The following is a 72,089-nucleotide window of genomic DNA, read 5'->3' on the forward strand; positions in this document are numbered from 1 at the left end:
TGTTCCTGGGGACGCCATCAACTACCCTTTGTTGAATATCATGTGAGTTGCTATGCATGTTCGTCTTGTCTGAAGTAAGGGTGATTTATCATGAGTCGAATGGTTTGAGTATGCATATTGTTAGAGAAGAACATTGGGCCGCTAACTAAAGCCATGATCCATGGTGGAAGTTTCAGTTTTGGACAACAATCCTCAAATCTCTTATGAGAATATTATCTGTTGTTGAATGCTTATGCATTAAAAGAGGAGTCCATTATCTGTTGTCTATGTTGTCCCGGTATGGATGTCTAAGTTGAGAATAATCAAAAGCGAGAAATCCAATGCGAGCTTTCTCCTTAGACCTTTGTACAGGCGGCATAGAGGTACCCCTTTGTGATACTTGGTTAAAACATATGTATTGCGATGATAATCCATGTTAATCCGAGCTAATTAGGACAAGGTGCGGGCACTATTGGTAATCAATGCATGAGGCTTGCAACTTGTAGGATATAATTTACATAATACATATGCTTTATTACTACCGTTGACAAAAAAATTTCTTGTTTTCAAAATAAAAGCTCTAGCACAAATATAGCAATCGATGCTTCCCTCTGTGAAGGGCCTTTCTTCTACTTTTATGTTGAGTCAGTTTACCTACTTCCTTCCACCTCAAGAAGCAAACACTTGTGTTAACTGTGCATTGATTCCTACATACTTGCATATTGCACTTATTATATTACTTTATGTTGACAATATCCATGAGGTATACATGTTACAAGTTGAAAGCAACCGCTGAAACTTAATCTTCCTTTGTGTTGCTTCAATGCCTTTACTATGAATTTATTGCTTTATGGGTTAACTCTTATGCAAAACTTATTGATGCTTGTCTCGAAAGTACTATTCATGAAAAGTCTTTGCTATATGATTCAATTGTTTAACCATTGTCTTTACCATTGCTTCAAATCGCTGCATTCATTACATGTACTTACAATAGTATTGATCAAGATTATGATGGCATGTCACTTCAGAAATTATCTTTGTTATCGTTTACCTACTCGGGACGAGTAGGAACTAAGCTTGGGGATGCTGATACGTCTCCAACTTATCGATAATTTCTTATGTTGCATGCTTGTTTTATGACAATACCTACATGTTTTATACATACTTTATGTCATATTTATGCATTTTCCAGCACTAACCTATTAACAAGATGCCGAAGAGCCAGTTGCTGTTTTCTGCTGTTTTTGGTTTCAGAAATCCTAGTAAGGAAATATTCTCGGAATTGGACGAAATCAATGCCCAGGATCTTATTTTTCCACGAAGCTTCCAGAAGTTCGGAGGAGATACGAAGTGGGGCGACGAGGCGCCCACACAACAGGGCGGCGCGGCCCAGGTGCAGGCCGCGCGGCCCTGGCGTGTGGGGCCCTCGTGGCGCCCCCTGACCTACCCTTCCGCCTACTTAAGCCTTCGTCGATAATAGTTCCAGTACCAAGAGCCACGATACGGAAAACCTTCTAGAGACGCCGCCGCCACCAATCCCATCTCGGGGGATTCAGGAGATCGCCTCCGGCACCCTGCCGGAGAGGGGAATCATCTCACGGAGGACTCTTCACCGCCATGGTCGCCTCCGGAGTGATGTGTGAGTAGTTCACCCCTGGACTATGGGTCCATAGCAGTAGCTAGATGGTCGTCTTCTCCTAATTGTGCTATCATTGTTGGATCTTGTGAGCTGCCTAACATGATCAAGATCATCTATTTGTAATGCTACATGTTGCGTTTGTTGGGATCCGATGAATAATGAATGCTATGTTATGTTGATTATCAATCTATCATCTATGTGTTGTTTATGATCTTGCATGCTCTCCGTTATTAGTAGAGGCTCTGGCCAAGTCGTTACTTGTAACTCCAAGAGGGAGTATTTATGCTCGATAGTGGGTTCATGCCTCCATTAAATGCAGGACAATGTGATGAAAGTTCTATGGTTGTGGATGTGCTGTTGCCACTAGGGATAAAACATCAATGCTATGTCTAAGGATGTATTTGTTGATTACATTACACACCATACTTAATGCAATTGTCTGTTTGCAACTTAATCTTTGGAGGGTTCGGATGATAACCTGAAGGTGGACTTTTTAGGCATAGATGCATGCTGGATAGCGGTCTATGTACTTTGTCGTAATGCCCAATTAAATCTCACACTACTCATCATAACATGTATGTGCATGGTCATGCTCTCTTTATTTGTCAATTGCCCAACTGTAATTTGTTCACCCAACATGCTATTTATCTTATGGGAGAGACACCACTAGTGAACTGTGGACCCCGGTCCATTCTTTTACATCGAATACAATCTACTGCAATACTCGTTCTACTGTTCTCTGCAAACATCATCATCCACACTATACATCTAAACCTTTGTTACAGCTAGCCGGTGAGATTGACAACCTCACTGTTACGTTGGGCAAAGTACTTTGGTTGTGTTGTGCAGGTTCCACGTTGGCGCCGGAATCCCTGGTGTTGCGCCGCACTACACTCCGCCACCATCAACCTTCAACGTGCTTCTTGGCTCCTACTGGTTCGATAAACCTTGGTTTCTTACTGAGGGAAAACTTGCCGCTGTACGCATCACACCTTCCTCTTGGGGTTCCCAACGGACGCGTGCTGTACGCGTATCAGGACTCCTTGTTGTTTACATAACACACATGTATCAATGTTTCGGTCAATACAATTATAGCATGGTATATAAACATTATCACAAACTCAAAGATATATTATAATAACCATTTTATTATTGCCTCTTGGGCATATCTCCAACATTCCATACCTTTCTTGAGAGGAAATTGATATTTAATATTACCTTCCTTCACATCAATCATAGCACCAACAGTTCGAAGAAAAGGTCTTCCCAATATAATGGGACAAGATGCATTGCATTCAACATCCAAGACAACAAAATCAACGGGGACAAGGTTATTGTTGACCGTAATGCGAACATTATCAACCCTCCCCAAAGGTTTCTTTGTAGAGTTATCAGCAAGATTAACATCCAAATAACAATTTTTCAATGGTGGCAAGTCAAGCATATTATAGATTTTCCTAGGCATAATGGAAATACTTGCACCAAGATCACATAAAGCATTACAATCAAAATCATTGACCTTCATCTTAATGATGGGCTCCCAACCATCCTCTAACTTCCTAGGAATGGAAGCTTCACGATTTAATTTCTCTTCTCTAGCTTTTATGAGAGCATTTGTAATATGTTTCGTAAAGGCCAAATTTATAGCACTAGCATTAGGACTTTTAGCAAGTTTTTGTAAGAACTTTATAACTTCAGAGATGTGACAATCATCAAAATCTAAACCATTATGATCTAAAGCAATGGGATCAATGTCCCCAACATTGGAAAAAATTTCAGCAGTTTTATCACAAGCAGTTTTTGCAGGTTCTGGCAGTTTTGCAGGCTTTGCATTAGAAGTAGAAACATTGCCAACACCAATTATTTTACCATTAGTAGTAGGAGGTGTAGCAACATGTGGAGCATTAGCGTTACTAGTGGTGGTAATAGTCCAAACTTTAGCTACATTGTTATCTTTAGCATTTTTTTCTTTATCCCACCTAGCACGCAATTCGGCCATCAATCTTATATTCTCATTAATTCTAACTTGGATGGCGTTTGCTGTAGCAAATGACTTAATATCTTTATTTTCATTAGGCATAACTTTCGATTTCAAAAGATCAACATCAGCAGCAAGACTATCGACTTTAGAAGCAAGTATATCAATTTTCCCAAGCTTTTCTTCAACAGATTTGTTAAAAGCAGTTTGTGTACTAATAAATTCTTTAAGTATGGCTTCAAGTCCAGGGGGTGTATTCCTATTATTGTTGTAAGAATTCCCATAAGAATTACCATAACCATTACCATTATTATAAGGATATGGCCTATAGTTGTTACTAGAATTATTCCGATAAGCATTGTTGTTGAAATTATTATTTTTTATGAAGTTCACATCAACATGTTCTTCTTGGGCAACCAATGAAGCTAACGGAACATTATTAGGATCAACATTAGTCCTACCATTCACAAGCATAGACATAATAGCATCAATCTTATCACTCAAGGAGGAGGTTTCTTTGACAGAATTTACCTTCTTACCTTGTGGAGCTCTTTCCGTGTGCCATTCAGAGTAATTAATCATCATATTATCAAGAAGCTTTGTTGCGGCGCCTAGAGTGATGTACATAAAAGTACCTCCAGCAACTGAATCCAATAGGTTCCGCGAAGAAAAATGCAGTCCTGCATAAAAGGTTTGGATGATCATCCAAGTAGTCAGTCCATGGGTTGGGCAATTTTTAACCAAGGATTTCATTCTTTCCAATGCTTGGGCAACATGCTCATTATCCAATTGTTTAAAATTCATTATGCTACTTCTCAAAGATATAATTTTAGCAGGAGGATAATATCTACCAATGAAAGCATCCTTACATTTAGTCCATGAATCAATACTATTCTTAGGCAGAGATAGCAACCAATCTTTAGCTCTTCCTCTTAATGAGAAAGGAAACAACTTTAATTTTATAATGTCACCATCTACATCCTTATACTTTTGCATTTCACATAATTCAACAAAATTATTAAGATGGGCAGCAGCATCATCAGAACTAACACCAGAAAATTGCTCTCTCATAAAAAGATTCAGTAAATCAGGTTTAATTTCAAAGAATTCTGCTGTAGTAGCAGGTGCAGCAATAGGTGTGCATAAGAAATCATTATTATTTGTGTTTGTGAAGTCACACAACTTAGTATTTTCAGGAGTACCCATTTTAGCAATAGTAAATAAAGTAAACTAGATAAAGTATATGCAAGTAGATAATTTTTTTGTGTTTCTAATATGGAGACTGCAAACAAGATAGTAAATAAAGTAAAGCTAGCAACTAATTTTTTTGTGTTTTTGATATAGTGCAGCAAACAAAGTAGTAAATAAAATAAAGCAAGACAAAAACAAAGTAAAGAGATTGGAAGTGGAGACTCCCCTTGCAGCGTGTCTTGATCTCCCCGGCAACGGCGCCAGAAAAAGTGTTGCTGGTGCGCAGTTGACGTGGGAGTTAGAAAACTTTGTGGTATAACTTTTCTTCAGTTCCCCGGCAACGGCGCCAGAAAAAGCTTTGCTTCTTGTGACGGTAAAGCACACGTCCGTTGGGAACCCCAAGAGGAAGGTATGATGCGTACAGCGGCAAGTTTTTCCCTCAGTAAGAAACCAAGGTTTATCGAACCAGTAGGAGCCAAGAAGCACGTTGAAGGTTGATGGCGGCGGAGTGTAGTGCGGCGCAACACCAGGGATTCCGGCGCCAACGTGGAACCTGCACAACACAACCAAAGTACTTTGCCCCAACTTAACAGTGAGGTTGTCAATCTCACCGGCTTGCTGTAACAAAGGATTAGATGTATAGTGTGGATGATGATGTTTGCAGAGAACAGTAGAACGAGTATTGCAGTAGATTGTATTCAATGTAAAGAATGGACCGGGGGTCCACAGTTCACTAGTGGTGTCTCTCCCATAAGATAAATAGCATGTTGGGTGAACAAATTACAGTTGGGCAATTGACAAATAAAGATAGCATGACAATGCACATACATGTTATGATGAGTAGTGTGAAATTTAATTGGGCATTACGACAAAGTACATAGACCGCTATCCAGCATGCATCTATGCCTAAAAAGTCCACCTTCAGGTTATCATCCGAACCCCTTCCAGTATTAAGTTGCAAACAACAGACAATTGCATTAAGTATGGTGCGTAATGTAATCAACAAATACATCCTTAGACATAGCATTGATGTTTTATCCCTAGTGGCAACAGCACATCCACAACCTTAGAACTTTCTGTCACTGTCCCAGATTTAATGGAGGCATGAACCCACTATCGAGCATAAATACTCCCTCTTGGAGTTACAAGTAACGACTTGGCCAGAGCCTCTACTAATAACGGAGAGCATGCAAGATCATAAACAACACATAGATGATAGATTGATAATAAACATAACATAGCATTCATTATTCATCGGATCCCAACAAACGCAACATGTAGCATTACAAATAGATGATCTTGATCATGTTAGGCAGCTCACAAGATCCAACAATGATAGCACAATTAGGAGAAGACGGCCATCTAGCTACTGCTATGGACCCATAGTCCAGGGGTGAACTACTCACACATCACTCCGGAGGCGACCATGGCGGTGAAGAATCCTCCGGGATACGATTCCCCTCTCCGGCAGGGTGCCGGAGGCGATCTCCTGAATCCCCCGAGATGGGATTGGCGGCGGCGGCGTCTCTGGAAGGTTTTCCGTATCGTGGCTCTCGGTACTGGAGTTATTATCGACGAAGGCTTAAGTAGGCGAAAGGGCGGAGTCAGAGGGCTGACGAGGGGGCCACACGCGAGGGCCGCGCGGGCCCCCCTTGGGCCGCGCCGCCCTAGTGTGGCGGCACCTCGTCGCCCCACTTCGTTTCCCTTTCGGTGTTCTGGAAGCTTCGTGGAAAAATAAGCCCCTGGGCGTTGATTTCGTCCAATTCCGAGAATATTTCCTTACTAGGATTTCTGAAACCAAAAACAGCAGAAAACAGCAACTGGCTCTTCGGCATCTTGTTAATAGGTTAGTGCCGGAAAATGCATAAATATGGCATAAAGTATGTATAAAACATGTGAGTATCATCAATAAAGTAGCATGGAACATAAGAAATTATAGATACATTTGAGACGTATCAGGTACTAGTGGGAGCATATCATCAGTGTGCTCTATCAAATTATCTTGGATGAAAAAGAACCAAGTCGTATTGGTTTAAGCTTCAGCCTTGGTTGGTACACTCACGTTTAAGCTTGAGTACATTCATCGAGTCCACGAAGCAACAAGTTAAATTAAAAACTCGAGTAGAGGGATCACAAGGGCAGTTCCAGCTATGGCACAAGACAGGAAAACTTGAGGGAATTTGTAGAGCTCAAGACAAACAATGTCTGCTGATGCATAAGACATGAGATCGAGGTTTAAACTGGACAAGGCCAATTCCAGGTCACAACTATAGTGGTATGCACAAGAAAATCTTGGGAAGTCTTACCTGCACATTGTCTTGGTCGGTGCGGACTAGGCAGACCTTGCTGCTCCCTGGCTTGAAACTCCACTCGCCGGCCTTGGAGACGTCCCTGGCCAGCAGCAGGTCGGGTTGTACCATGGCTGGCAGCCACCGGAGCCGGAAGGGAGCAGCGTCGGTAGTGGAGTGGGCAGGGCCAGACTGCAACATCGTCCCGAGGGTCCCTGCACGTACACAGCACAAGAGAAGAAATTGGTCAAATTTGTACAACAGCTCAACACAAACAGGCTCTCACGGATATTAATATCCAAGTAAGTAGTATATTATATCCTCTCACGAATAAGAAGAAGCAAGCTAGTGTTGTATAGTAGTACATGTAAAGAAGCACTCATGGATGAAACATGAGAGAGGGCAGCATTTGGGTCCCTGGATTCAAGATGGCACCGCAGCAAGCAAGCAAGTACCCAAAAAAAAGAGTGTTGTCTTTTAACAAGACTCTCCTGGCAGAATCGTCCAAGGGGAGTGTGTGAAGAGAGAGTGGAGAGGAGAGGAGGAATTGGTCACCGTGGCAGTGTTGGTTGAGGAGGCGGGCCAGCATCTTCTTGTCGCGGATCTCGCGGGCGGGAAGAACTTGGCTGCTGCATCCGGATCCTGCTGCGTGCGGATGGCGCGACGCGGCGAGGCAAGGCAAGCCGACGGACGGAGCGCCGCACACGCACTCCGGCGAGGGAGCGAGGCCGCCTCGACTGCGACGGCGCCGCCGCTAGAGAGGGAGGGTGGGGGTTAGCTAGGGTTTCGTGGGTTGGGAGGAATCCGTTCGGTGGAAATGGGGATGGTTTGGTGGTGCGCGTTTAGGCGTGGGGAGGTGAGAGAAGAAGGAGGCGCGACGCGACTCGGCCGGTCGATCGCTGAGTGATCGACTCCCCTGACGTGTCAGCTCCCGGCACGGCGTGCACGTCGCTGAAGGTGGACTTGGCTGATGCAGAATCGTCAAACTACGGTCAAAGTACACACACTCCCGAGCTAGCAAGTGGTTTTCCTTTGATGAGGCGCGACTCGGCCGACCGACCGACCGACCGCTCTCACCTTTGATTTGACTCGGCGCGTATAAACTTCAAGGGTTTTCCTTTTTTTTCCTCTTTGGGGGTAAAACTTCTAAACAGAACGAATCAGTCGAATCAGAAACGGGTTCTCCTCTCGGCGGCCGTCCGCCTGGCCACCACCTTCCTCGCCCCCAGGGGCGCCTTCGTCACCAAGGTCTTCAGGTCCCAGGATTTCAACGCCATCCTATTCTGTCTCCGGCAGCTCTTCGACAAGGTCGAGGTGCACAAACCTGCAGCGACCCACGGCTCCTCCGCTGAAATCTACATCGTCTGCCTAAAATACAAAGCCCCCGCGAGGATTCATCCGGAGCTTCTCGATATCAAGCACCTGTTCAGCGTGGATTCAGACAAGGAATTGCCCATCATCGATGTGCTTAGCTCTAACAAGTCCAAGAAAAGACCTTCTGCTGGGTATGAACCTGGAGTCACGGTGCTGAGGAACGTTGGTCTCGCGTCAGATTTCATATCGTCGGATGCCCAGACACCGCAGGAATTTCTTGGGCTCTTGTACTGAAATTTCATTTGATGATCCTGCATCTCTGCCTATCAAGAATCACGAGCTTACTACGGTTGAGGTGAGATTCATCTGCGAGGATTTACGGGTGCTGGATAAAAATAGTTGCAAGCATATCTTGAGGTGGCGCGCACGCCTCAGGAAATCACTCTCGTCGTCATCTTCACAAGTTACACTTACGCCAAAGGCTGATGGTACTGCGACCGACGCCAAGGTAAAAGACGACGATCAACTCTTGCAGGAGATGGAGGAATTGGTGACTGCCATTGACAGAAAGCAAACGGGAGAGAAGAAGCGGCAGTCAAGGCGTTGTGCCAAGGATAAAGCACGCAAGGCCACGGGAGTGCAAATTGATGATGCGACAGAAGATAACGATGCTCAGCTGGACAAAATGCTCGATGAAGCTTACGAGCGTTATGTGACAAAAAAGGTTGGAAAGGTAAAACAAGAATGCAAACGTGCCAAGCGGACCAATCTTGATGCTGATGCAGATTTATCAGAGGGACGTGAAGATGATGGTCACGGCATTGGCACTGATCAAGGTTCGGATGAAGATCAAGATCAAGAGACCATTGGCGGAGCCACGGCCCGGCATGCCCGGGCAGCTGCCCGGGCTAAGCTGCTCAATTCCCTTGAAGCCTTACCAGGGAGTGAGACTTTAAGCTAGACTTTATATGGGCAAGCCACTGCAAGAGACCAAACTCCCTTTTATTATGTTAGATACACAGAAGCCAACAAAGGAGTAGATTGCAAAGCAGTGCTTCAATCAGGATCTGATCACAAAATCAAGAACTAGCCTAGTTGAGCAGAGTGGAAGTGAAGATGGAAGAGACAAGTCACCTAAGAATTCAAAAAAGATGATGGATTCAGGAAGGAGGAGAAACTGGCTAAAGCTCAGCGCTGGAGTCCTGCATTGAGTCAAGTTAGTTTAACATGGTATGGATAAGTAGATAGGCATATCTCATGCTGAATTTCTTCTGTTGGATAGTAGGGCTCCGTACTGCTGAGTTTTTGTTATTCGTTTACTTTTATGAGGGATTTTACATTTGTCTGAATAGTTCTGTAAGTTGAGTTATTTTTCTATGGGCGCTTAGTGGACGATAATTTATGTTTCATTATCTGTTTGTGGTGTGCATCAAAAAAAAAAACAGAAACGGATGTAGTACAGTCGAAATGTTGGGTTGGGGGACTAAAGCCTATTGTGTTTCCCAATGTTATTTCTTTTCCAGAAGTTATAACATCACACTTTTGACAGAAAACAGTTAGGTGATTGCATATATCCATAAAAACGAGAAAATGGCTAAAGCTCAGAGCATGGGTCCTGCATTGAGTCAAGTTAGTTTAACATGGTATGAATCAGTAGATAGGCATATCTCATGCTGAATTTCTTCTGTTTTGGATAGTAGATTTGTACTGCTGAATTTTTGTTATACGTTTACTCTTATGAGCGATTTTACATTTGTCTCTAAAGTTCTGTAAGTTGAGCTATTTTTCTATGGACGATTAGTAGACAATAATTTTTTTTTGCATGGTCTGTTTGTGGTGAATACCTCAGAAAAAAATTCAGAAGCGGGTGTAGTACAGTCTCAATGTTGGGTTGGGAGAGTACAGCCTCTTGTGTTTTCCAATTGTTATTTCTTTTCCAGATGTTACAACGGTATACTTTTGAAAGAAAACAGTAGGTGATTGACCTACTGCATATATTCATAAAAAGGAATTGTGTGTCTGTCTAAACTGCACTCTTCTGTGAAATTGTATCTTCTTTTGTGTAGCTAAACTTTTGAAAGTTCGGCTCTGATTCCACAAATTTGCAGTCACTTTGTGTCCCAAATTGTATCTATCCTAAACTTTTGGTCCTTCAAATGAAGAAAAGGTTGTCCATCATTTTTTTCACAGCAGATTTTGTTCATAATTACTAGGATTTCCCTAGAACGTACTACAGTACTAATCTGGCAAACCAGATCCTTTGTTACTTGACGTTAAGATCGCTTGGCGGTTAGCCATTAGAGCAGATTGTAGAGCAATGGTTCATAGAAGCAGGAACTGGCCTAGCTGAGCAGAATTACAGTAAAGATGAAAGAGAGAAGCCGCGTAAGAATTATAAAAAGGAGCTGGGTTCCGAAAAGATGGAGAAGCCGGCTAAAGCTCTGTGCTTGAGTCCTGCATCGAGTCTAAATAGCTTAACTCCTTGATTTTTTTAATAAAAAATAGCTTAACTGGGCATGCGTGTTTGATAGTAGCTTTCTACTGCTGAACTTTTGTCTCTTCAACTAGCCAGCAAGTCAGATAACTAACGTTTTGTTATACGTTGCTGTTAGCGATTTCACATCTGTCATAGAAGTTCTACAAGTTGAGTTATTTTATGATACATCTGTCATAGAACGTTGGTCTGGCGTTAGATTTCATATGATCCGAGGCTCAGACACCGCAGGAATTTCTTGGTTCTTGTACTGAGATTTCATTCGGTGATCCTGCATCTCTGCCGGAATCAGCGGGATGACGAGCTCGTCGGGGATGGAGATGTCCCGCGATTCCGTTGATTTCGAGCACCTCGGCTCGCGCTGTTTGGCGAGGACGAAGAGAACGAAGCGACGGAGCTCGTGGGCGTCTCGGCAGCGATAACGGTGGCGGTGGACGGCGAGCTCATCGGGGATCCTGCGCGCAAGGGTTCGGCAACTGGCAGAGAAATGGTTGTCCCGGTTCGCAGAATGAACCAGGAGGATGAAGTGGCAGCTTATATACCAAAGGACTCCGGTTGGCACCACTAACCGGACTTTAGTTCCGGTTGGAACCACTAACCATGACTAAAGGTCTAGCCTATAGTCCCGGTTGGTGGCTGCAATTGGGATTAAAGACATTTTCGGCCACCGCTTAATTTCACGCGCGTAACGCACCTTTAGTACCGGTTGGTTGGCGCAACCGGGACTAAATGTCCTTTTTTAGGGTTTCTGTTTTCCAACCTTTTACATATTTGATAAGTGTTTAAATATGAATTTAAATAACTATTGAACACTTTCTAATCTGACAAAACTTTCAACATGAAAAGTGTTTGAATTTGGAAAAGTAATCCAAAATCATTTTCTGTTTTCTAAAATAAATGTTGTAACTAGCCAAACTATTAACCATTTTGCCATTTTTAATTAAAAATGCATTAACTCATGTGTACGGGAAGGATGGCTTCATAGTGGATGATTCCGATGAAGATGATGAGTAGGAAGAAGAGGAAGCCAGAGCTGGTGGTGAGCAGAGGATGGACAAAATGAGTGCGACAAGAATGGCTTCATAGTGGATGATGCCGATGAAGATGAGGAGCAGGAAGAAGAGGAAGCCAGAGCTGGTGGTGAGCAGAGGAGGGACAAATGAGTACGAGAAGAATGCTTGAACCTGGAGCAGACATCGTCTTCCCCGTGCTCCTCCTCCGCTCCCTCTTTCTACTCGTCGTACTCAATCTCGTCACCCCGCCTCCTCGCGCCGGTGTAGCAGGAGCCCATGGAGTGCCCTCGCAGGCGTACGGGCAACGGCGTCATTCGCGCACCTTCTCTTCCCCGCGGCCGCCTCCATCTCGCCAAGCCGAAGCACGAGGCGACGGACTGGACGCCGCCGCCAGGGTACAAGTCGACGACCCTCCAGTTAAAGGTGGAGGAGGACCTGGAAGAGTTCCCGGCTCAGTGGATCACCAAGCATGCCTCGCTCGAGGAGACGGACGAGTTCCTTGAGCAGTGGTCGGCGACGGGGCACCGCCGCAAGGAAGCCGGGCGTAGATACCGCCTAGGCTTGTTCATTGACCTAGAGGACGGCGACGCCGGCATGTTGAGCAGGCCGCGTAAACGCGGCGACGCCGGCCAGGGTTGTAGCGGTAGCTAGTACGCTCCGCTGAAGCAAGAGCCCGACGAGGAGGACTATGTGGCGGCGATGTACCGGTGCCTAGGCCTTGGCCGTGGGCGCCATTAGATTTAGGGTTTTTTTAAAAAAAATATGGCTGACTATATGCAATCCCCGAATTATCTATAGAATCGTTTGTTTTTATCACATTCTAATTTTGAACTTTTCTTGGGAAGGGCACGGCTTGGAGTTATCCGCCCCCATCATAATTTTGGCACCGGCGGCACCTCGATACGACCCAAGATACGGCTACGCCAGATGCCGCATGGAAGGTAAGAGTGGAGAGATGCCCTCACGTACTGCATATCTACTTGGTCTAGCTCAATGCACTTGGACGAGAGCTAGCTGAGCAAGTACACTAGTACTCGAAATATCGACTTTTTTTCTTCTTTAAGCTAGTTGCTTCCAGCATTGTTTTATGAGAGATAAAACTAACTTAAACTAATTAGTCGTGATGGCAGTGTTAAAGGATTTTCTTCAAGACAAGAAATCGTTTTAGCTAAGATAAATTAACCAGCCTAAATATAAACTAAGGAGTGAAAGAAAAATTGGCATGCACTCTCCTCTGTTTGGACACCGGAATATAAACGATTCTATGGAGTAAAATTGGGAAATGCTGAAACGGGGACATTGTTCTATATCCACAAAAAACTTGGTGGGTAAACGTCGGTAATCGTGTGAATGCCAAGAATAGACAGGAAAGTCAGGCGTCAAAAGTGCAAGTCGGTGCACCATGAAGAACATACTCCCCGAGGTCTTTCAAACGCCTCTAGAATTGCCTTAATTGGATCTCATATGTAGAAGTTAGGGCTTGCGGAAAAAGATATTAATGGAAATCTTCAAACACCTAGGATCCTACTGCTCCACCACGATAGCAAGACGACACATGAAATGATAGTTAACAACTACAATTCACTTGAAAGGATGAATGCAACGGCGGAATTAAGATTATGATTAATAGATATAGTACTCAGATCAGCTAATGGGTGTTCTCATCCATTCAACTAAACGAAAAAATGAATTGTCTCGTCGATGCTGACCGGTAGACTGCAGGTTTTGTCGATGGTGCCCTAGTGTCCGTTGTTCTAAGTCTCGCTCGCACGTCATGTCAGCCTAGAGAACTATAGACTTTCGCCGAGACAAGCACATACCAAGTCTATCTAGATTGTTGTTGCTGATGCTTTTGACTAACAATGTTGGTGGAATCAATATGTCTATGGCTCACGCCATAGGCCCACGAATCTGTCAATCAGTTCAATCACCGAGAAATATTGTTCTCCTATGTCAAGGCATGCATGGATCACAAATGGATCATGACTCATGATGCCATGCATGTATAGGACAAAAGTCCTCACGTGCCAAATAATCAGGGGGTGCGACTGCTTGTTTACTTGGGCAGGAGTTAGCTACTCCGTACTATAGTACTAGCTACGCGTGTCCCAGAGCACATCCAGTCACAGACTTATTGGTTAAACAAAAAGTCCCAGACTAGCTAGCTAGCTTCATTTTCTTTTCAATCTATTTGGGCTAGCTAGCTGGATCACGTGAATGCATGTGCCGGTCCAACTGATGGCCACTTCATCACAGGCCCGTTATTCTGATCGATCCTAGCCCATTTGGGGGTATCAGAAAAAATCGGCAATACCTATCCTTATTTTTGGCTAATTAGGTGACAATTCAAACAGTAAAAATAAATAAAAGTGCAAGAGCACACAACCCAACTCCATCGCAAATCAACAAAATAGACAGTTATTACCTAAAAAAAGACAGTTACAGTCTGGAGCATTCCAAGAAACATCGACTACCACCCAACATTCCAGATTTCAAGTCAAAAATAGCAAACCACAACCAATACAACCCAGGCGTTCAAACCAAACAGTAGTTCCGCTTTCACTTGTTGTTCTTCCACCCTCCGGTCATGCATCAGACCATCAGCCTTCTATGCTCCCAGCCATCTGAGACTTGCAATTGACAAATATCATAAATCAGTCCAGGAAAGGAATTTATTTGATCACAGGTGCAATCAGCTCAAAGCAAGCAAGGTAGATCATAGATTATCAGTTCAAAGAAAGCAAGCAAACATGTATACAAGCATTCAATGGCAAAGCAGATAAAAGTAGAAAAAAAGATAGAGATGTTTCTGAAGTCTTGTAAGTATCTCCACAAGTATTAGCTTGATGCTTACCAACAAATGTGTAAGCTTATACTCAAACTGAGTCTGAACCAAGAAATTGCAGAATATCTAGAACAGCTCATGAATGAAGAGCCAAGTACAACAGCTTATCAAATATCAAACTCTACGTGTGAAGGCTAAAAGACAATTTACTATCATATCAATTCAACTTTATATTTTCAGTGGAGAGCACAAATATCGGGTACATATGATGCAACCAGAACACCTCTGGATGGTTGACTGGAGATGGAACACCATCACATCACAGCAAAGTTGTAAACAATATGGAACCTCACTCTAACGCAAAGCATAAATTGGGCAGTCCAAGGAAAATAGAGAGTACCTGAGAGAGAGAGAGAGGGAAATAGAGACCTTCTGATGGGGGACGCAAGTGTTGTAGGAGAGGTCCTAGTCATAGAAAACAGGGGCAGCTCGGCTACACAGACAGTGCTGGCAGCGCCATCAGGAGCTGCGGTGGATAGCATCATCACCACCGGAATAGGAACTTGAGACAAGTCGAATCAATTGTGATGTAATAATATAAAAAACTGGAAAGCATGTAATTGCATTTAGATGAAAATCACCTTGACTTGTGAAATAAATACAAGCACAATGAAGACCAGCTACATGATTATTACAAGCAACAGTCAGAAAATTCATAATCAGATCCTAAAAGTGACAAAATAATTTGCAATCCTGGGATGTGCACAAGTTACAGAAGAAATCGAGGAATACTACATGCTGAAAACGTATGGTAAAATTTTAATCACACAATTGAGGAGGCTACAGATGTGCTTCATGCCATTGAAGCATATAAGATAAAAAAAATTGAAGCATCATGAAATTTCAGAAGGTTGAATTACATTTGGCCAAGCATTTTAAGCATGGCTGAATCCAAACATTTAGGATGATGCTAGTGGGGAGCATATCATCAGTGTGCTCTATCGAATTATCTTGGATGAAAGCAAGCAAGATAGATCATAGATTACCTCAAGTCTATACTTGATGGTGATGCCGGCAAGCGTTGCCACATCCTGAACACCTTGTGGTCATGGAAGTCCTGGTCATCCACGGGACACGGGAGGTGACAGCATCCTCTCCAGCAACATCACTTGCACGCCGCATGTTCCGCTGCAGAAATCGTGCAGCCAGCGACCAAAAGCCTTTCTTGCTAGTAGTGCCAAATTGAAATGTGTTACTTCAATATCATTTCAGTACTTAGAAAGACAGGAGGAAACTGGGGAGTCATTTCGGTAAATGCATGAAACCTTAGTTTGCATTTTCAGCAACTGCTAGATAGATAAATTGGAAGGCGTTTTTTTTGTAATTATTACGAAGACAGGAGGAAACTGGGAATGCAATCTTAACATCTTTAAGATTGGAAGGTGATTTTTATACCTGATTATCCTGAAGTCTTACATCAGCAAGCTTAACATCATCAAGCTCCACCCTTTGAAATGCATTCACAGTTTTATTTAGGCTGCAGTCAATGGACATGACATGAATAATCAGGTACTTGTTAATCCTCAGAATAATCCATTATTTTCAACTATATGCAGGTGTACAGCTACATATAGCTGCAGCAAATCGGGGAATTGGTCTGACCTACAGGCAGCGGCTACCATTAACATGAAGAAAAGGAGGAGGCCGTGTGAACATGCCACTGGCTCGGGGACACGGACGCTGGCAGCGCAATCAGGAGCTCCGGTGGACAGCAACACCACCACGGGAATAGGAACCTGAGAAAAAAGTCGAATCAATTGTTGTGTAATAATATAAGCATGAAAGCTTGTAATTGCAGTAACATGAAAAACAGGCCGACTTGTGAATTAAATACAATCACAATTGCAGCAGCTACAGATGTGGTTCATGCTATTGAAGCATATGGTAAAACTTTTGAAGCTTGATGCAATTTCAGAAGGTCGAATTACATTTTGACCAAGCATTTTAAGCATGGGCTGAATCCAAACAATTAGGACGGTACTAGTGGGGAGCATATCATCAGTGTGCTCTATCGAATTATCTTGGATGAAAAAGAACAAGGTCGTATTGGTTTAAGCTTCAGCCTTGGTTGGTACACTCACGTTTAAGCTTGAGTACATTCATCGAGTCCACGAAGCAACAAGTTAAATTAAAAACTCGAGTAGAGGGATCACAAGGGCAGTTCCAGCTATGGCACAAGACAGGAAAACTAGAGGGAATTTGTAGAGCTCAAGACAAACAATGTCTGCTGATGCATAAGACATGAGATCGAGGTTTAAACTGGACAAGGCCAATTCCAGGTCACAACTATAGTGGTATGCACAGGAAAATCTTGGGAAGTCTTACCTGCACATTGTCTTGGTCGGTGCGGACTAGGAAGACTTTGCCGCTCCCTGGCTTGAAACTCCACTCGCCGGCCTTGGAGACGTCCCTGGCCAGCAGCAGGTCGGGTTGTATCATGGCTGGCAGCCACCGGAGCCGGAAGGGAGCAGCGTCGGTAGTGGAGTGGGCAGGGCCAGACTGCAACATCGTCCCGAGGGTCTCTGCACATACGCAGCACAAGAGAAGAAATTGGTCAAATTTGTACAACAGCTCAACACAAACAGGCTCTCACGGATATTAATATCCAAGTAAGTAGTATATTATATCCTCTCACGAATAAGAAGAAGCAAGCTAGTGCTGTATAGTAGTACATGTAAAGAAGCACTCATGGATGAAACATGAGAGAGGGCAGCATTTGGGTCCCTGGATTCAAGATGGCACCGCAGCAAGCAAGTAAGTACCCAAAAAAAAGAGTGTTGTCTTTTAACAAGACTCTCCTGGCAGAATCGTCCAAGGGGAGTGTGTGAAGAGAGAGTGGAGAGGAGAGGAGGAATTGGTCACCGTGGCAGTGTTGGTTGAGGAGGCGGGCCAGCATCTTCTTGTCGCGGATCTCGCGGGCGGGAAGAACTTGGCCGCTGCATCCGGATCCTGCTGCATGCGGATGGCGCGACGCGGCGAGGCAAGGCAAGCCGACGGATGGAGCGCCTCACACGCGCTCCGGTGAGGGAGCGAGGCCACCTCGACTGCGACGGCGCCGCCGCTAGAGAGGGAGGGTGGGGGTTAGCTAGGGTTTCGTGGGTTGGGAGGAATCCGTTCGGTGGAAATGGGGATGGTTTGGTGGTGCGTGTTTAGGCATGGGGAGGTGAGAGAAGAAGGAGGCGTGATGCGACTCGGCCGGTCGATCGCTGAGTGATCGACTCCCCTGACGTGTCAGCTCCCGACACGGCGTGCACGTCGCTGAAGGTGGAATTGGATGATGCAGAATCGTCAAACTACGGTCAAAGTACACACACTCCCGAGCTAGCAAGTGGTTTTCCTTTGATGAGGCGCGACTCGGCCGACCGACCGACCGACCGCTCTCACCTTTGATTTGACTCGGCGCGTATAAACTTCAAGGGTTTTCCTTTTTTTTCCTCTTTGGGGGTAAAACTTCTGAACAGAACGAATCAGTCGAATCAGAAACGGGTTCTCCTCTCGGCGGCCGTCCGCCTGGCCACCACCTTCCTCGCCCCCAGGGGCGCCTTCGTCACCAAGGTCTTCAGGTCCCAGGATTTCAACGCCATCCTCTTCTGTCTCCAGCAGCTCTTCGACAAGGTCGAGGTGCACAAACCTGCAGCGAGCCGCGGCTCCTCCGCTGAAATCTACATCGTCTGCCTAAAATACAAAGCCCCCGCGAGGATTCATCCGGAGCTTCTCGATATCAAGCACCTGTTCAGCGTGGATTCAGACAAGGAATTGCCCATCATCGATGTGCTTAGCTCTAACAAGTCCAAGAAAAGACCTTCTGCTGGGTATGAACCTGGAGTCACGGTGCTGAGGAACGTTGGTCTAGCGTCAGATTTCATATGGTCGGATGCCCAGACACCGCAGGAATTTCTTGGGCTCTTGTACTGAAATTTCATTTGATGATCCTGCATCTCTACCTAGCAAGAATCACGAGCTTACTACGGATGAGGTGAGATTCCTCTGCGAGGATTTACGGGTGCTGGATAAAAATAGCTGCAAGCATATCTTGAGGTGGCGCGTACGCCTCAGGAAATCACTCTCGTCGTCATCTTCACAAGTTACACTTACGCCAAAGGCTGATGGTACTGCGACCGACGCCAAGGTAAAAGACGACGATCAACTCTTGCAGGAGATGGAGGAATTGGTGACTGCCATTGACAGAAAGCAAACGGGAGAGAAGAAGCGGCAGTCAAGGCGTCGTGCCAAGGATAAAGCACGCAAGGCCACGGGAGTGCAAATTGATGATGCGACAGAAGATAACGATGCTCAGCTGGACAAAATGCTCGATGAAGCTTACGAGCGTTATGTGACAAAAAAGGATGGAAAGGTAAAACAAGAATGCAAACGTGCCAAGCGGACCAATCTTGATGCTGATGCAGATTTATCAGAGGGACGTGAAGATGATGGTCACGGCATTGGCACTGATCAAGGTTCGGATGAAGATCAAGATCAAGAGACCATTGGCGGAGCCACGGCCCGGCATGCCCGGGCAGCTGCCCGAGCTAAGCTGCTCAATTCCCTTGAAGCCTTACCAGGGAGTGAGACTTTAAGCTAGACTTTATATGGGCAAGCCACTACAAGAGACCAAGCTCCCTTTTATTATGTTAGATACACAGAAGCCAACAAAGGAGTAGATTGCAAAGCAGTGCTTCAATCAGGATGTGATCACAAAATCAAGAACTAGCCTAGTTGAGCAGAGTGGAAGTGAAGATGGAAGAGACAAGTCACCTAAGAATTCAAAAAAGATGATGGATTCAGGAAGGAGGAGAAACTGGCTAAAGCTCAGCGCTGGAGTCCTGCATTGAGTCAAGTTAGTTTAACATGGTATGGATGAGTAGATAGGCATATCTCATGCGGAATTTCTTTTGTTGGATAGTAGGTCCGTACTGCTGAGTTTTTGTTATTCGTTTACTTTTATGAGGGATTTTACATTTGTAAGGGTATTTTACCCTTATCCATTATTTTGGTAACTATGACACCGTGCTAGTGTATTTGGTCTAATACATGTCTACAAGATGATCCCCAGGTATTAGCCAAAGAGGTTTAATGGTGTAACAATGGAACAAGATGGCAATGGGAGACCCCCCACTTCGACGAAGAATCGACAAGGTTTTCCAGTGCCTGGCCGGTCCCAGACCCGGTCTGACCGGCCCTGGCACCGGACGGCCCGGAGGCAACCGGATCCAGCGCTTGTGCCATCCGGGCAGGATCCAGTAAAGGGTGTGCAGTCACCCGGTCAGCGTCCGGTCGCCAGCCCGGTTTGGACCGGCCCATCCGGTCCACGACCCGGTCGAACCGGGTTCCAGACCGACCACCTCGGTGCCCAACCGGAGTTTGCACTTGTGACATCCGGGCATGATCCAGTAAGCTCAGAACCTCATCCGATCAAGACCCGGTCCCAGCTCCGGTTGAAACCGGCCGACCCGGTCACAGGGCCGGTCGGACCGGACTGTGCGCCGGCCAGTCCGGTGCCAAATCCGGTCGACCGGGTTCCTCGAGGAAAACTGATGATGTGGCAAGTTGCAACGGCCAGTTTTCAAAGAGCACTATAAATACCCCTTCTCCTACCTTGGAAGGGTTAGGCAACACACTACAAGCTGTTCTTGAGCTTTCTCTCTCTTACTCCATTATTAGAAACACCAAAAGCCTCCGATCTCCCTCCTCCTCCACCCAAACTCAAATCCCTCCGGGGAATCACTAGAGGAGGACCCGATCTACTGTTCTACCAAGCCAAATCTCATTCCCCCTTGTATTCATCGAGAAGCTTGCTTCCTAGGGTTCCTTGGAAACCCTAGGTGGGCAAGAGGAGTCCGGAAGCATCCGGGTTGTGGATTCGCTCCGGGCAAGATTGTGAAGGTTTGGAGGCTACCTCAAAGTCTACCACAAGTGAGTGAGCTATTCCTTCGTGGGATAGGTTCCGGAGAATAGGGTGAGCCTTCGTGGCGTGGGGAATCCTTCGTGGGACCTCCACCCCTCCAAACGTGACGTACCTTGTTGCAAAGCAAGGGAACACGGGAATACATCCTCGTCTCCGCGTGCTATCGGTTATCTCTAACCGAACTCCTTACTTGTGATTTAAACTGCCTGAGAGAGCCTTCGTGCTCGAGATAGTTGTATCTTCATATAGGTTGCTTCACCTAGTTTGCATTAGGCTCACCTTTATATTCCGCAAAGACTAATATTGCAAAGAAAGGATTAAAATCTATAGAAACCTATTCACCCCCCCCCCTCTAGGTTTACCATCTCTATACTTTCAATTGGTATCAGAGCCTGGACTCTTATTAAGGGCTTCACCGCCTTAAGAGTGAGATGGAAAAACTATTCGAGGGTCTAGATGAAAACTCTAACCTTTCGGTTAAAGAGATGAAATCTAGATTCTTGGCATATGATGCCGAGAAGAAGAAAAAGGAGGATGAGCTACAAAGCCAAATGGCAGAAATGTCTACCATGCTTAAGAACTTGACTAGTGGGCCTCCTAGTACGGCTTCGGCCTCACTAGGGAGCTATCGCGAAGTCAACCATGACTATCCCAAAAACACTTCACCCATGCCTCATATAAACCATAGTGGGAATGTTCCCCATTTTGATGGAACTCACTTTCCTTTTTGGAAATCTTCTATGGAATCTCATATTCGCAGCTGCAGCGTGGAGTTGTGGGAGATCATTGTTCATGGATACCAGGAGCCACAAGATCCCATTCGGTTGACCTCCACCGAATTCTACAACCGTCAACTCAACGCCTCCGCCCGTGACAAGATTAGGAGTGGCATCAACCGCAAGCTCCTTGATCAAGTCAATGACATAGAGTCCGCTAAAGAGTTGTGGGATCGAATCGTACTACTCCAAGAGGGAACCGATTTGATCCAATCCGCTCTTTATGAGACCGCAAAGCAAGAGGCTCATCAATTCATGATTCGAGAAGGAGAGTCCGTGGCCGATGCTTATGCAAGACTCGGTGCTCTTAGAGTAAGGGTCAAGGGACTCGGTGTTGAGAAGTACAATGACGGCTTCGAGATGAATGAAGCATTCATAAAGTCCAAGGTCATTGCTATGATTGCCGTCAAACAAGAAGACACCAACCTTGCACTCAACTTGCAAATCATGACCAAGAGTGCCGACCTCAACTCCGATGATCTAGTCTCCTATGTGGCCGCCAATGAAAACATGGCCAAAGCGGGAAAGAGGCTCATTGCAATGAACCATGTTGATGAAGCCTCACACAACCATGAAGCGCCACGCAATCTTGCTCTCAAGGCTAGGGCCGATCATGGAGAAGAAGAAGAATATGAATTTGAAGAAGAGGAAGAGATGACCTCAACTAGTGACATTGTTACCGACTTTGCCTTCTTTGCCAAGAAGTACAAGGGAAAGCTTCCAATGCTCTTCAACGACAAGAAGAAGAAGAGAACTTGCTACAATTGTGATGAAGATAGCCACTTTGCAAATGAGTGCCCTTATGAGAAAAGGGTAGACAAGCCAAAGTTCATCAAAGGGGTCAAGCCAAGGTTGAAGCCAAACCCAATCAATGATCGATACAAGAAGAACAAGGGAAGGGCCTTTGTTGGGGCCGAGTACTTGTCCGATGATGAAGAGGAAGATGAGGAGAAGGAGGCCGGGGTGGCCGGTTTGGCTTTCTCTAAGCCCGGGTCACTCTTCACATATGACTACTCCAAGGACTACTCCATGGAGAATGATGTTGGATCCTCTTTCATGGCGAGGATAACTCAAGATGATGACTCCGATGACTCTACCTCATCTACAATCATTGGCTCTTGTCTTATGGCAAGGGAAACCAAGGTAATGGAACCTCCACCTTCCCTATCTAGTGTTCTAGATGATGAGAACGAAAATCAAGATGAATTAATTGTGCTTAAGGAACTCTATGATGTTAGATGCACCCTTCGTGGTGAAGCTCTTGTCAAGTTTGATTTCTTGATGGACTCACTCAAAGAAAAGGATGAGTCCATTGAGGAATTAGAATATCAATTGAATGAGAAGGAACGGAGATTCAATCTTCTAAGACAAGAGCTAAAAACCGAAAGGTGCATATCTCAAGGCCTTAAGCAACAAATTGAAACTTATGAACTTGATAAAGTTAAGGACCTAGAAACTATTGATAGGGCTCAATTATTGACCCAAGAGCTCAATGCCTCAAAGGAGGAGCTTGAAGTTGCTCATGCTTCTCTCACTAGGGATCTTGACCACCTTGAAAGAGCTAACAAGCTTGTCAAGGATGAGCTCAAGAAACTTGGAGAGAACCACGATCTACTTCAAGAATCCTACAAAAAGGCTCTTGGATCAATGAAGGATCCCATTGATGTTGAAAAGCTTGCTTGTTCCTCCATTTCCTTTACTAGTGAGCATGCTAAACTTGTTAAGGAACATGTTCGTTTACAAGAGGAACTTTCTTTGCATGTTGAGACCAATGCATATCTTGAGTCCTTGGTGACCAAATATGGTCTTGACTATCATCCTAATGAATCTTCTTGTGAGCAAGCATCTATTCTTGAGGAAAATTTTAGGCTAACAAAGGAACTTGCAAAGTTCACCACCGCCAAGAACAAGATGGGATTGGATGACCTCTTGAGTAAGCAAAGGTCAAACAATCAAAAGTATGGACTTGGATATGCTCCCAAGTCCCACAAGAAGAACAACTACAAGAAGGAGAAACCCGCTCAAGATAAGAACAAGAAGGTCACTAACAATGGCAAAGCCTCAAAGGGCAAAGCCACTAGTGGTGATCGCACGGGGCCAAACGATCACTATGCATTATTTGTTGATTATTATGGTGATGTCTATGCTAACTATGTTGGCCCTCCTAATGGCTATTCTTATAGAGAGTACTCAATTTGGGTACCAAAAGATATTGTTGCCATTGCAAAGGAACCCATTAATCGATGGGTTCCTAAATCCTCTACTTGATTTTGTAGGGGTATTCCTCCGATGGTCCGAAATGGGTGTTTGATAGTGGATGCACCAATCATATGACCGGAGGAAAAGGTGTGCTTGATCAATTCATTGAAGATATCAACAAAAAGTCAAGCATCACCTTTGGTGACAACTCAAAGGGAAAGGTACTTGGGTATGGCAAGGTAGCAATCTCTAAGGACTTGTGCCTTGAGACGGTTATGCATGTTGAACACCTTGGCTATAACTTACTTTCTATATATCATCTTGCCGATGCCGGTTACAATTCATATTTCACCAAATATTATGTGCAAGTCTTTAGGAGTGACAATCTCAAATTGGTCCTTGTTGGATATGTGGAGAACAACCTTTACGTGGTTGACCTCTCGAAAGAGAGCCCCTCCTTCTCCACATGTCTAATGGCGGCCAAGCATGACGAAGGTTGGTTGTGGCATCGCCGCCTTGGTCATGTTAACATGAGGAATCTTAAACAACTCCTAAAGGGTGAGCACATTGTGGGACTAACCGGCATTTCTTTTGAGAAAGATCGTGTTTGTAGTGCATGTGTAGCCGGAAAGCAACTCAAGAAGAAGCATCCCATCAAGAGTATTGTTACCACATCTAGGCCTTTGGAGCTCCTTCATTTGGATCTCTTTGGGCCATCGCATTATGATACTCTTGGTGGGAGCAAGTATGGACTTGTCATTGTTGATGATTATTCAAGATACTCTTGGGTCTTTCTTCTTAAGTCTAAGGACGAGACCCATAGAGAGTTCATCACCTTCGCCAAGAAAGCTCAACGTATGTATGAATCCGAGATCAAGGCAATTAGGACCGACAATGGCACCGAGTTCAAGAACTACACTATGCAAGAGTTTGTTGATGATGAGGGCATCAAGCATGAGTTTTCGGCGCCATACACCCCTCAACAAAACGGTGTTGTTGAAAGGAAGAACCGGACTATCATTGAGATGGCAAGAACCATGTTGAGTGAATTCAACTCACCCCACAACTTTTGGGGAGAAGCCATCTCTACGGCCGTCCACTACTCCAACCGGCTCTTTCTCCATCCTCTCCACAACAAAACCCCATACGAGATCCTTATCGGTAACAAGCCTAACGTCATGTACATTCGTGTTTTTGGTTGCAAATGTCTTGTTAAAAACAACAAAGGAAAGCTCGGTAAATTTGAAACTAGAACCATAGAGGGTATATTTGTTGGATATGCGGAGAACTCTCACGCCTATAGATACTACAACCGGTCCACCGGGACTATTGAAGTATCTTGTGACGTGGTGTTCTTGAAGGATAATGGCTCCCAAGTGGAGCAAGTTGTTCCATGTGTTGCAGATAATGATGATGATCCATCTAGTGCCATCAAGCATATGGGCATTGGACACATCCGGCCCATGGAGGTTCATAATGATGATCAAGACGATGGAGTGGATGTTTCAAGCACGCCACAAGTGGAGCCTAGCTCAACTCAAGCCGAACCATCAAGTGCAACTAAAGAACCATCCTCTACTCAAGATGAGTCACAATCTGAAGAACAAGAAGAAGAAGATCCTCATTCCACAGAGCAAGACCATGATGATGATCAAGAAACATCCTCAACTCATGATCAAGCTCAAGTGGTCCCTCATGATCAAGTACTAGCAAGAGATGAATTCATTGATCATGAAGGAACCATTCGGAAGATCAAGGCCGCTACAAGGGCAAGTGACATGAAAGTGGATCAAGTCCTTGGTAGCATCTCAAGAGGAGTGGTAACTCGTAGACACCATGCATTACTTATCACTTATTGTCAACATCATGCTTTTGTGTCTAGTTTTGAACCACTTAAGGTACATGAAGCCTTGGTCGATCCGGATTGGGTAATAGCCATGCAAGAAGAATTGGAGTGTTTCACTCGTAATGAAGTATGGTCTCTAGTTGAGAGACCCAAGGATCATCGCATCAATGTCATTGGGACCAAATGGGTATTCAAGAACAAGCAAGATGAGAATGGCATTGTCATACGAAACAAAGCAAGGTTAGTGGCGCAAGGGTTTGCCCAAATAGAAGGTATGGATTTTGAGGATACCTTTGCGCCGGTAGCCCGTCTTGAAGCTATTCGTCTTTTGCTTGCATTTGCATCTTTTCACAATTTCAAATTATATCAAATGGATGTGAAAAGTGCATTTTTGAATGGTCCCCTAAAAGAAACCGCATATGTGGCTCAACCCCCGGGTTTCGAAGACCCATGCCGACCCAACCACGTGTATTTACTCCATAAGGCACTCTACGGTCTCAAGCAAGCTCCACGTGCTTGGTATGAGTTCCTTAGGGATTTCTTACTACATGATGGGTTTTGCATGGGTACGGTCGATTCCACCCTTTTCACCAAGCGGGTTAAAGGGGGTGGCCTCTTTATATGTCAAATATATGTTGATGATATTATCTTTGGTGGAACTAACCCCAATCATAACAAAGCTTTTGAGCTATTGATGACTAGGAAATTTGAGATATCCATGATGGGAGAGTTGAAGTTCTTTCTAGGCTTCCAAGTGAGGCAACTTGCGAAAGGCACCTTCATCTCTCAAGAAAAGTATGTGAGGGACATGCTCAAGAAATTCAACATAACCAATGCGAGTCCAATGAAGACACCCATGCCCGTAAAGGGGCAACTTGGTTCATGTGACGGTGAGAAGGATGTGGACATAAAGGTATACCGCTCCATGATAGGATCCTTGCTCTACCTTTGTGCCTCTAGGCCGGATATCATGCTAAGTGTAGGGATGTGTGCTCGTTTTCAATCCGCTCCCAAGGAGAGCCATTTAGTGGCGGTCAAACGGATACTAAGATACCTTGTTCTCACTCCTACTCTCGGGCTATGGTATCCAAAGGGGTCAACCTTTGAACTCATTGGCTATTCGGATTCCGATTGGGCCGGTGATAAGGTTGATCGGAAGTCTACCTCCGGGGCTTGCCAATTTATTGGCCGGTCATTGGTGAGTTGGTCATCCAAGAAACAAAACTCCACCGCCCTATCCACCGCCGAAGCCGAATACATATCCGCGGCATCTTGTTGCACTCAATTGTTATGGATGAAGCAAACCTTGAAAGACTATGGTGTGTCTCTTGGTACGGTGCCTCTTCTTTGTGACAATGAAAGTGCAATAAAGATCGCCAACAACCCGGTTCAACATTGTCGCACCAAACATATTGAAATTTGCCATCACTTCCTACGTGATCATGTTGCCAATAAGGATATTGATCTCACTCATGTGGGAACCACCTACCAATTGGCGGATATTTTCACTAAGCCTTTGGATGAAGCCCGCTTTGTTAACTTGAGAGGAGAACTTGGTATTCTTGATCCTAAAAACTTGGATTGATTAACTTCTTGCACTATATTCTTGCATTTATCTTGCTATCTAGCTTAGAGGCATAGCACATATGGGGATAGTCATCCTACCATGTCTTGGTATGATGCATACCTATGTGTGCAACATAAATAGACCCAATGTCATTATATGGACCCAAGCATGTCTCTTCGTGGTCACATGACATTTGCGCTTTCACATAGGGGGAGTAATCCCCCGCCCCTCATTGAGCCTTCATTACAACTTGATTTGACTATATAAGGCCAAATGATCTTATTGCAAACATCATTTCCAAAATGACTTATGATTCTTGATATATACTTCGAATCATGCCCATTGTTGCTATTCACATTTTGTTTGGATTTTCTCTCCAATGGGTATGCCTAGAGAACTTTGTGTTTCCAACCCCATGTCTATGCTCATCTCATCATCATCTATCTATCTATATGTGCATGTCATCATCTGAGCACTCACACACATTTACACAAAGATTAGGGGCAAAACGAGGCAAAATGACACAATTTTGGGCAAACTGACTTCGGCCGGTCACTGGCCCGGTCGGACCGGCCTTTGCGCCGGGTCCTCCGGCGTCTGGCCCGGTCGACCGGGCAACCAACCGGTCGTGCGGCTATTATGTCTTCGAGGAGGATACCCCTTGGGGGTCTTCTTCCTCATTATCCCCCACCTCCAAAACTTCCATGGCCGCCGCCTCCCCCATCTCCACCATAGCCTAGCCCCTTCCCACCACTAGTTTCTCCTCAAACTACACCCAACCGTAGATCGGGATCTCTCAAGCTTCTTCACCAAAGGATTTGGTCCTTCTCAAGCTCGTTTGGGAGATTGTGGGGATTTGGTCCTCAAGCCCTCTTCACGTGTTCTTCTTGCTCACTTGGGCAAAAAGGACAATGTCTTCGGGTAAATCTCCCTTCCATTCCCTCTCCTTCTTGCTTTCCCTCTCCCATTGCCACATGTTGAGGAAAGTTGAGAAAAATTAGGGTTAGGGTTAGGGTTTGTAAGTCCTCATGCCATCTAGAGTGTCTCACACCCCTATGCACATTATTCACTCCCTTGGTATAGTCTATGTTCAAGTTTGTGAGTTTTTGCATGATTTTGTGGTCGAATTTCTAGGCAAACATCACAAGTCAGCAGCACCCGGTCTCAGACCCGGTCGACCGGCCTCTCAACCGGCCGTTCCGGCGTGTCGCCCGGTCAACCGGATTTACAACCGGCTCGTCCGGTCTGTAGTCCGGTCCGACCGGGCCGTGCGCCGGCTCGCCCAGTTCTTCGCACAAACTCGTCGAAACACTTGGATATATGCTATGTTTCTTTGGCTTCCCTATATATATTGATGACATGTACACTTACCTCATTGCTCTCCTCGCCCTATATTGCTTATTCACAGGAGATTGGAGCGGTGAGGACCGTGATACCACTGCCAAGAGAGGAAGGCATGCAGGACACCCACCACGACGTACGAGCGGTCGTGTGCCTACTGATGGTACCTCCTCTGGAAGAACCAAGTCGGTTCCCAACAGGAAGAGAGATAAGCATGTAGCCCAGGAAGAAGATGAGATCTTGCCAACATATAATGTTGGCGATGTACAAGTTGGGGCATGGAGAAGACTTAGAGAGTCCAACCCCTATCGCTTTGCAGAACCCACCTACACAGGGGGAGATGGCTTTTTCTGGACTAATACACAACAAAGGATGTGGGACGAGTACTATGACACCCAAGATCACATGAAGAATGGTACTTTTGTTATGCCCAAGGCCATCAAGAATGTTATTGCACTGCATGAAGACACCACGTTTCGCTTTGCGGTTGAGACCTTGAAGCGGATGGGGTTGTATGAGCTTATGTGCCTAATGCCCACTGATGAGTGCTACTGTCCGATCTTGGTGAGACAGTTTCATTGCACAATCTTTTTCCATGATGATGCAGCTCGGACTATGACTTGGATGACTGGCAAAAAGAAATACACTTGCAACTATCTTGATTTCTGTGAAGCCCTGGGGTTTGGTGGAGGTCGTGCTCGTGGTTTCAAGATATACTCTCAGCAGAAATTCGCCAAGGGAGACATTGCCTTTTGATATTCGTCGAATCCCACGCCTGGACCTCCCACTATTTCTGGCATGTACTACTCCTACCTGCTACTTGCCAAGCTCTTCCGTGAGACCCTCATCAGCAAGTCTGGCGATACAAGTGAATGCCGTGGCTATCATCTGAACTTGATGTACTACTGCCATCCCGAGCACCGGAAGCTCATTGATGGGTGTGATTTCCTCTACTGTGAGTTGCGGCGATGTGTTCGCGAACGGATGACACCTAACTATGCTCAATATGTCCAGCTGCTCATCAACAGGGTTGTGCCAGCACCTCTCAATACTCAAGGTGAAAGGGTTAGGATGGAAGCCTTCAGGATTCCTATCCAAGGTGACAGACCAGATGTCCCTGAGATGATGCCCTATGAGCGCCGGTCCAAGGAACGCCATGACCATGCTAGCTCCAGCTCTTCTAGCCGCCCACAGCATGGTGTCTCTCGGTTCTTCTCTAGCTTATGGCAGATGTGCAAAAATACCAATGATGTTGCACACCAAAGCCTTGCCATGACCCAAGAGACGAGGAGGCGCCAAAATGAGTTCAAGTCTGCTAGGAATGCCCCTGTTCCTCCTCCTGGTCCTGAGTTGGAGCCCGTACATGCACCTAACTGGGAGATGCCTCTTCTCACTGATCAGATGTTCCAGAATTTTGACCCCTCCTTGTACACCTTTGGCAGTCCTCCTCCTCGGCCTGCTCGTGTCCCTACTGATGATGATGATGAAGAGGATGAAGGTGCTACTGATACGCGTGATGATGGCGAGAGCTCATACTCCGCTGGGCATGAGATCTTCTGATGGGTGCGCTAGCATCTCTCCTTTTTTTCTTCGCCTTTTTGGTGTTCCGATGCCAAAGGGGGAGAAGAGAGTAGAGTCTAGGATCCACGGGGTGTTGCTTTATTTTTGGATGTCACAAGCCATGGGTGTTGCTTTATTTGATTCTTATATGGCTTGTGCTTCCTTGCTTTTATCGTTTCAAGAACCATTTGCTATCTTTAAGTAATTCGTGTATGGACATGTACCTATATGCTTAAACTCTATTATATGTGCTACTCTATGTTAGGATGATTATGTGTGTTATGCTTATGTATCTTGATATGCACATCTCCATACCATGCTTGTTTCCTAAAGATATTGGGGGAGCTTCTCATGTTCCACAAAGGTTGCACTTTGCATTCAAACGCAAATTCTCCAAGTGCACACCTTATGGGGGAGCCGTCTCAATATCTTATATGGAATCAAGGTTTAAAGCTTATCATAATATCTTTATGTGACTCTATCTCGGTTTGTCATCGTATACCAAAAAGGGGGAGATTGTAAGGGTATTTTACCCTTATCCATTATTTTGGTAACTATGACACCGTGCTAGTGTATTTGGTCTAATACATGTCTACAAGATGATCCCCAGGTATTAGCCAAAGAGGTTTAATGGTGTAACAATGGAACAAGATGGTAATGGGAGACCCCCCACTTCGACGAATAATCGACAAGGTTTTCCAGTGCCTGGCCGGTCCCAGACCCGGTCTGACCGGCCCTGGCACCGGACGGCTCGGAGGCAACCGGATCCAGCGCTTGTGCCATCCGGGCAGGATCCAGTAAAGGGTGTGCAGTCACCCGGTCAGCGTCCGGTCGCCAGCCCGGTTTGGACCGGCCCATCCGGTCCACGACCCGGTCGAACCGGGTTCCAGACCGACCACCTCGGTGCCCAACCGGAGTTTGCACTTGTGACATCCGGGCATGATCCAGTAAGCTCAGAACCTCGTCCGGTCAAGACCCGGTCCCAGCTCCGGTTGAAACCGGCCGACCCGGTCACAGGGTCGGTCGGACCGGACTGTGCGCCGGCCAGTCCGGTGCCAAATCCGGTCGACCGGGTTCCTAGAGGAAAACTGATGATGTGGCAAGTTGCAACGGCCAGTTTTCAAAGAGCACTATAAATACCCCTTCTCCTACCTTGGAAGGGTTAGGCAACACGCTACAAGCTGTTCTTGAGCTCTCTCTCTCTCTTACTCCATTATTAGAAACACCAAAAGCCTCCGATCTCCCTCCTCCTCCACCCAAACTCAAATCCCTCCGGGGAATCACTAGAGGAGGACCCGATCTACTGTTCTACCAAGCCAAATCTCATTCCCCCTTGTATTCATCGAGAAGCTTGCTTCCTAGGGTTCCTTGGAAACCCTAGGTGGGCAAGAGGAGTCCGGAAGCATCCGGGTTGTGGATTCGCTCCGGGCAAGATTGTGAAGGTTTGGAGGCTACCTCAAAGTCTACCACAAGTGAGTGAGCTATTCCTTCGTGGGATAGGCTCCGGAGAATAGGGTGAGCCTTCGTGGCATGGGGAATCCTTCGTGGGACCTCCACCCCTCCAAACGTGACGTACCTTGTTGCAAAGCAAGGGAACACGGGAATACATCCTCGTCTCCGCGTGCTATCGGTTATCTCTAACCGAACTCCTTACTTGCGATTTAAACTGCCTGAGAGAGCCTTCGTGCATGAGATAGTTGTATCTTCATATAGGTTGCTTCACCTAGTTTGCATTAGGCTCACCTTTATATTCCGCAAAGCCTAATATTGCAAAGAAAGGATTAAAATCTGTAGAAACCTATTCACCCCCCCCCCCCCTCTAAGTTTACCATCTCTATACTTTCAATTTTTCTATGGGCGCTTAGTGGACGATAATTTATGTTTCATTATCTATTTGTGGTGTGCATAAAAAAAATCAGAAATGGATGTAGTACAGTCGAAATGTTGGGTTGGGGGACTAAAGCCTCTTGTGTTTCCCAATGTTATTTCTTTTCCAGAAGTTATAACGTCACACTTTTGACAGAAAACAGTTAGGTGATTGCATATATCCATGAAAACGAGAAAATGGCTAAAGCTCAGAGCATGGGTCCTGCATTGAGTAAAGTTAATTTAACATGGTATGAATCAGTAGATAGGCATATCTCATGTTGAATTTCTTCTGTTTTGGATAGTAGATTTGTATTGCTGAATTTTTATTATACGTTTACTCTTATGAGCGATTTTACATTTGTCTCTAAAGTTCTGTAAGTTGAGCTATTTTTCTATGGACGATTAGTAGACAATAATTTTTTTTTGCATGGTCTGTTTGTGGTGAATACCTTAGAAAAAAATTCAGAAGCGGGTGTAGTACAGTCTCAATGTTGGGTTGGGAGAGTACAACCTCTTGTGTTTTCCAATTGTTATTTCTTTTCCAGATGTTACAACAGTATACTTTTGAAAGAAAACAGTAGGTGATTGACCTACTGCATATATTCATAAAAAGGAATTGTGTGTCTGTCTAAACTGCACTCTTCTGTGAAATTGCATCTTCTTTTGTGTAGCTAAACTTTTGAAAGTTCGGCTCTGATTCCACAAATTTGCAGTCACTTTGTGTCCCAAATTGTATCTATCCTAAACTTTTGGTCCTTCAAACGAAGAAAAGGTTGTCCATCATTTTTTTCACAGCAGATTTTGTTCATAATTACTAGGATTTCCCTAGAACGTACTACAGTACTAATCTGGCAAACCAGATCCTTTGTTACTTGACGATAAGATCACTTGGCGGCTAGCCATTAGAGCAGATTGTAGAGCAATGGTTCATAGAAGCAGGAACTGGCCTAGCTGAGCAGAATTACAGTAAAGATGAAAGAGAGAAGCCGCGTAAGAATTATAAAAAGGAGCTGGGTTCCGAAAAGATGGAGAAGCCGGCTAAAGCTCTGTGCTTGAGTCATGCATCGAGTCTAAATAGCTTAACTCCTTGCTTTGTTTTAATTAAAAAAAGCTTAACTGGGCACGCGTGTTTGATAGTAGCTTTCTACTGCTGAACTTTTGTCTCTTCAACTAGCCAGCAAGTCAGATAACTAACATTTTGTTATACGTTGCTGTTAGTGACACGCGTACAACACGCGACCGTTGGGAACCCCAAGTGGAAGGTGTGATGTGTACAACGGTAAGTTTCCCTCAGTTAGAAACCAAGGTTTATCGAACCAGTAGGAGTCAAGAAGCACATTGAAGGTTGATGGCGGCGAAGTGTAGTGCGGCGCAACACCAGGGATTCCGGCCCCAACGTGACAGTGAGGTTGTCAATCTCACCGGCTTGCTGTAACAAAAGATTAGATGTATAGTGTGGATGATGATTGTTTGCAGAAAACAGTAGAATAAGTATTCCAGTAGATTGTATTCGATTAAAAGAATGGACCGGGGTCCACAGTTCACTAGAGGCGTCTCTCCGATAAGAATAAGCATGTTGGGTGAACAAATTACAGTTGGGCAATTGACAAATAAAGAGGGCATGACCATGCACATACATGATATGATGAGTATAGTGAGATTTAATTGGGCATTACGACAAAGTACATAGACCGCTATCCAGCATGCATCTATGCCTAAAAATTCCACCTTCAGGTTATCATCCGAACCCCTTCCAGTATTAAGTTGCAAACAACAGACAATTGCATTAAGTATGGTGCGTAATGTAATCAACAACTACATCCTTAGACATAGCATCGATGTTTTATCCCTAGTGGCAACAGCACATCCACAACCTTAGAACTTTCTGTCACTGTCCCAGATTTAATGGAGGCATGAACCCACTATCGAGCATAAATACTCCCTCTTGGAGTTAAGAGTAAAAACTTGGCCAGAGTCTCTACTAATAACGGAGAGCATGCAAGATCATAAACAACACATAGATAATAGATTGATAATTGATGCGCATGGTTGACGTATTGTCTTTCCGTTCGACACGCGTCCGTTGGGAACCCCAAGAGGAAGGTGTGATGCGCACAGCGGCAAGTTTCCCTCAGTAAGAAACCAAGGTTTATCGAACCAGTAGGAGTCAAGAAGCACGTGAAGGTTGATGGCGGCGAGATGTAGTGCGGCGCAACACCAGGGATTCCGGCGCCAACGTGGAACCTGCACAACACAAACCAAGTACTTTGCCCCAACGAAACAGCGAGGTTGTCAATCTCACCGGCTTGCTGTAACAAAGGATTAGATGTATAGTGTGGAAGATGATTGTTTGCATAAAACAGTAGAACAAGTATTGTAGATTGTATTTCAGTATAGAGAATTGGACCGGGGTCCACAGTTCACTAGAGGTGTCTCTCCCATAAGATAAATAGCATGTTGGGTGAACAAATTACAGTTGGGCAATTGACATATAGCATTACAGATAGATGATCTTGATCATGTTAGGCAGCTCACAAGATCCGACAATGAAGCATAATGAGGAGAAGACAACCGTCTAGCTACTGCTATGGACCCATAGTCCAGGGGTGAACTACTCACTCATCACTCCGGAGGCGACCAACGGAGAGCATGCAAGATCATAAACAACACATAGATAATAGATTGATAATTGATGCGCATGGTTGACGTATTGTCTTTCCGTTCGACACGCGTCCGTTGGGAACCCCAAGAGGAAGGTGTGATGCGCACAGCGGCAAGTTTCCCTCAGTAAGAAACCAAGGTTTATCGAACCAGTAGGAGTCAAGAAGCACGTGAAGGTTGATGGCGGCGAGATGTAGTGCGGCGCAACACCAGGGATTCCGGCGCCAACGTGGAACCTGCACAACACAAACCAAGTACTTTGCCCCAACGAAACAGCGAGGTTGTCAATCTCACCGGCTTGCTGTAACAAAGGATTAGATGTATAGTGTGGAAGATGATTGTTTGCATAAAACAGTAGAACAAGTATTGTAGATTGTATTTCAGTATAGAGAATTGGACCGGGGTCCACAGTTCACTAGAGGTGTCTCTCCCATAAGATAAATAGCATGTTGGGTGAACAAATTACAGTTGGGCAATTGACATATAGCATTACAGATAGATGATCTTGATCATGTTAGGCAGCTCACAAGATCCGACAATGAAGCATAATGAGGAGAAGACAACCGTCTAGCTACTGCTATGGACCCATAGTCCAGGGGTGAACTACTCACTCATCACTCCGGAGGCGACCATGGCGGCGTAGAGTCCTCCGGGAGATGATTCCCCTCTCCGGCAGGGTGCCGGAGGCGATCTCCTGAATCCCCCGAGATGGGATTGGCGGCGGCGGCGTCTCTGGAAGGTTTTCCGTATCGTGGCTCTCGGTACTGGGGGTTTCGCGACGAAAACTATTTGTAGGCGGAAGGGCAGGTCAGGGGGCCACACGAGGGGCCCAGGAGACAGGCCGGCGCAGCCAAGGCCTGGGCCGCGCCGCCCTATCATCTGGCCACCTCGTGGCCCCACTTCGTTGACTCTTCGGTCTTCTGGAAGCTTCGTGTGAAAATAGGCCCCTGGGCGTTGATTTCGTCCAATTCCGAGAATATTTCCTTACTAGGATTTCTGAAACCAAAAACAGTAGAAAACAACAACTGGCTCTTCGGCATCTTGTTAATAGGTTAGTGCCGGAAAATGCATAAATATGATGTAAAGTATGCATAAAACATGTAGATATCATCAATAATGTGGCATGGAACATAAGAAATTATCGATACGTCGGAGACGTATCAGCATCCCCAAGCTTAGTTTCTACTCGTCCCGAGCAGGTAAACGATAAACAAAGATAATTTCTGGAGTGACATGCCATCATAACCTTGATCATACTATTGTAAGCATATGTAATGAATGCAGCGATCAAAACAATGTAAATGACATGAGTAAACAAGTGAATCATAAAGCAAAGACTTTTCATGAATAGTACTTCAAGACAAGCATCAATAAGTCTTGCATAAGAGTTAACTCATAAAGCAATAATTCATAGTAAAGATATTGAAGCAACACAAAGGAAGATTAAGTTTCAGCGGTTGCTTTCAACTTATAACATGTATATCTCATGGATAGTTGTCAATGTAAAGTAATATAACAAGTGCAATATGCAAGTATGTAGGAATCAATGCACAGTTCACACAAGTGTTTGCTTCTTGAGGTGGAGAGAGATAGGTGAACTGACTCAACAATAAAAGTAAAAGAATGGTCCTTCAAAGAGGAAAGCATCGATTGCTATATTTGTGCTAGAGCTTTGATTTTGAAAACATATAGAGAGCAATAAAAGTAAAATTTTGAGAGATGTTTGTTGTTGTCAACGAATGGTAGTGGGCACTCTAACCCCCTTGCCAGACAAACCTTCAAAGAGCGGCTCCCATTTTATTTTATTTTTGTGTGGCACTCCTTCCAACCTTTCTTTCACAAACCATGGCTAACCGAATCCTTCGGGTGCCTGCCAACAATCTCATACCATGAAGGAGTGCCTTTTTATTTTAGTTTTATTATGATGACACTCCTCCCCACCTTTGCTTTCTCAAGCCTGATGTCTACTTCCCCCTCCTTTTCCTGTAGACAGTGTTGGGCCTCCAAGAGCAGAGGTTTGTAGAACAGCAGCAAGTTTTCCCTTAAGTGGATCACCCAAGGTTTATCGAACTCAGGGAGGAAGAGGTCAAAGATATCCCTCTCATGCAACCCTGCAACCACAAAGCAAGAAGTCTCTTGTGTCCCCAACACACCAAATAGGTGCACTAGTTCGGCGAAGAGATAGTGAAATACAGGTGGTATGAATAAGTATGAGCAGTAGCAACGGTGCCAGAAAATAGCTTGCTGGCGTGTAGTTGATGGTGGTAGTATTGCAGCAGTAGTAACTGATAAAACAGTAAACAAGCAGCGATAGCAGTATTTAGGAACAAGGCCTAGGGATCAGACTTTCACTAGTGGACACTCTCAACATTGATCACATAACAGAATAGATAAATGCATACTCTACACTCTCTTGTTGGATGATGAACACATTGCGTAGGATTACACGAACCCTCAATGGCGGAGTTAACAAGCTCCACAATTCAATGTTCATATTTAAATAACCTTAGAGTGCATGAAAGATCAATTCGACTAAACCAAGTACTAACATAGCATGCGCACTGTCACCTTCATGCTTATGTAGGAGGAATAGTACACATCAATACTATCATAGCAATAGTTAACTTCATAATCTATAAGAGATCATAATCATAGCATAAACCAAGTACTAACACGGATGCACACACTGTCACCATTACATCGTGCAGGAGGAATAGACTACTTTAATAACATCACTAGAGTAGCACATAGATAAATAGTGATACAAAACTCATATGAATCTCAATCATGTAAAGCAGCTCATGAGATTATTGTATTGAGGTACATGGGAGAGAGATGAACCACATAGCTACAGCGGAGCCCTCAGCCTCGGAGGTGGATTACTCCCTCCTCATCATGGAGGCAGCGATGGCGGTGAAGATGGCGGTGAAGACGGCGGTGGAGATGGCTCCGGGGGCAATTCCCCGTCCCGGCAGGGTGCCGAAACAGAGTTCTGTCCCCCGAATTGGAGTTTCGCGATGGCGGCGGCGCCCCTGGAATCTTTCTGGAGTTTCGTCAACTGGTACTGCGTTTTTAGGTCGAAAGGGGTTTTATAGGCGAAGAGGCGGCGCAGGAGGGCTGACAGGGTGGCCTCACCCTAGGCCGGCGCGGCCAGACCCTGGCCCGCGCGGCCCTATGGTGTGGGGCCCCCCTGGCTCCTCTCCGACTTTTCTTCGGTGTTCTGGAGCCTTCCGGGAAAAATAGGAGGTTTGGCGTTGATTTCGTCCAATTCCGAGAATATTGCCCGAACAGCCTTTCTGGAACCAAAAACAGTGACAACAAACGGCCTTTCGGCATCTCGTCAATAGGTTAGTTCCGGAAAACGCATAATAATGACATAAAGTGTGAACAAAACATGTCGGTATTGTCATAAAACAAGCATGGAACATCAGAAATTATAGATACGTTGGAGACGTATCAGCATCCCCAAGCTTAGTTCCAGCTCGTCCCGAGTAGGTAAACGATAAAAGATAATTTCTGAGGTGACATGCTACCAACATAATCTTAATCATACTATTGTAAAGCATATGAGATGAATGCAGCGATTCGAAACAATGTAAATGCAATGAGTAAACAACTGAATCATATAGCAAAGACTTTTCATGAATAGTACTTTCAAGACAAGCGTCAATAAGTCTTGCATAAGAGTTACTCATAAAGCAATAAATTCTTAGTAAAGGTATTGAAGCAACATAAAGGAAGATTAAGTTTCAGCGGTTGCTTTCAACTTGTAACATGTATATCTCATGGATAGTTGTCAATGCAAAGTAATATAACAAGTGCAATAAGCAAGTATGTAAGAATCAATGCACAGTTCACACAAATGTTTGCTTCTTGAGATGGAGAGAAATAGGTGAACTGACTCAACATAAAAAGTAAAAGAATGGTCCTTCAAAGAGGAAAGCATCGATTGCTATATTTGTGCTAGAGCTTTTATTTTGAAAACATAAAGAGAGCATAAAAATAAGGTTTTGAGAGGTGTATGTTGTTGTCAACGAATGGTAGCGGGTACTCTAACCCCCTTGCCAGACAAACCTTCAAAGAGCGGCTCCCATTTTATTTTGTTTTGGGTGGCACTCCTTCCAACCTTTCTTTCACAAACCATGGCTAACCGAATCCTCGGGTGCCTGCCAACAATCACATACCATGGAGGAGTGTCTATTTTTGTTAATTAATTTGGGACTGGGAATCCCATTGCCAGCTCTTTTTGCAAAATTATTGGATAAGTGGATGAAGCCACTAGTCCATTGGTGAAAGTTGCCCAACAAGATTGAAAGATAAACACCACATACTTCCTCATGAGCTATAAAACATTGACACAAATCAGAGGTGATAAATTTTGAATTGTTTAAAGGTAGCACTCAAGCAATTTACTTTGGAATGGCAGGAAATACCATGTAGTAGGTAGGTATGGTGGACACAAATGGCATAGTGTTGTTTGGCTCAAGGATTTGGATGCATGAGAAGTATTCCCTCTCGATACAAGGTTTAGGCTAGCAAGGTTGTTTGAAGCAAACACAAGCACGAACTAGTACATCAAAACTCACATAAAAGACATATTACAAGCATTATAAGACTATACATCGTCTTCCTTGTTGTTCAAACATCTTACTAGAAAATATCTAGACTCTAGAGAAACCACTCATGCAAACCAAATTTTAACAAGCTCTATGTATTTCTTCACTAATAGGTGCAAAGTATATGATGCAAGAGCTTAAATAAGAGCACAACAATTGCCAAATATCAAGTTATTCAAGACATCATACCAATTACTACATGTAGCATTTTCCGTTTCCAACCATATAACAATTAACGAAGCAGTTTCAACCTTCGCCATGAAAATTAAAAGCTAAGAACACATGTGTTCATACGAACCAGCGGAGCGTGTCTCTCTCCCACACAAGCATTTATTCAACAAAAACAAAAACAAGAAACATACTGACGCTCCAAGAAAAGCACATAAGATGTGACCGAATAAAAATATAATTTCAAGAGAAGGAACCTGATAATTTGTCGATGAAGAAGGGGATGCCTTGGGCATCCCCAAGCTTAGATGCTTGAGTCTTCTTGATATATGCAGGGGTGAACCACCGGGGCATCCCCAAGCTTAGAGCTTTCACTCTTCTTGATCATAGTATATCATCCTCCTCTCTTGACCCTTGAAAACTTCCTTCACACCAAACTTCTCATAAACTTCATTAGAGGGGTTAGTACATAATCAAAAACTCACATGTTCAGAGGTGACACAATCATTCTTAACACTTCTGGACATTGCTCAAAGCTACTGGAAGGTAATGGAACAAAGAAATCCACCCAACATAGCGAAAGAAGCAATGCGAAATAAAAGGCAGAATCTGTCAAAACAGAACAGTCCGTAAAGACGAATTTTTAATAAATACTTCCGTTGCTCAGATCAGAAAACTCAAAACTAATGAAAGTTGCGTACATATCTGAGGAACACGCACGTAAATTGGCATATTTTTCTGATTTTTCTGCAGAGAAAACAGCCCAGATTCGTGACAGATAGAAATCTGTTTCTGCGCAGAAATCCAAATCTAGTATCAACCTTCGATTAGAGGCTTCACTTGGCACAACAAAACACAAAACTAAGATAAGGAGAGGTTGCTACAGTAGTAAACAACTTCCAAGACACAAATATAAAACAAAATACTGTAGCAAAATAACACATGGGTTATCTCCCAAGAAGTTCTTTCTTTATAGCCATTAAGATGGGCTCAGCAGTTTTAATGATCCACTCGCAGGAAATAGTATTCGAAGCAAAAGAGAGCTTCAAGAGGCAAATTCAAAACAAATTTAAGTCTAACATGCTTCCTATGAAGAGGAATCTTGTACACGAATAAATTCATGAAGAACAAAGTGACAAGCATAAGAGGATAAAACACGAGTAACTTCAAGATTCTCAACATAAAGAGGGGAAACTTAATATTATTAAGATGCATATAACCATATTTCCCTCTCTCATAATAACTTTCAGTAGCATCATTGATGAAATCCACAATATACCCATCACTTAAAACATTCTTATCATGGTTCATATGCATAGAAGTATCATTAATTTTGGCATAAGAAGAGTTATTCTCATTAATAGTAATTGGAGCAAGATTATTATCAAGAATTTGAACATGGTAAACAAGTTGCATATTAAAAGAATTGTTTTTGGTAATCCAATCATGACTATGACAAGTTTCATAAGGGTAGTTATAACCTATATCATAGCATTCTTTATAATAATCATCAAAGATCGGAGGCACAGTGTCATCATAAGAAATAGAATAGTTATCTTTCACAGTCGGTTTATCTATGACCATACCATTGTTGTTATTAGAAGGAGATGTATCAAACACATAATGATCAGTAGCAAAAGGATTTTCAAACACCTCTCCCCCAAGCTTACAGCTTTCTATATTATTATGGGAGGAAACATGGATAGCACTGACACTATGGCAATTATTATCATCATTTTCAGAATTAGTTTCCCAGAGATTTGCAATATCAAAAGTAGTGTGCTCATTCAAATCATGATCGCTAATGTATGTAAAGGGCATAGGAAGATCATCATATTTAGATTCATTATCACAATAATCATTAGGAGCAACATACTTACGGTTACTTAGCGTTATCTCATTCACGCGGGGATACGCCGTTACCTCTTTCTTTTTATTCTTCTTCTTCTTCTTCTTCGTTCCCTTCTTCTTCTTCTTCTCTTCCTTCTCCTCATTTCCTTCTTTAGGAGGAAGAGGCTTGAAGGGTAGCTTGTCCGCATAACCTGATTTACTTTCAGAAACAATAGAAGAAACTTGGAAGGATTCCTCCTTTTCATTAATTAGTTTAAAACACATGGTGGTCCTATCATATTTTGGCAAGGTGTCGTCTTCTAAAATATTTTGTATGTAAGTATTTGTATGGCTATTATCAATGCAATAAGAAAAACACCCATGCAGGACATCATCAATATCAAGATAGCTCATATGTAACAAAGAGATTTTTCTCGACAGTTCTTCACACCCCAAAAATAAAGTAAGTTCATCATGCTGATTAGGAGTAATTTCATCATCACAATACAAATTTGCAGCACTCATTGGGTTTAAATTATCATTGGAGGAGCATTGAAAATTAAAATGACCCACTTCATGGCAAACTTCACAAATAAAAGGATAGAGGGCACAAACTTTTTTACCAAGATCATCTAGAGCCCTAAACCACTTTCTAGTTTTTTCATTAATATGGTGGATGCAATATTCATCTTTGACTTGATTAATTCCACAAGGTCTATGCATTCCACAAAAATTAACATGCTTATAAGAAATAGCATTCTTAGGAGTTTGAGCATGCTTATTGCAATAATTAACAACAATTTGATTCTTCATGCAAGCCTCTTTAAAAGGTTCATGATACTTATCAAAATTCTTTTTAGGCAATTCAAAATGAGAAGCAAAGGCTTTATAAAGATTTGCAGCAACTTGAGAGTCAAGACCATAAGTAGCACTCATATTTCAAAATTTATCGGTATCCATAAAAGCTTCAATGCATTCATAATCATAATTTATACCTGACTCTTTACCTTTGTCGTTCTCCCATCCTTCAGCATTCTCCCCAATCCGATCAAGAAGATCCCACCTAGCTTCAACCTCCTTGCTTGTGAAAGATCCCTCCGAACAGGCATCCAGATAGTCCTTGTGTTGTCCTGAAAGTCTCGCATAAAAATTGTTAACAATAACATTACGGGGGAGCTCATGAATGGGACATTTGAGCATTAGTGACTTTAGTCTCCCCCACGCTTGAGAAATACTCTCTCCATCACGAGGATAAAAGTTATAAATATAATTCCTATCAATATGCACTTCATGAGGAGGATAAAATTTAGAATAAAACCGGGGCACAATATCATTCCATTCAAGAGAATCCCCATTATCCAGTAATTTATACCAATGCGCCGCTTTCCCAGACAGCGATCTAGAGAATAGTTTCTTCTTCACTTCATCCATAGCAATACCTGCACACTTGAATAAACCGCATAATTCATGCAAGAACAATAAATGATATCCAGGGTGGACAGTTCCATCCCCTGTATAACGGTTATCCATAACGCGTTCAATAATTTGCATAGGTATTTTATACGGAATACTTTCGGCAGGTGGATTTAAAATATCAGAAGCATCATTAGAGTTATCGCATATGGGAGATAAAGCATTATCAGAGCAAAATATTTCTTCCAAAGCTGAGGAGCAAAAAAGATTATTTTTATATAAACTAGCTTCCCCAAGCTTAGACTTATCCATAGTATTAGCAGTAATTGCATTCATATTAATAACATCACTACTAGCATGCAAATAAGGTTCCATAGGTTTTTTAATTTTTGCATCAAACAATTCTAAATCAGGAAAAAGACTAAAAAGCTCACCAATTTTTTTGTTGTTTTCCATTATGCCTAACTAGTGTAAACAAGAAACAAAAAGTTGCAATTGCAGGATCTAAAGGAAATAGCTTTGAGTACTTACAATGCGCCGGAAAATAGCTTAGTAGCTGAGATCCGGAGTGTGAGTACCTTTTACCTTTCCTCCCGGGCAACGGCGCCAGAAAATAGCTTGATGTCTACTTCCCCCTCCTTTTCCTGTAGACAGTGTTGGGCCTCCAAGAGCAGAGGTTTGTAGAACAGCAGCAAGTTTTCCCTTAAGTGGATCACCCAAGGTTTATCGAACTCAGGGAGGAAGAGGTCAAAGATATCCCTCTCATGCAACCCTGCAACCACAAAGCAAGAAGTCTCTTGTGTCCCCAACACACCAAATAGGTGCACTAGTTCGGCGAAGAGATAGTGAAATACAGGTGGTATGAATAAGTATGAGCAGTAGCAACGGTGCCAGAAAATAGCTTGCTGGCGTGTAGTTGATGGTGGTAGTATTGCAGCAGTAGTAACGCAGTAAAACAGTAAACAAGCAGCGATAGCAGTATTTAGGAACAAGGCCTAGGGATCAGACTTTCACTAGTGGACACTCTCAACATTGATCACATAACAGAATAGATAAATGCATACTCTACACTCTCTTGTTGGATGATGAACACATTGCGTAGGATTACACGAACCCTCAATGCCGGAGTTAACAAGCTCCACAATTCAATGTTCATATTTAAATAACCTTAGAGTGCATGAAAGATCAATTCGACTAAACCAAGTACTAACATAGCATGCACACTGTCACCTTCATGCTTATGTAGGAGGAATAGTACACATCAATACTATCATAGCAATAGTTAACTTCATAATCTATAAGAGATCATAATCATAGCATAAACCAAGTACTAACACGGATGCACACACTGTCACCATTACATCGTGCAGGAGGAATAGACTACTTTAATAACATCACTAGAGTAGCACATAGATAAATAGTGATACAAAACTCATATGAATCTCAATCATGTAAAGCAGCTCATGAGATTATTGTATTGAGGTACATGGGAGAGAGATGAACCACATAGCTACAGCGGAGCCCTCAGCCTCGGAGGTGGATTACTCCCTCCTCATCATGGAGGCAGCGATGGCGGTGAAGATGGCGGTGAAGACGGCGGTGGAGATGGCTCCGGGGGCAATTCCCCGTCCCGGCAGGGTGCCGAAACAGAGTTCTGTCCCCCGAATTGGAGTTTCGCGATGGCGGCGGCGCCCCTGGAGTCTTTCTGGAGTTTCGTCAATTGGTACTGCGTTTTTAGGTCGAAAGGGGTTTTATAGGCGAAGAGGCGGCGCAGGAGGGCTGACAGGGTGGCCTCACCCTAGGCCGGCGCGGCCAGACCCTGGCCCGCGCGGCCCTATGGTGTGGGGCCCCCCTGGCTCCTCTCCGACTCTTCTTCGGTGTTCTGGAGCCTTCCGGGAAAAATAGGAGGTTTGGCGTTGATTTCGTCCAATTCCGAGAATATTGCCCGAACAGCCTTTCTGGAACCAAAAACAGCAGAAAACAGCAACTGGCCTTTCGGCATCTCGTCAATAGGTTAGTTCCGGAAAACGCATAATAATGACATAAAGTGTGAACAAAACATGTCGGTATTGTCATAAAACAAGCATGGAACATCAGAAATTATAGATACGTTGGAGACGTATCAAAGCCATGGCTAACCGAATCCTTCGGGTGCCATCCAACAATCACATACCATGGAGGAGTGTCTATTTTTATTAATTAATTTGGGACTGGGAATCCCATTGCCAGCTCTTTTTGCAAAATTATTGGATAAGCGGATGAAGCCACTAGTCCATTGGTGAAAGTTGCCCAACAAGATTGAAAGATAAACACCACATACTTCCTCATGAGCTATAAAACATTGACACAAATCAGAGGTGATAAATTTTGAATTGTTTAAAGGTAGCACTCAAGCAATTTACTTTGGAATGGCGGAGAAATACCATGTAGTAGGTAGGTATGGTGGACACAAATGGCATAGTGGTTGGCTCAAGTATTTGGATGCATGAGAAGTATTCCCTCTCGATACAAGGTTTAGGCTAGCAAGGCTTATTTGAAACAAACACAAGGATGAACCGGTGCAGCAAAACTCACATAAAATACATATTGTAAACATTATAAGACTCTTGATACGTCTCCGACGTATCGATAATTTCTTATGTTCCATGCCACATTATTGATGATATCTACATGTTTTATGCATACTTTATGTCATATTTATGCGTTTTCCGGAACTAACCTATTGACGAGATGCCGAAGGGCCAGTTCCTGTTTTCTGCTGTTTTTGGTTTCAGAAATCCTAGTAAGGAAATATTCTCGGAATCGGACGAAATCAACGCCCAGCATCCTATTTTTCCACGAAGCTTCTAGAACACCCGAGAGTCACCAGAGGGGAGCCCTGGTGGGCCCAGGAGGTAGGCCGGCGCGGCCCAGGCCCTGGCCGTGCCGCCATACCCCCTCACCGCCTCTTCGACCCTCCGACTCCGCCTCTTCGCCTATATAAAGGTCCTCGACCTAAAACCTCGAGACGGAAAAGCCACGGTACGAGAAACCTTCCAGAGCCGCCGCCATCGCGAAGCCAAGATCTGGGGGACAGGAGTCTCTGTTCCGGCACGCCGCCGGGACGGGGAAGTGCCCCCGGAAGGCTTCTCCATCGACACCACCGCCATCTTCATCAACGCTGCTGTCTCCCATGAGGAGGGAGTAGTTCTCCATCGAGGCTCGGGGCTGTACCGGTAGCTATGTGGTTCATCTCTCTCCTATGTACTTCAATACAATAATCTCATGAGCTGCCTTACATGATTGAGATTCATATGATGATGCTTGTAATCTAGATGTCATTATGCTAGTCAAGTGGATTTTACTTATGTGATCTCCGGAGACTCCTTGTCCCACGTGTGTAAAGGTGACAGTGTGTGCACCGTGTGGGTCTCTTAGGCTATATTTCACAGAATACTTATTCACTGTTATGAATGGCATAGTGAAGTGCTTATTTATATCTCTTTATGATTGCAATGTGTTTTGTATCACAATTTATCTGTGTGCTACTCTAGTGATGTTATTAAAGTAGTTTATTCCTCCTGCACGGTGTAATGGTGACAGTGTGTGCATCGTGTAGTACTTGGCGTAGGCTATGATTGTGATCTCTTGTAGATTATGAAGTTAACTATTGCTATGATGGTATTGATGTGATCTATGCCTCCTTTCGTAGCGTGAAGGTGACAGTGTGCATGCTATGTTAGTACTTGGTTTGGTTATGTTGATATGTCATGCACTCTAAGGTTATTTAAATATGAACATCGAATATTGTGGAGCTTGTTAACTCCGGCATTGAGGGTTCGTGTAATCCTACACAATTAGTGGTGTTCATCATCCAACAAGAGGGTGTAGAGTCTAGCATCTATCTATTTATTCTGTTATGTGATCAATGTTGAGAGTGTCCACTAGTGAAAGTATAATCCCTAGGCCTTGTTTCCAATACTGCTATCGCTGCTTGTTTACTGTTCTACTGCATCTGTACTGTCCGCAATATTACCACCATCAACCACACGCCAGCAAGCACTTTTCTGGTGCCGTTGCTACTGCTCATACTTATTCATACCACCTGTATTTCACTATCTCTTCGCCGAACTAGTGCACCTATTAGGTGTGTTGGGGACACAAGAGACTTCTTGCTTTGTGGTTGCAGGGTTGCATGAGAGGGATATCTTTGACCTCTTCCTCCCTGAGTTCGATAAACCTTGGGTGATCCACTTAAGGGAAACTTGCTGCTGTTCTACAAACCTCTGCTCTTGGAGGCCCAACACTGTCTACAAGAATAGAAGCTCCCGTAGACATCAACTCTACACCGTCTTCCTTGTTGTTCAAACTCAATACTAGAAATTATCTAGACCTTAGAGAGACCAAATATGCAAACCAAATTTTAGCATGCTCTATGTATTTCTTCATTAATAAGTGCAAAGCATATGATGCAAGAGCTTAAACATGAGCACAACAATTGCCAAGTATCACATTATCCAAGACATTATAGCAAATTACTACATGTATTATTTTCCAATTCCAACCATATAACAATTTAACGAAGAAGAAACTTTCACCATGAATACTATGAGTAAAGCCTAAGGACATACTTGTCCATATGCAACAGCGGAGCGTGTCTCTCTCCCACACAATGAATGCTAGGATCCATTTTATTCAAACAAAACAAAAAACAAAAACAAACCGACGCTCCAAGCAAAGCACATAAGATGTGATGGAATAAAAATATAGTTTCAGGGGAGGAACCTGATAATGTTGTCGATGAAGAAGGGGATGCCTTGGGCATCCCCAAGCTTAGACGCTTGAGTCTTCTTGATATATGCAGGGGTGAACCACCGGGGCATCCCCAAGCTTAGAGCTTTCACTCTCCTTGATCATGGTGTATCATCTCCCTCTCTTGATCCTTGAAAACTTCCTCCACACCAAACTCAAAACAACTCATTAGAGAGTTAGTGCACAATCAAAATATACATGTTCAGAGGTGACATAATCATTCTTAACACTTCTGGACATTGCACAAAGCTACTGAAAGTCAATGGAATCGAAATATCCATCGAACATAACAAAACAGGCAATGTGAAATAAAAGGCAGAATCTGTCAAAACAGAACAGTTCGTAAAGACGAATTTTATTGAGGCACCAGCCTTGCTCAAATGAAAATGCTCAAACTGAATGAAAGTTGCGTACATATCTGAGGATCACTCACGTAAATTGGAATAATTTTCTGAGTTACCTACAGATAATTTTGCCCAGATTCGTGACAGTAAAGAAATCTGTTTCTGCGCAGTAATCCAAATCTAGTATGAACCTTACTATCAACGACTTTACTTGGCACAACAAAGCACAAAACTAAGATAAGGAGAGGTTGCTATAGTAGTAAACAACTTCCAAGACTCAAAAATAAAACAAAGTACTGTAGTAAAAACATGGGTTGTCTCCCATAAGCGCTTTTCTTTAACGCCTTTCAGCTAGGCGCAGAAAGTGTGCATCAAGTGTTATCAAGAGACGAAGTGTCAACATCATAATTTGTTCTAATAATAGAATCATAAGGTAACTTCATTATCTTTCTAGGGAAGTGTTCCATACCTTTCTTGAGAGGAAATTGATATTTAATATTACCTTCCTTCATATCAATGATAGCACCAACAGTTCGAAGAAAAGGTCTTCCCAATATGATGGGACAAGATGCATTGCATTCAATATCCAAGACAACAAAATCAACGGGGACAAGGTTATTGTTAACGGTAATGCGAACATTATCAACTCTCTCCAAAGGTTTCTTTGTAGAATGATCAGCAAGATTAACATCCAAATAACAATTTTTCAATGGTGGCAAGTCAAGCATATTATAAATTTTCTTAGGCATAACAGAAATACTTGCACCAAGATCACATAAAGCATTACAATAAAAGTCATTGACCTTCATCTTAATGATGGGCTCCCAACCATCCTCTAGCTTCCTAGGAATAGAAGCTTCGCGTTCTAATTTATCTTCTCTAGCTTTTATGAGAGCATTTGTAATATGTTTTGTGAAAGCCAAGTTTATAGCACTAGCATTAGGACTCTTAGCAAGTTTTTGTAAGAACTTTATAACTTCAGAGATGTGGCAATCATCAAAATTCAAACCATTATAATCTAAAGCAATGGGATCATCATCCCCAATGTTGGAAAAAATTTCAGCAGTTTTATCACAGGCAGTTTCAGCAGTTTTAGCAGTTTCAGGCAGTTTTTCGCGCTTTGCATTAGAAGTGGAAACATTGCTAACACCAATTCTTTTATTAGTAATAGTAGGAGGTGCAGCAACTTGTGGAGCATTAGCATTGCTAGTGGTGGTAGTAGTCCAAACTTTAGCTATATTATCTTCTTTTTCATTTTCTTCTCTTTCCCACCTAGCACGCAATTCGGCCATCAATCTTATATTCTCATTAATTCTAACTTGGATGACATTTGCTGTAGTAACAATTCTATTATTAAGATTTTCATTAGGCATAACTTTCGATTTCAAAAGATCAACATCAGCAGCAAGACTATCGACTTTAGAAGCAAGCATATCAATTTTCCCAAGCTTTTCTTCAACAGATTTGTTAAAAGCAGTTTGTGTACTAATAAATTCTTTAAGCATAGCTTCACGTCCAGGGGGTGTGTTCCTATTATTGTTTTAAGAATTCCCATAAGAATTACCATAGCTGTTGCCATTATTATAAGGATATGGCCTATAGTTGTTGCTAGAATTGTTCCGGTAAGCATTGTTGTTGAAATTATTATTTTTAATGAAGTTGACATCAACATGTTCTTCTTGAGCAACCAATGAAGCTAACGGAACGTTATTAGGATCAACATTAGTCCTATCATTCACAAGCATAGACATAATAGCATCAATCTTATCACTCAAGGAAGAGGTTTCTTCGACAGAATTTACCTTCTTACCTTGTGGAGCTCTTTCCGTGTGCCATTCAGAGTAATTAATCATCATATTATCAAGAAGCTTTGTTGCTTTACCAAGAGTGATGGACATAAAGGTACCTCCAGCAGCTGAATCCAATAGGTTCCGCGAAGAAAAATTCAGTCCTGCATAAAAGGTTTGGATGATCATCCAAGTAGTCAGTCCATGGGTTGGGCAATTTTTAACCAAAGATTTCATTCTTTCCCATGCTTGTGCAACATGCTCAGTATCCAATTGTTTAAAATTCATTATGCTACTCCTCAAAGATATAATTTTAGCAGGGGGATAATATCTACCAATAAAAGCATCCTTGCATTTAGTCCATGAATCAATACTATTCTTAGGCAGAGATATCAACCAATCTTTAGCTCTTCCTCTTAATGAGAAAGGGAACAATTTTAATTTTATAATGTCACCATCTACATCTTTATACTTTTGCATTTCACATAATTCAACAAAATTATTGAGATGGGCAGCAGCATCATCAGAACTAACACCAAAAAATTGCTCTCGCATAACAAGATTTAGTAAAGCAGGTTTAATTTCAAAGAATTCTGCTATAGTAGCAGGTGGAGCAATAGGTGTGCATAAGAAATCATTATTATTTGTGGTTGTGAAGTCACACAACTTAGTATTTTCAGGAGTACCCATTTTAGCAGTAGTAAATAAAGCAAACTAGATAAAGTAAATGCAAGTAACTAATTTTTTGTGTGTTTTTGATATAGCAAACAAGATAGCAAATAAAGTAAAACTAGCAACTAATTTTTTTGTATTTTGATTTAGTGCAGCAAACAAAGTAGTAAATAAAATAGAGCAAGACAAAAACAAAGTAAAGAGATTGGGATGTGGAGACTCCCCTTGCAGCGTGTCTTGATCTCCCCGGCAACGGCGCCAGAAATTTTGCTTGATGCGCGTGGTTGACGTATTGTCTTTCCGTTCGACACGCGTCCGTTGGGAACCCCAAGAGGAAGGTGTGATGCGCACATCGGCAAGTTTCCCTCAGTAAGAAACCAAGGTTTATCGAACCAGTAGGAGTCAAGAAGCACGTGAAGGTTGATGGCGGCGAGATGTAGTGCGGCGCAACACCAGGGATTCCGGCGCCAACGTGGAACCTGCACAACACAAACCAAGTACTTTGCCCCAACGAAACAGCGAGGTTGTCAATCTCACCGGCTTGCTGTAACAAAGGATTAGATGTATAGTGTGGAAGATGATTGTTTGCAGAAAACAGTAGAACAAGTATTGTAGATTGTATTTCAGTATAGTGTGGAAGATGATTGTTTGCAGAAAACAGTAGAACAGTTCACTAGAGGTGTCTCTCCCATAAGATAAATAGCATATTGGGTGAACAAATTACAGTTGGGCAATTGACAAATAGAGAGGGCATGACCATGCACATAGATATTATGATGAGTATTGTGAGATTTAATTGGGCATTACGACAAAGTACATAGACCGCTATCCAGCATGCATCTATGCCTAAAAAGTCCACCTTCAGGTTATCATCCGAACCCCTTCCAGTATTAAGTTGCTAACAACAGACAATTGCATTAAGTATTGCGCGTAATGTAATCAATAACTACATCCTCGGACATAGCATCAATGTTTTATCCCTAGTGGCAACAGCACATTCATAACCTTAGAGGTTTCTGTCACTCCCCCAGATTCACGGAGACATGAACCCACTATCGAGCATAAATACCCCCTCTTGGAGTTACTAGCAAAAACTTGGCCAGAGCCTCTACTAATAACGGAGAGCATGCAAGATCATAAACAACACATAGACATAAATTGATAATCAACATAACATAGTATTCTCTATCCATCGGATCCCAACAAACACAACATATAGCATTACAGATAGATGATCTTGATCATGTTAGGCAGCTCACAAGATCCGACAATGAAGCATAATGAGGAGAAGACAACCGTCTAGCTACTGCTATGGACCCATAGTCCAAGGGTGAACTTCTCACTCATCACTCCGGAGGCGACCATGGCGGCGTAGAGTCCTCCGGGAGATGATTCCCCTCTCCGGCAGGGTGCCGGAGGCGATCTCCTGAATCCCCCGAGATGGGATTGGCGGCGGCGGCGTCTCTGGAAGGTTTTCCGTATCGTGGCTCTCGGTACTGGGGGTTTCGCGACGAAGACTATTTGTAGGCGGAAGGGCAGGTCAGGGGGCCACACGAGGGGCCCAGGAGACAGGCCGGCGCGGCCAAGGCCTGGGCCGCGCCGCCCTATCATCTGGCCAACTCGTGGCCCCACTTCGTTGACTCTTCGGTCTTCTGGAAGCTTCGTGTGAAAATAGGCCCCTAGGCGTTGATTTCGTCCAATTCCGAGAATATTTCCTTACTAGGATTTCTGAAACCAAAAACAGTAGAAAACAGCAACTGACTCTTCGGCATCTTGTTAATAGGTTAGTGCCGGAAAATGCATAAATATGATGTAAACTATGCATAAAACATGTAGATATCATCAATAATGTGGCATGGAACATAAGAAATTATCGATACGTCGGAGATTTATCAATAATCAACATAGCATAGTATTCTCTATTCATCGGATCCCAACAAACACAACATATAGCATTACAGATAGATGATCTTGATCATGTTAGGCAGCTCACAAGATCCAACAATGAAGCACAATTAGGAGAAGACGACCATCTAGCTACTGCTATGGACCCATAGTCCAGGGGTGAACTACTCACACATCACTCCGGAGGCGACCATGGCGGTGAAGAGTCCTCCGGGAGATGATTCCCCTCTCCGGCAGGGTGCCGGAGGCGATCTTCTGAATCCCCCGAGATGGGATTGGCGGCGGCGGCGTCTCTGGAAGGTTTTCCGTATCGTGGCTCTCGGTACTGGGGGTTTCGCGACGAAGGCTTTAAGTAGGCGAAAGGGCAGGTCAAGAGGCGTCACGGGGGCCCCACACAGCAGGGCCGCGCGGGCCCCCTGTAGGCCGCGCCACCCTACTGTGGCGGCGCCCCGTGGCCCCACTTCGTGACTCCTTCGGTCTTCTGGAAGCTTCGTGTGAAAATAGGCCCCTGGGCGTTGATTTCGTCCAATTCCGAGAATATTTCCTTACTAGGATTTCTGAAACCAAAAACAGCAGAAAACAACAACTGGCTCTTCGGCATCTCGTTAATATGTTAGTGCCGGAAAATGCATAAATATGACACAAAGTATGCATAAAACATGTAGGTATCATCAATAAAGTGGCATGGAACATAAGAAATTATCGATACGTTGGAGACGTATCAGCATCCCCAAGCTTAGTTCCTGCTCGTCCCGAGTAGGTAAACGATAACAAAGATAATTTCTGGAGTGACATGCCATCATAACCTTGATCATACTATTGTAAGCACATGTAATGAATGCAGCGATCCAAGACAATGGTAAATGACATGAGTAAACAAATGAATCATATAGCAAAGACTTTTCATGAATAGTACTTTCAAGACAAGCATCAATAAGTCTTGCATAAGAGTTGACTCATAAAGCAATAATTCAAAGTAAAGGCATTGAAGCAACACAAAGGAAGATTAAGTTTCAGCGGTTGCTTTCAACTTGTAACATGTATATCTCATGGATAGTTGTCAATGTAAAGTAATATAACAAGTGCAATATGCAAGTATGTAGGAATCAATGCACAGTTCACACAAGTGTTTGCTTCTTGAGATGGAGAGAAATAGGTGAACTGACTCAAGATAAAAGTAAAAGAAAGGCCCTTCGCAGAGGGAAGCATCGATTGCTATATTTGTGCTAGAGCTTTGGTTTTGAAAACAAGAAACAATTTTGTCAACGGTAGTAATAAAGCATATGCATCATGTAAATTATATCCTACAAGTTGCAAGCCTCATGCATAGTATACTAATAGTGCCCGCACCTTGTCCTAATTAGCTCGGATTACCTGGATTATCACCGCAATACATATGTTTTAACCGAGTGTCACAAAGGGGTACCTCTATGCCGCATGTACAAAGGTCTAAGGAGAAAGCTCGCATTGGATTTCTCGCTTTTGATTATTCTCAACTTAGACATCCATACCGGGACAACATAGACAACAGATAATGGACTCCTCTTTAATGCTTAAGCATTCAACAATTATTATTTTCTCATATGAGATTGAGGATATTTGTCCAAAATTGAAACTTCCACCATGGATCATGGCTTTAGTTAGCGGCCCAATGTTCTTCTCTAACAGTATGCATGCTCAAACCATTCAACTTATGGTAAATCGCCCTTACTTCAGACAAGACGGACATGCATAGCAACTCACATGATATTCAACAAAGAGTAGTTGATGGCGTCCCCAGGAACATGGTTATCGCACAACAAGCAACTTAATAAGAGATAAAATGCATAAGTACATATTCAATACCACAATAGTTTTTAGGCTATTTGTCCCATGAGCTATATATTGCAAAGATAGAGAATAGAAATTTAAAGGTAGCACTCAAGCAATTTACTTTGGAATGGCGGAGAAATACCATGTAGTAGGTAGGTATGGTGGATACAAATGGCATAGTGTTTGGCTCAAGGATTTTGGATGCATGAGAAGTATTCCCTCTCGATACAAGGCTTAGGCTAGCAAGGTTATTTGAAACAAACACAAGTATGAAGCGGTGCAGCAAAACTCACATAAAAGACATATTGTAAACATTATAAGACTCTACACCGTCTTCCTTGTTGTTCAAACTCTTACTAGAAATTATCTAGACCTTAGAGAGACCAATTATGCAAACCAAATTTTAGCAAGCTCTATGTATTTCTTCATTAATAGGTGCAAAGTATATGATGCAAGAGCTTAAACATGAGCACAACAATTGCCAAGTATCAAATTATCCAAGACATTTTACCAATTACTACATGTAGCATTTCCCATTTCCAACCATATAACAATTTAACGAAGAAGATTCAACCTTCGCCATGAATATTATGAGTAAAGCTTAAGGACATATTTGTCCATATGAAACAGCGGAGCGTGTCTCTCTCCCACACAATGAATTCTAGGATCCATTTTATTCAAACAAAACAAAAACAAAAACAAACCGACGCTCCAAGCAAAGTACATAAGATGTGATGGAATAAAAATATAGTTTCACTAGAGGAACCTGATAATGTTGTCGATGAAGAAGGGGATGCCTTGGGCATCCCCAAGCTTAGACGCTTGAGTCTTCTTAAAATATGCAGGGGTGAACCACCGGGGCATCCCCAAGCTTAGAGCTTTCACTCTCCTTGATCATATTGTATCATCTCCCTCTCTTGATCCTTGAAAACTTCCTCCACACCAAACTCAAAACAACTCATTAGAGGGTTAGTGCACAATCAAAATTCACATTTTCAGAGGTGACATAATCATTCTTAACACTTCTGGACATTGCACAAAACTACTGAAAGTTAATGGAATCGAAAAATCCATCAAGCATAGCAAAACAGGCAATGCGAAATAAAAGGCAGAATCTGTCAAAACACAACAGTCCGTAAAGACGAATTTTATTGAGGCACCAGACTTGCTCAAATGAAAATGCTCAAATTGAATGAAAGTTGCGTACATATCTGAGGATCACTCACGTAAATTGGCGTAATTTTCTGAGTTACCTACAGAGAATTAGGCCCAGATTCGTTACAGCAAAGAAATCTGTTTCTGCGCAGTAATCCAAATCTAGTATGCACCTTACTATCAAAGACTTTACTTGGCACAACAATGCAACAAAACTAAGATAAGGAGAGGTTGCTACAGTAGTAACAACTTCCAAGACTCAAATATAAAATAAAAGTGCAGTAGTAAAATCATGGGTTGTCTCCCATAAGCGCTTTTCTTTAACGCCTTTCAGCTAGGCGCATAAAGTGTATATCAAGTATTATCAAGAGATGATGCATCTACAGCGGGGTTTGGAGTTTTCTCAACTATGCATTGTATCTTATCTATGTAAGTTTCAGAGGATCCCTTTTTATTACCCTTAGGCTTGCTACTCTCATCAAACAAATCTTCAGGAACAATCCAATCAAAATTCTTTTCTAGTGCCTCGCACATTCCCAAGAGCTTGCAAGGTATTGATGTTTTAATATCCCCCTCATAATTAACTTTATTAGTGTACTTTTGTCTATCTTTTTCCATCTTTTCAAGGGTGCTAGCAAAGTTTGTATAAGAGCCAAGCATATTATATTTAGTAAAGACCTTTCTAGCTTCTCTTGCTACATCACCAAATTCTTTGAGAAGGGTTTCTAGGACAAAATCTTTCTTCTCTCCATCTTCCATATCACTTAGTGTAAGGAACATATTCTGCATTACGGGGTTGAGGTTAACAAATCTAGCTTCTAACATTTGTACTAAAAAAGCAGCAGCAATTTCATAAGTAGGAGCAAGTTCTACTAGGTGTCTATCTTCAAAATCTTCAACCGTACTAATATGAGTGAAAAAATCTTCTATATTATCTTTCCCGAGGATAGACCCTCGACCTACCGGTACATCCTTAAGAATAAACTTAGGAGGAAACATGATGAAATAAGTAAAGTAAATGCAAGTAACTATTTTTGTGTGTTTTTAATATAGCAAACAAGACAACAAGTAAAGTAAAACTAGCAACTAATTTTTTTGTATTTTGTTTTAGTGCAGCAAACAAAGTAGTAAATAAAATAAAGCAAGACAAAAACAAAGTAAAGAGATTGGAGGTGGAGACTCCCCTTGCAGCGTGTCTTGATCTCCCCAGCAACGGCGCCAGAAATTTAGCTTGACACGCGTACAGCACGCGACCGTTGGGAACCCCAAGTGGAAGGTGTGATGCGTACAGCAGTAAGTTTCCCTCAGTTAGAAACCAAGGTTTATCGAACCAGTAGGAGTCAAGAAGCACGTTGAAGGTTGATGGCGGCGAAGTGTAGTGCGGCGCAACACCAGGGATCCGGCGCCAACGTGGAACCTGCACAACACAACCAAATTACTTTGCCCCAACGTGACAGTGAGGTTGTCAATCTCACCGGCTTGCTGTAACAAAGGATTAGATGTATAGTGTGGATGATGATTGTTTGCAGAAAACAGTAGAACAAGTATTCCAGTAGATTGTATTCGATTAAAAGAATGGACCGGGGTCCACAGTTCACTAGTGGTGTCTCTCCCATAAGAATAAGCATGTTGGGTGAACAAATTACAGTTGGGCAATTGACAAATAAAGAGGGCATGACCATGCACATACATGATTTGATGAGTATAGTAAGATTTAATTGGGCATTACGACAAAGTACATAGACCGCTATCCAGCATGCATCTATGCCTAAAAAGTCCACCTTCAGGTTATCATCCGAACCCCTTCCAGTATTAAGTTGCAAACAACAGACAATTGCATTAAGTATGGTGCGTAATATAATCAACAACTACATCCTTAGACATAGCATCGATGTTTTATCCCTAGTGGCAACAGCACATCCACAACCTTAGAACTTTCATCACTGTCCTGCATTTAATGGAGGCATGAACCCACTATCGAGCATAAATACTCCCTCTTGGAGTTAAGAGTAAAAACTTGGCCAGAGCCTCTACTAATAACGGAGAGCATGCAAGATCATAAACAACACATAGATAATAGATTGATAATCAACATAGCATAGTATTCTCTATTCATCGGATCCCAACAAACACAACATATAGCATTACAGATAGATGATCTTGATCATGTTAGGCAGCTCACAAGATCCAACAATGAAGCACAATTAGGAGAAGACGACCATCTAGCTACTGCTATGGACCCATAGTCCAGGGGTGAACTACTCACACATCACTCCGGAGGCGACCATGGCGGTGAAGAGTCCTCCGGGAGATGATTCCCCTCTCCGGCAGTGCGGAGGCGATCTCTGAATCCCCGAGATGGGATTGGCGGCGGCGGCGTCTGCGGAAGGTTTTCCGTATCGTGGCTCTCGGTACTGGGGGTTTCGCGACGAAGGCTTTAAGTAGGCGGAAGGGCAGGTCAAGAGGCGTCACGGGGGCCCCACACAGCAGGGCCACGTGGGCCCCCTGTAGGCCGCGCCGCCCTACTGTGGCGGCGCCCCGTGGCCCCACTTCGTGACTCCTTCGGTCTTCTGGAAGCTTCGTGTGAAAATAGGCCCCTGGGCGTTGATTTCGTCCAATTCCGAGAATATTTTCTTACTAGAATTTCTGAAACCAAAAACAACAGAAAACAACAACTGGCTCGTCGGCATCTCGTTAATAGGTTAGTGCCGGAAAATGCATAAATATGACATAAAGTATGCATAAAACATGTAGGTATCATCAATAAAGTGGCATGGAACATACGAAATTATCGATACGTTGGAGACGTATCAGTTAGCGATTTCACATATGTCATAGAAGTTCTACAAGTTGAGTTATTTTATGATACATCTGTCATAGAACGTTGGTCTGGCGTCAGATTTCATATGATTTGAGGCTCAGGCACTGCAGGAATTTTTTGGTTCTTGTACTGAGATTTCATTCGGTGATCCTGCATCTCTGCCGGAATCAGTGGGACGGCGAGCTCGTCGGGGATGGAGATGTCCCACGATTCCGTTGATTTCGAGCACCTCGGCTCGCGCGGTTTGGCGAGGACGAAGAGAACGAAGCGACGGAGCTCGTGGGCGTCTCGGCAGCGATAACGGTGGCAGTGGACGGCGAGCTCATCGGGGATCGTGCGCGCAAGGGTTCGGCAACTGGCAGAGAAATGGTTGTCCCGGTTCGCATAATGAACAAGGAGGAAGAAGTGGCAACTTATATACCAAAGGACTCCGGTTGGCACCACTAACCGAACTTTAGTTCCGGTTGGAACCACTAACCATGACTAAAGGTCTAGCCTATAGTCCCGGTTGGTGGCTGCAATTGGGATTAAAGACATTTTCGGCCGCCGCTTAATTTCACGCGCGTAACGCACCTTTAGTACCGGTTGGTTGGCGCAACCGGGACTAAATGTCCTTTTTTAGGGTTTCTGTTTTCCAACCTTTTACATATTTGATAAGTGTTTAAATATGAATTTAAATAACTATTGAACACTTTCTAATCTGACAAAACTTTCAACATGAAAAGTGTTTGAATTTGGAAAAGTAATCCAAAATCATTTTCTGTTTTCTAAAATAAATGTTGTAACTAGCCAAAATATTAACCATTTTGCCATTTTTAATTAAAAATGCATTAACTCATGTGTACGGGAAGGATGGCTTCATAGTGGATGATGCCGATGAAGATGATGAGTAGGAAGAAGAGGAAACCAGAGCTGGTGGTGAGCAGAGGATGGACAAAATGAGTGCGACAGAAATGGCTTCATAGTGGATGATGCCGATGAAGATGAGGATCAGGAAGAAGAGGAAGCCAGAGCTGGTGGTGAGCAGAGGAGGGACAAATGAGTACGAGAAGAATGGCTTCATAGTGGATGATGCTGATGAAGATGAGGAGCAGGAAGAAGAGGAAGCCAGAGCTGGTGGCCAGCAGAGGGGGGTCAAAATGAATACGAGAAGGATGGTTGCATAGTGGATGATGCCGATGAAGATGAGGAGCAGGAAGAAGAGGAAGCTAGAGCTGGTGGTGAGCAGAGGAGGGACAAAATGAGTACGAGGAGGATGTCTTCATAGTGGATGATGTCGATGAAGATGAGGAGCAGGAAGAAGAGGAAACCAGAGCTGGTGGTCACCGTCAGAGTGGACGTCTAGCGGTGAAGCACTCTTGCCCTTCGAGGAGTCGGCACTTTTGCCATTTGACGATGCAGCTCTCTTGCCCTTGCTGCTAGGCATGAAGTCATCATCAGAGTTGACGCCCGGCGGTGCAGCACTCTTGCCCTTCGAGGAGTCGGCACTTTTGCCCTTCGACAATGCAACACTCTTGGTGGGTGCAACCGGGACTAAAGGTGGTAACACACTACGCTGTGTCGGAGGAACCAATCGAGACTATAGGGTATTTCAGCCGCCGCTCAGAATGCGCTCGCAATGACAACCTTTAGTCCCGATTGGTGGGTGCAACCGAGACTAAAGGTGGTAACAAAAATTTCGGCGGGATAAGGACGCGTGGGTGGACGCACTGCTCGGCGAGATAAGGCATGTAGCGCACGACAATGTGTCGGAGGAACCAATCAGAACTAAAGGGTATTTCGGCAGCCGCTCAGAATGCGCGCGAGGCCAACTGATATGTGCAATTTGCATCATCATTATTGCTATATATAGGGTTAGTTTTCATTGTTATTTGCCTTCATACATTGTTATTTATGCATTTTTAGATGATTTCCGTGACTTTCTTACAAAGTCCCCTTCATTGGTATTTAATTCTTGGGAGGCATAAAACCTCATTTTTTGTATTTTATTTGTTTCAGAACTGTCTGGATCGCAAAAATTCGAGGAAAAATTACCTGATCAGTTTTTCACCCGAAGGAAGGCCGTGAGCGAAAGAAACAAGCAAGAAGGGCCACGAGGTGCAAACGAGCACATGTGGTGCGGTCCAACTTCCTGGACGCGCCACCTACACTCGTTCGCACCTCTGACATCGTTTCGGCCCCCCTTTTATCCCGGACGCTCCGTTTCGCCCAAAAACCTAAGCCATATTTTTCCCGAGATTTATTGAGGTGGCGACGGAGGTGAAAGTCCTCTCCTACTCCGGGAGAGGGCAGATCGTGCTGCACCGGTGCCTCCAGTGAAGGGGAAAGCGACGCCGACATCCCCACTCCTCCTTGGCTTGGGAGGAGGCTGATGTGGGCATTTTCCTTCGGGTACCCAACATTGACCTACCTCCTTCGGCCCAACAAGGGATTCATGAAGATCATTGCAACCTATGATGGACCAAAACGTCGGTTGCGATGAAGGAAAGGTAGAAGGAGATGGATTCTTGGTGGACAAGACGAGGAAACATCGAATAATGAAAGATTATATTACATCTCATTGTAACATAGTCGAACCCGAGCAGGACTCTCGGGACCTGGCCTCCTATATAAAGGCCAGGAGAGGGCCTACCGGAGGACATCGAAATCATCCTACACAATCCCTCATACACCAAACCCTAGAAACCTTGCCTTCGGTGAGTTCATCACAACGCAGTCTATCGGTTGCCCCATTGTAACCTTTTTCATCGATAAATGAAGATCATACAAGTAGGAGTAAGGGTTTTACCTCGTCGAAGGCCCCGAACCTGGGTAAAATCTCGCCTTCTGTTCGTTTGGTATCCGATGTCTCGTGCTAACTTGTAGGATTCCGTCAACCCTAAGCCCCTCATGGTGGGTATTGCCGATGAGCCCCCTCGTCAGAGGCATCTCCATCAACATCTTCACCAACACCATCATCATCACCATCTCCATCTACGAGATCGATGTCGTCCCCCTCATAGTTTGTGTTGAATTGAACCCCGAATACTATTATTAGTGTGGTTGCATGTTTGTGATTGGTACTTCTTCATTATTTGGTGGGGAGATTATATATTCAGATTGTGTTGGAACCATTATGCCTCTAGTCCATATTATGTTTTTCACTTGTGAGTAGTTCCCCATGTTCCTGATGGCATAGGATGATCTGGCTATGATTCTATATGATGTGCAATGAGTATTTGGTCAAGTTTTCTATCTTTTATGTTGTTCTATGATGGTTTTATTTGAACATTGACTGCATATTACTTCACCTATATGGGCTCATAGGGCTGCACTTTGATGTAATGCATTAGTGTTGGAGGGGTCGGAGTGACAGAAACCGTGTTCCAACACTATGGGTTGCATTAGAGGGGTTTATGTCGGGGACCCTAAATCTTATTCCTATGATGAGACATTTATTTCTTAATGATTCCTTTATGCACATGAAAATAGCTCTAGGATCCATCATAAGGGGTGTATTTGCACATGCTTATGGTTGCACCTAATCAAGGCTCCGTCCGTTATTGAATAAAGATTGACAAGATATTTACCATGTTGTTTAGAACTCAGATGCTAGTGAATCCATGCCTCCCTCGGGAACTTTCGTCTTATATAAGCACACACACCAGGAGGCGGTGCGAGGCGGCCAAGACGGACAGAACCGGGCAGCGGCGTGATACGTCCCAAACGTATCGATATTTTTTGATGCTCCATGCTTGTTTTACACCAATTCATATGTGTTTTGTTTACACTTCGTTGCACTTTTACATGATTTCCGGCACTATCCTGTTAACAAGATGCCACAGTCCAGTTCCCTGTTTTGTGCTGTTTTTGTATTTCAATTAAGTTGTACAGGAAAAATTCTCGGAATTGGACGAAACAAAAGCCGAAGTTAATATTTTACCGAAACGAAGACGAAGTACGGAGGGGGACGAATAGGCGCACCAGGGCGCCCACACCACCCTAGGCACGGCCTAGGGCTGGCCCGCGCCTAGGGTAGGTGTGGGGCCCACATGCGTCCCACCGACCTGTATCCTCCGCCTATTTATACATCTTCTCGGGAAAACCCTGGATACCCGAGCCTCCATCCACGAAAAGTTTCGTCGCGGCTGCCATCGCTGAACCCATCTCGGGGGTTCTGAAGCTCTTCCCGGCACCCTGCCGGAGGGGGAAATCATCGCCGGAGGCATCTACATCTCCATGCCCGCCTCCGAAGTGGTGCGTGAGTAGTTCATCCCTGGACTATGGGTCCATAGAAGTAGCTAGATGGTTGTCTTCTCCACCATGTGCTTCATGTATCGATCGTGTGAGCTACCTACATGATCAAGATGATCTTTATGTAATCCTCTATGTTTGGTTTGCTGGGATCCAATGAATGTTGAATATTATGTTAAGATTGATTATATATTCATGTCATATGTTATTTGTGATCTTGCATGCTCTCCGTTGCTAGTAGAAACTCTGGCCAAGTGGACACTTGTGACTCCAAGAGGGGGTATTTATGCTCGATAGTAGGTTCATGCCTCTAGTTTCCTGGGAGAGCGACTTTATAACTTCTAAGGTTGTAGATGTGCCGTTGCTACTAGGGATAACCCAACAATATTTTATCCAAGGGTAATTCTAGTTTACTTTACACACATTGCTTAATGCGATAGTCTGTTGCTTGCAACTTTATACTAGAAGGGGTGCAGACGCTAAACTGAAGGTGGATTATTAGTCATAGACGCAGTTGGATTACGGTATATGCATTATGTTGTAATGCCCAATATCAAATTATCATAGTAATCATCTTGTCATGTATCGATCGATATTCTGTCAATTCCCCAGCTGTAATTTGTTCACCCAACAGGCTATTTCTACCTCTAGTGATATGTGGATCCCGGTCCTATTTCCTTTACTGCTAAATTCAACTGCAATCCTGTTCTGTTTACTTTATGCAAATATCTCTTTCCATTCGATATGTCTAATTCTTTGTGTTCAGCAAACCGGTGAGATTGACAACCCCACTGTAAGTTGGGGCAAAGTACTTTGGTTGTGTTGTGTGCAGGTTCCACATTGTTGCTGACGCCGGTAGTGCGCCCTGTCAATAGTCAGCCATCAACACCTTTCAGAAGTCACGCCTTTCTCCTACTGGTCGATTAAACCTTGGTTTCGTACTGAGGAAAAACTTGCTGCTGTGCTCATCACACCTTCCTCTTGGGGTTCCCCAACAGCGTGTCTGCGTACGACGAGCACACGCCATCATGGCGCAACAGCTGGAATCAAGACGTGAAAGGTCTGCATGCGTTGAGGAAGAAGAGACCTTGGACCAGGACGTTGGAGGCCGCACGCGCGAGGCGGCCAACAACTCCAGAAGGGGCGGCGACATAGTGGGAGGGGGTATCACAGAATCGATCGAAGTTGTGTGAGTCGTCGGTCCCAATCAGGTTCTATGGCTCTATCGGGAATCAGGATGGAAGGTTCATGTGGAAGTTACCCTTCTGGTACTCTCAAAACAATTAATTGTATATTGGTGCTACATTAGGACGGTTCCACCACATAGTTTTGGAGTACCACAGTATGTAAAAGTTCTCATAATCTAATAATCGTTGCTCGCACGATAATTCGTAGCTATGTTCATGAATAAATTTGCATATATGTGTCTAATCCTACCCGTGTGAATTTCACCACCAAGAACGACCACACATTTGTTAGACTCGAGAGTAATTGAGGTTTCGAAGGACACCGGACTAAAACATTAGGAAGTTCAAAGAACCCGTGCATACTGAGGAAAAATAGTCTCACCGAGAGATGTTCCCCATCCGAATCGCCGGTTTAAATAAGGAGTAATAAGAAATAAAAGAGACATGATGCAAAGTAGAGAAGAAAAGCAGCACTAACTTTGGGATCTTGCTCAATGTAAAAGAAAACTTTGGAATCATGCTCAATGTAAAGAAAATAAGATTGTTACATACTTTGTGGCATTCCGTACGCAAGGCTTATTTTTGTAAACATTTTGGTGGGAAATTTAGCCAATTCATAATTTGCATTTTCCAAATAAATAAATAAATAAACTATTTCTTCTTTGACAATAGATTGTGGTTGCACGAAAGTGTGGAGAAGCAACAAACGCAGGTTGATGAGTCACACAAGAGAAACGTGCCTACCGTAGGGAGTGGGACCCAGGAGTCAGTGCGCTATAGACGATGGCATTTCGTTTCGTTTTCTTGCAGCGGAGGAAAGAAACGCGCCGTCCGTCCGTCCGAAATCTGACGGCGCAGATCGTCCCTCCCGACCCACTTAATCCACCATCCCCTGCCAGCCTCCCTCTTCCTCCGCCGCCTCCCCCTTTCTCCCCCAAATCGCTCAGAAAACAAACCCTAGCTAAACCCCGGCCATCCCCGGCGACCGCGCGCGCTTCTCCGAGATGAACAAAATCAAGGCGCCGGCGGGGGCGGGCGCCATGGTCAAGCTGGCGCTGGCGGGCGGCGCGCTCTGGTTCGGCGCCACCAACACGCTCTACAACGTCGAGGGAGGCCACCGGGCAATCGTCTTCAACCGCTTCGAGGGGATCAAGGACAAGGTGAATAGTCCTCCTCCTCGGACCTCCCCGATCTCTCTCATGGTTGCTCCGCTCCGCCCGATTCGCTCACCTCCGTTCCCTTGTCTGCAGGTCTACCCCGAGGGGACTCACCTCATCATCCCACTCATCGAGAGGCCCATCATCTACGACGTACGCGCGCGACCCAACCTCGTCGAGAGCACTTCCGGGAGCAGGGATCTCCAGATGGTAACCCCAGATCCCCTTCGCTCGTCTCTGCTAATTCGCTCCTTGATGCTACTAGTTAAGGGTTGTACATGCTTCGCATGATGAGACAAATATGTGATCCTTTTCTAAGCAAGTTGAATACATAAGTGCTTTCTCCTAACGCATGCCTAGACAGTATGATAATCACACGGAATTCTTGTGAACATAAATACTGATTTGTTTTATCAAAAAAATAAATACTAAATTGTAAGCATCATGCTTTTTACTATGATGAGTGAGAGTCGCTACGCTCAGTAATGAAAAATAAGTGCACGGATCATCATTCTATTAAAACGGAGTTGCTGAAAATCAGGCGCCTTAGATTTATTAAATCTCAGTCACCTAGTCAGCCATTAGATTAAGTGCATCAAGATTAGTGTAATTTTATTGTTTTGTGTCAGGAACTCCTTTACTCCAAAGGCCTTGCAAGCTGATTTTTTAGCAGGCCGCTGGCTACTGCTTTATCGCGGGCATTAACTTTGTTATGGGATGCATTTTCCGTGTCTTTGTAGATGTGCTGTTTAGCATTTTTTTCCCCTTCTGTGCTTGCTGTTCTTTGCAAAAGAAAAAAAATAGCGGCACATGTATTGTAGCCTAGAAAATTATCACAAGCCATTGGACTAAGTCATGATTCGTGTTAATTTAGAGAGTTACACGTTGGTTGTAATTGACATTTTCCGAATTGCATCTAGATCGCAACTGAGATTTTCCTAATCGTATGTGGGTCGCAACTGAGATTTTCTCAGCATGCCGATAGTAATCGAGATTTTTCCCAGTTGCATGTGTTCGCAACGTAGATACATTCCAGTTGCATGTGGGTTGCAAGTCGCGACTGGAGCCGCAATTAAGATTTCCCCAGTTGCATGTGGGTCGCAACTGAGACTTTTCCAGTTTATGTGGGTCGCAAGTCACAACCGAGATATTCCCGAGTTACACGTGGGTCGCAACTGAGAGTTTCCCAGTTGCATGTCGGTCATAACTGAGACTTGCATGTGGGTCGCAACTGAGACTTTTCCAGTTGCATGTGGATCGTAAGTCATGCCTGGTGATTTTTCTCAGTTGCATGTGTGTCGTAATTGATATTTTTTCTATTGCATGTTGGTCGCAGTTGGGATTTTTCTTGTTGCATGTAGGTTGTAATTGAGATTTTCATGTGGGTGTAACTGAGAATTTTCCAGTTTCACGTGGGCTGCAACTGAAATTTTTCTAGTTTCGCCTGCGTTGCAATTAAGATTTTCCAGTTATATTTTATATAGGTTGCACCTCATCTTTTTTTCACTTTTTTTCTAGCAAAAGGCATGAATATAGAGCTTTGTTGTTTTTTCTCCTATACACTTTATATAAAGGTGACAAGAAAAATCATGAAAGCCACACATTTTGTGACTGCATCCAAAGCCTGGTAGTGCTTTGTCTGTAGGCCCGTTGTATGTAAGAAACCTAGGCAATTTATCTCTTCAGCTTACCGTCTGGTGACTTAGATTTAGTAAGTTTCAGTCGCCTGATCTGTAGCTACGCCCCTATTAAAAAGAAGAAACATCAATGCCTTACCCCTTCGTATCCAAAATAAAATAGTACTCCATCCGATCTAAAATACGTGTCTAAAAATACATGTATATGTAAACATGTCTTATATTATAGATTCACTTATTTTTGAACAAATATATTGGATCAGAGTTATTTGTACACATTTGCAGGTTCGTAAGAGAACCATACAATCGCCTCCATGTAATTATACATTTTTTAACTTTTTTTTATTAGTTGCCCTTTCTCATCCAATCAATTATCCGCGCTCATGTACCTAGGCTGCATGCCTTTTTTGTCTTCGTGTTTCCTGGTCGCTAGTTTCAAAACAAATGTTGACTGCTGGGTTGCTACTGTAGTACTGCATCTGGTCTCGCTCACGTGATGTAGAGAAACTTCTGGCTTGATCGTTACATGTTGCCATCACCATTTACGGCACTGAACAAGTTAAATCTTGCTCAACATGTGAATTTTTTGTGCTCATGTGTGTGTACAACTGTAGATGCAGGTTTCTTGTTTTGCATTTCTGCTTAGAAGCAACATTTGCAGAGCAAATCCTTTCATCATAATATCTGATTTATACTGCTTGATAACTTGGACAGGTGAGGATTGGTCTTCGTGTGCTCACGCGACCCATGCCAGAGAAACTACCAACTATGTACAGGACCCTGGGGGAGAACTACAATGAGAGAGTTTTGCCTTCAATCATTCATGAAACACTCAAAGCTGTGGTTGCACAATACAATGCCAGTCAGCTTATCACGCAGAGAGAGGTACTGTTTCATCACGAATGTTGTGTTTACATTTATTTTCATGCTAGTTGGTCCTTCTGAGAACAAATGAATAACTTGCCGTTTTGTGTAATGGCAGGCTGTGAGCAGGGAGATCAGGAAGATTCTGACAGAGAGGGCCAAGAATTTCAACATTGCTCTGGATGATGTGTCCATTACCAGCCTCAGCTTTGGCAAGGAGTTCACTCATGCCATTGAAGCCAAACAGGTTGCTGCTCAGGAAGCTGAGCGTGCCAAGTTCATTGTTGAGAAGGCTGAGCAAGACAAGAGAAGTGCAATTATCAGGGCACAGGTAAGCAAAATATTAACTAGATAGGCGATTTTCATATGGCTCCATCTACTTGCCCTGTTTGCAGTTCAGTGATATTTACTAGGCATATTGCCCGTGATTGTTGTGTCTTTATAGCTTCATGTCTTTCATTACACTAGTGGGGAAAACTTGAGCCTAACATTTGTTGAGTTTATGATGGCTGGTTTTCTTGTGAACGCCTATTTCTATGTTGGGAAAAGCTAGTTAGAGGGGCCGCACGCCCCCTGTTCCATGCGGCGGCACGCTAGAGTGCATGCACAGCGTTTCTGTGCAGCTTTGAAATGCTCTTGACAGAAACACTCGTGCAGTGCATACAATAGTGCTATAGTACAAATGCTCACTGTTTGCTGCGATGTTCGCTGTAGTAGGTGTATGTGGTACAAACAATGTTTACCTTTTTCTATTGCTTATATTTTTTTGCCTCCGTGGTTTTTTACTTTGAGCGGCGTGCTCTACTGCTCTCTCATGACCGCTTCTAAAATCGCAGATTTGTTACATGCATGACTATATTGTTCACCTTCTGAAACGTTGACAGTGGTTTCTAAGCAATTTTGTAGAAAACAAAAGTTATAAACAACACGAAAGGCTATCTGAAAAACCTGTACACCGCTGGCCCAAATTAATTGACGCATCCCACCAGGAAAAGTAACCGTTTAAAGAGCATTGTAGTAGTTTCTGAAGAATTTTCTATGTGCTTTCTAAAGAATCTGGTAGCTAGATTTTTGAACCTGGTAAGTGCTCAGGGCAACAGCTGAATTCGAATAGCATAGTAGCTGACTTCGAAAGAATATGATAGCTACTCCGGAACAACGTGGGAGCTGAATCAGAGAGCCTAGTTGTTGCCTTCAAAAGAATCCAGTAGCTAGGTAGTCGGAACCTGGAAAGTTTTCAGAACAATGTGGGAGCTAAATCAGAGTCTAGTTGTTGCCTTCAAAAGAATTTGGTTGCTACTCGCTCTGAACCTGGTAAGTGTTCAGAACAATCTGGCCGGTGAATCACGGAGCCTAAGAACTGCCTCCGAAACAATCTGGCAGCTAGATAGTTAGAATCTAGTAAATGTTCAGAAAAATCTAGCAGCTAAATCTGAGTTGGGAAGCCCAGTAGCTACCTTCAAAATAATTTGGTAGCTAGTGGAGCTTCAAAACAATAAGTCTAGTGGCGGTCCTAAAAAAAAATTGGTAGCTAGTGAGAACATGGTACATATTTTCAAATAATTTGATACTTTAGATATTATTGCTAAGCAAGATGGTAGTTATTTTTTTTAAACCGGAGGGTTATCAATAAACCTGATGAGTTTGTAAAAATAAAACGATAGTTATTTTTATACATTAGGTGCATACAAGAATCTGGAGCTAACTAGTGTAGCTAGTTGCTTTTTGTTGCTGGAGCTAGCTGTAGGTGTCGGGTGCAAAAGCTACTAGTACTACTGCATGTACTCGAGCGGTGTTACGTGAACTAATTACGTTCTACGGAGGAGCGCGTTGGCCATTTCATTACGCGCGCTGCTTAGGCCGTTTAAACCCGTTAATGGGCCGTCGCACAGGAATCTGCCGGTGCGGCGCCGCTACGTAGCAACATCCTTCTATGTTTACCGATTCATACTTTCAGTGGTATGTTCATATCACTAAACATAGTTTCAGACTTGACCCATTTGGTATGTTTGTAGTTTCAGACTTTCAGTGGTATGTTGTTTATAACTATGAACATAGTTCAGACTATCTATTCGCCATGTCCATAGTTTCAGACGTTCATTTGTATGTTTACTAGAGGCATACTGCTAATGTTGTTTATGTCTCCATAGTTTCATACATTGCACTGCTTTTTTTTTTTTAGTTTGAGAACACTTTAGCCTAACACTGGTGGTTTTACATGTTCCATTTGTTTAGTTTAAGAGCAACTGAGCCATGCAGTGGTAGTTTTATTATATGTTTCATTTGGTTGGTTTACATGATCCAAACACTGGTAGTTCTCTATACATTTCGTATGTTAAGTTTGAGATCACCTGATTAAAACACTGGTAGTTTTTACATGTTTCATTTGTTAGGTTAAGAGCACCTGAGCCAAAGACTGGTGGTTGTTATACAATTCTTTTGTGGAGTTGTAGATCACCTTGTCCAAACACTGATGTTTCTTTCTACATCTCAACAGGGTGAGGCTAAGAGTGCAGAGCTGATAGGCCAGGCGATCGCCAACAACCCTGCTTTCGTCGCTCTCAGGCAGATTGAAGCCGCCAGGGAGATTGCGCATACCATCTCAAGCTCCAGCAACAAGGTGTTCCTGGACTCGAGCGACCTGCTACTTGGGCTCCAGCAGCTCAACATTGCGGGCAAGGGCAAGAAATGAGATTTATCTCCTGTCATTCATGTCATGGTTGCCGTCGGTCGGTTTTCTCCGTGTAAGAAGAGTACTTTCGAGAGGAACGAACACTTTAGTTTCTGTTAATGGCTCTATCTGGGGTCTAGGATTTGCGACGCTCAAAACTAGAAAGATGCCCTTGCTGCTGCAAATTGCTTTGTTGAATTTGCAATTGAACTTGTCAGCTACTTACTGCTTTTGCTGTATGAACCGATGGGAGAATGTTTAATATGAATGGTCGCTTAGCTCATCTATCTGGTGTGAATGTTTTGCTGTCAGTTCTGGAAGATTTTCTGTTTCTTTGGTGCTTATGCATGCTGGTCTTGGTGTGCATGTCCTGTTTCTGGGATGAATTTCATTGCTTCCACGTTTCACTTGTTCTATTTGTGTTTATATGGCATGTTGCCTTCTGAAAGCTTTCTAACCTAGAACTGGGATGCCCAACACTATAGATCTGTCTCTTGCATAGCTGAAAGAAGTGGTTTTACCAGTTCTCTACACTTTGCTACTACCTCCATGAATAAGCATACACCTATCTTTATCCTAGAAAGTCAAATTAGTTTTGACTAATTTTACAGCAAAATGTGTAGCAACATTTATGCCACGAAATTAATTTCACTAGATTTGTCGTGAAATGTAGACAGAGTTTTGATGCATTTGGGCAGCAGTGATCTCAATAATGCAAATTATATTTCTAATTTTTTTTAGAAATTCTGAAAAAATCATGATGCAGCCAGTAATGTATCTCAATGGGCAAATTTTCAGTTGGAAACAATGAGTAGTTTAGATCTCCAATGTTATTTGTTTTCCAGAAACTACAACGTTATTTTTTTATGAAAACAAACAGCAGGTAATTGACCTAATGCATCTATACATAAAAAGGAGTTATGTATGTTTCTAAAAAGGAATCTTTCAATTTATCTTATATTTTGGCTGTTTCTTGAGTGTGGATTTTGTAGGACGAGCTACATGTTAGCTCATGTTTTCTTTGAAAAAATCAAAAATAACATTTTAAAGTTTCTAAAAAGATGTGAAAAAATCTAATGTAGACAATGTTGAGTTCTATCCGATGTGCAAAATTTGAACTCTAGATACTATATATTCGAGGTTGTGCAAAAATGAGAAAATCTAGCAGATTTTTAGGTTTTGAAAGTTTGCACTGTTCACTATTGTAGATGTCAAATAACATTGGAAAACATAAAAAATGACAAATATACATGTAGCTCGGGTTACACTTGTGGTTTTCCTGTTTTTTTTTTAAAACGAGGATAAAAGCTTTGCCTTAATCTATTAATTAAGGAGAGTTTTACAAAAGTAGGCAAAGATTTATTACAAGGGATCACTCTTTCGGCATGATGTTGCCCAAATGCTTGGCACCTGCCCTAACCCACAAACGAGCATCGGTTTTAATTCTCTCAATAGTAACTTGAGATGGCGCTTGCTTGTTACGAAAGATCCTAGCATTGCGCTCATTCCAAATTTTCCAAGTGACAAGAAGCGTGAGCGAGGAAATAGCCTTTCTACTAGGAGTGGTGCCTCCCGCCATCATGTTCCACCAAGAGTCGATGGAGAGACCAACCCATTGCATCGAATGAATGGATGGGATGCCAATCCATTCCTTGATGGCATTCCAAATGCGAGTAGTGTATCGGCACCTTATGAAGAGGTGGTCAATGATCTCAAGAGTTTGGTTGCAAAGGGGGTATCGGTCGCAATTTTGCTTGTAAGTGATCCGCCGTCCAAATCCTATTTTGCAAGAGGAGCCAAGCAAAGAACTTAATTTTCGAGGGTGTCCAAGCCTTCCACACCAACTTGTTCATGTTGGAGGCGATGGATCCAAGGAAATGAATCTCATAAGCCAATTTGGAGGAGTATTCGCCTTTTTCCGTAAGCCTCCAAACAATGTCATCCTCCACGTCCTCCCGAAGTTGAATGTTGTCAATAAGAACCCAAAGCTCGACAAATAATTTAAGTTGCTCCATGTTGTTGATTTTTTCCAAATCGGTCTTCTTCACCCAATTGTTGTTCGTCAAGGCTTGATGGACCTTCGCATTCTTCCGTTTTGAGATTTCAAAGATAAGAGGGACAACCTCGATTGATTTCCTATTGTGCAACCATGGAGAGTGCCAAAAAGGAGCCTTACACTGTGTTTGGATGCATAGAAACTGGGCATGGAATTGGAATTTAGGTCAATTCCACAAATTCCGTCGTTTGGTTTGTGCTCTGAATTGATCTGTGGAAAGACAGCCAAATTCCGAGCCCCTCATCTCGCGTGCAAAACGATTGGAAATCTTTCCGAGCTCTCAGCCTCGGAAAGGCTCGGAAACATCACGTCTCCCTCCCCGCCTCCCTCCCGTCTCCCTCCCAGTCTCCCATCTCGCTCCGTCCGCTGAGTGCCCCTGCCGCCGCAGGCCCATGCGCCCGCCTTCGACTCGCCGCTCCCGCGCCCGCCTCCGACTCACCGCTCCCCCACCCGCTACGGCCGTCCCCAGCGCCATTCTACCCAGCGCGCCCTTCGGCCGGCCGGC

The 72,089-nt window shown here is 43.5% G+C and overlaps 1 protein-coding gene and 2 pseudogenes across 1 annotated transcript; all 3 read left to right on the top strand.

Moving 5' to 3' along the window:
- Positions 1–7,730: 7,730 nt before the first annotated feature.
- Positions 7,731–9,600, top strand: LOC127347791 (27S pre-rRNA (guanosine(2922)-2'-O)-methyltransferase-like; annotated as a pseudogene).
- An 8,138-nt stretch (positions 9,601–17,738) lies between these two features.
- Positions 17,739–29,935, top strand: LOC127347792 (uncharacterized; annotated as a pseudogene).
- A 34,160-nt stretch (positions 29,936–64,095) lies between these two features.
- On the top strand, positions 64,096–69,811 carry LOC127296057 (prohibitin-1, mitochondrial). Its single transcript, XM_051326086.2, has 5 exons — positions 64,096–64,359; positions 64,450–64,566; positions 66,708–66,878; positions 66,976–67,188; positions 69,355–69,811. The coding sequence occupies exons 1-5, from the start codon at positions 64,204–64,206 to the stop codon at positions 69,547–69,549; spliced, it is 852 nt and encodes a 283-aa protein (XP_051182046.1). The 5' UTR covers positions 64,096–64,203; the 3' UTR covers positions 69,550–69,811.
- The last annotated feature ends 2,278 nt before the right edge of the window (positions 69,812–72,089 follow it).

The sequence above is a fragment of the Lolium perenne genome, chromosome 4 (genome assembly GCF_019359855.2).
Source record: "Lolium perenne isolate Kyuss_39 chromosome 4, Kyuss_2.0, whole genome shotgun sequence".
NCBI classification, from domain to species: domain Eukaryota; kingdom Viridiplantae; phylum Streptophyta; class Magnoliopsida; order Poales; family Poaceae; genus Lolium; species Lolium perenne.

What these genes read in the sequence shown, in the direction of transcription:
- LOC127296057 (XM_051326086.2), top strand. Translation starts at nt 64,204, where the DNA reads ATGAACAAAATCAAGGCGCCGGCGGGGGCGGGCGCCATGGTCAAGCTG. An exon ending in TCGAGGGGATCAAGGACAAG is followed by an intron (nt 64,360 to 64,449) that starts GTGAATAGTCCT and finishes CCTTGTCTGCAG; the next exon opens with GTCTACCCCGAGGGGACTCA. An exon ending in GGAGCAGGGATCTCCAGATG is followed by an intron (nt 64,567 to 66,707) that starts GTAACCCCAGAT and finishes TAACTTGGACAG; the next exon opens with GTGAGGATTGGTCTTCGTGT.